The sequence below is a fragment of the Sceloporus occidentalis genome, unplaced genomic scaffold, assembly GCF_023333645.1.
Source record: "Sceloporus occidentalis isolate IW3139 unplaced genomic scaffold, rSceOcc1.0.p SCAF_24, whole genome shotgun sequence".
Lineage (NCBI taxonomy): Eukaryota > Metazoa > Chordata > Lepidosauria > Squamata > Phrynosomatidae > Sceloporus > Sceloporus occidentalis.
The window spans coordinates 6,772,928-6,830,000 of NW_028317004.1; the positions used below are offsets into that span (position 1 = coordinate 6,772,928).

Sequence of the window (57,073 nt, forward strand, 5' to 3'; positions counted from 1 at the left end):
AGGTAAGCGGGGCAGCAGTTGGTACACATAGTCCGCGTGTGGCGGTGGTTGTGTGTTTCGCGTTACTAGGCCTATCATTGTGTTGTAATGTTGACCGTTGACCGGCAAACCGCCATCGTCCCTACTGGGGGTGGGATATTAACGCCTTGAGTGCCAGAGAAAGCGATTCGTTGTGCCCATGTGAGCGCTATTAAAGTACTTAGCGCGTAGTCTGCCCGGCTGCGTGTTGCACGTAGGCATTGAGGGAGGCGGGCCGTGCCCGCAGCTACCCAAGCTGGCAGCTTGGCGTTCGCCGGCGCACCCTGATGTGTAGTGCAGCCGCCATGCCGTCTATAATTTTTTTCTTTCCCTCAGTCACAAAATGGCTGGTGGCGGAAGCTTGCGGCTGAGGGGCGGGGCTGCTATGGCCGGTATCCCAGCCTCGCATGTAGACAAAGGAGCGTGGAGGATCTAGATCTCACGAGCTGCGGGTAGCTCCACATCTGTAGATTGCGATCAATCGGGGTTCTGTTGCTCCTCCGTCTGAGTAGAATTTGAGAGGCGTTCGGCCCATCTAGTCTACCCGATGTAAAGATTCAAACCTTACTCGGTGTTTGATCTTGTTAGATGCAGGATAGCCATACGCTTATCCCGTGCATGTTTAAAGCCCCTTACCGTATTAGCCTCTACCACTGTTAAACTATCCTCTTTATAAAGTATCTGTGTATAATATATATATATCACATGCATACTTCTGGTATCTAACTAGTTGGTGTTTTGCCTGTATCGGCCCCAAGGCTACTCTGTGGCTTTTTGCTGTTGTGACTGGAACAAAGTGGGTTTATAAGAAGCCCTGCTTTGCCATTATTATATGGGTAGCTGCGATTGGGTAACGCACTCGTCTTGATTATACTGTATGAAGTAGCTCAAATCAGAATTGCAAATGATGGGGTTAATGCGAGGTAGTCATAGGCTGCTCTGATATGATGATATCATTTAATAGCTCCGCCCAGCAGGTGATTTGTCTTATAACCCTGCTGTGCTTCTCAGTGGGCTTATTGGCTCCTCTAGCTGTCCAGCAACATGCCTCTGCTAAACACTAGCCCAAGCCGTCTCTTCACTTCTGTTTGGGTTTCCACAGATTTTAACCACCGCTTTAAAAGTTTATTCGAAGAAGATGGAGACAGAGCAGGAAGAGGTTGAATTCACCAACACAGAGACCAACGGTGAGTTGGATGGTGCGTTCTGCTGTTTTTTACACTTTTTTTTTTATCTTGCGAAATGATCTAGAATAGCTTAGATACGTTTGTGTAGTGTGTTTGTCGATCCCAATGTAAAATGTAGATTCTGTTTAGGAAAACGTCCAGCAGAAGATATGGAGGAGGAGCAGGCTTTCAAAAGATCTAGAAACACAGATATGATGGTAGAACTACGTATTCTGCTTCAGAGCAAGGTAATTGTTTATCTTATTTTTATTTCTATAAAGGCTGTGTTTTTATAGTGCGGCAGCTATTTCAAATGATATTTATTTGCATATAAATTTTTTAATTTTTTTTTTTTTTTTTTTTAGAATGCTGGAGCAGTAATCGGCAAAGGAGGAAAAAATATTAAAGCACTTCGGACAGACGTGAGTTTATTAAACGTTCTTACTATGTTAGCGTACTTCTAAGCCTCCTGTACATCATTGATCTCATGGGTATAGTCTATAGAAGTATAAGGGGGTGGGTGTTGTTTTACTTTTTATTTTTTTTACTTCGCACGTACGCCAGGCATGCTGATTTGTACATAGCTTAAACATTTTTTAAGTAACTGATAAGGGTTTTTAATCTATGTATATAGTGGTTCAAAACCACTTCAGTGGGTTGACTCATGTGATTAGACACATGAATAAAATAAAGGTTTTTAACTGCCGCCAGCATCTGGCGTAATGGTGATCCCGGCTAAACAGTAAACCAGTTTTCTTCCTCAAATAGAAATTTGTATTTTTCTTACCCACAACATATTTTTTTGTCAATTTCCTCTTGAAATTGTTTTCCAAACTTGAGTTGCTGTGAGGGGGATGTGTCTACACTCACGAGCCAGCCTACTACACGTATATAATGTCATAATGGAACTGAAAGATATCTCCTATGGTCAACATAGTTAAATTTCAAACTTAGTTGTGTTTGCACAGTATGGCTTAGTACTGTTTCTTTAACTGACAAACAGTTTAGTTTTGTGCTAAATTAAAATGTATTGCTTTTCCCCCTTTTCCCTCTCCTTGTTTTTTTGGCCACATATCTCCGTTGCCCATGTACTGGATCGTCTTACCCCTGCGTTGCCCACCATGACGGCCCATCTACCCCTGAACGCCCATGTGAAAACCCTGGTTGGCTATGCCCAAAAATGTGCTCGTTGCCCAACGGGTACTATTCCTGACAACCTGTGATTGAATGCCCATGCCCAATGCCAACATCCACGAACGCCAATGACCAATGCAGTACAATGCCAGTGTTTCAGTCCCAGACAGCAGTGGCCCCGAGCGGTATGTCCCAACAGTTTATGCCTCACTGCCTGATTAGAAAGAGAAATGTATTATAACCTGCCTTTTGATATGATTAGCTTCCCCTACATCTAGTGTTTTTTCTGTCTTTATTTTTTTTCTCTCCCCCCTTCAGTTGTCCCCCCTCCCCTCCTTTTCACTCACTGATCTTCCACACAAGCTAATGGTCCATGGGCCCTGTTATTTATCAATGAGGGGAGGAGCATTTATTCAAGCTTTGCATTTTACCACGTTATGCATTTAGCTGTTTCTTAGTGCTTTTATTTGTCTTCGTGGTCCACCTGACTCTTCTGACATCACCTTTCATTTTATTTTTACTTAATGAAATTTGAGATTTTAATCACTCCTTCACTCCACATTTATGTTGCAATTTTTTTTGTTCTCTTCAAAGCCCATTAGTGTTCTGATTTTTTTTTTTTTTTTCTCTCAAAGTGGTCTCATCCATAGTGTCCACCACTTGCATTTTCCACTTTCCCCAGAGATGCGCCAGAGTCAATCTGAAAAGAGGTTACCCTAAGTGGTGGTGGGGAATATGATCATTCACTTGTTTCCAGTTCTGTGCCACCTACTTGCCCACTTAATCGGAGTCCTTCCAAAACCCTTCCGTTCACCTACACCTAAATGTTTACTGCCTTATCCAATTTAAAAGGGTAAAAAGCACATGTATGCATGTATACAGTATTTTAAATTGCTAGCTGTATTTGCCATTTCAAGATTATTCTTGTCCTGCTAGTAAAAATCACTAAATGTTACATTTTCCTTTCCTGCCTCGTTGTGTGCAGTATATTGAGCATCAGTGCAGACATCGAAACAATTGGTGAAATATTAAAGAAGATCATTCCTACTCTTGAAGAGGTATGTGTGTGTGTGTGTGTGATCTTAATATTTCAGTTTCATAGTCCAAGCAATGAGTAGTTGTTAAAACTGTATTTTCTTTCTGCAGTACCAACATTTCAAAGGAAATGACTTTGATTGCGAGTTAAGGCTATTGATTCATCAAAGTCTGGCAGGAGGAATTATTGGTGTCAAAGGAGCAAAGATTAAGGAGCTACGAGAGGTAGGAGAATTATCTTGTCACCGTTGCTGGCACTTGAGTGCTTGAAATACAGATAATTTAGCTTTTGTATTTGGGTAGCATGTAGTTTGCAATAAAAGCAAATACTAACAAAGTGCTCATGCTTACCCAACACCTTTTATTGGGCTTTATCCACTTTATTTTCAATATTGAAATGTGTAAGTGTAATGTTTGTGGTCACCTCACATGTTGGATCATTTACTTTGTAGTCCACTAAATAATTAGCATCCTGTTCTGAATTGCCTTCAGCCATCTTCCTTAAGGACAAACATCCTAATACTATAACTTTTTTAAATTCTCCAGAATACACAGACCACCATTAAGCTCTTCCAGGAGTGTTGTCCTCATTCCACAGATCGCGTTGTGCTCATTGGCGGAAAGCCAGACAGAGTCGTTGAGTGCATCAAAGTTATTCTAGATCTGATATCGGAGGTACGTTGTTGTTTTTGTTTTTTGTTTTTTTAGAATAAAGGGTTATTCACCTTTCTGTATTGATGGTGGTGTAATTTTTCTTTTTTTTCTTTCCCTAAAGTCTCCTATCAAGGGGCGTGCACAACCCTATGACCCCAACTTCTACGATGAAACTTACGACTACGGTGGCTTCACAATGATGTTCGATGACAGACGAGGACGGCCAATGGGTTTTCCTATGCATGCCAGGGGAGGCTTTGATCGGATGCCTCCTGGGCCTGGTGGTCGTCCCATGCCGCAGTCAAGAAGAGATTACGATGATATGAGCCCAAGGCGAGGACCGCTTCCACCTCCTCCAGGTCGTGGAGGCAGAGGTGGCAGTAGAGCCCGCAATCTTCCACTACCACCGCCTCCGCCACCTAGAGGAGGGTAAGAATGCTTGTGTTTGAGAGCTTGTAATTGATCATATAATTTATTATATATAATGTACAATGTATATTATAATTTCTGACACTTGAATGTTCGGTAATAAGTGTGGCTGAGATGTGAAAAGTTCCATACTAATGTTTGGCAATGCATTTTTTAACTGTACCTTTTTTTTTTCCGCCTTATAGGGATCGTAGAGGAAGGCCTGACCACTATGATGGAATGGTAAGAAACGCACCCACCTTTCCAGATTCATTACTCAATGTTCACTATTAATGTGTATTAAACAGGGCCCTAATACTTCAAATAGTGTACCTTTTGCATGGCTTAATATTATGAAATTCCCAGGGAGAATTGGTTGTATATAAAGTACCCTTGGATTTCGTTACTGTGGTCATTGCTTAGTAAAGTCAGTATTCAGTTAACTGCTTTTACTCCCCCCCCCCCCCCCTACTCTCGATGGAATTTGGTATGGTCAGTGACCTAGTGAAGATGAGTAATTTTAGCAGTGAATAATCGCCACTTCAGGGCTTTGTGAATAGATTGGTTTAGCCTAGATTCACTCATTCTTGTGGGGTGTGTATGTCTAATGGCAAAATGCAATCAACCATAGACTGGTTTAAACATTCACTAACTCTTAAGTAGAGGAAGTTTTGGGAAACTCCCCATGCACACTGTCCATATTCCCAGCGTCTGTGTACTTGTTGATATGTTTGCTTCCCTTGCTGATTGCATTGCTAGGTAACCTCTGCGTATGGTCATGTTACAGTTTCTAGGAAACTAGAATACAGTCTGCTTCATGCTTATTTGTAAGCCGTTAAACCTGTGGCAGAGCATGTATGTTACTTTCCATTAATGACCTGCAGGCGTAATTACCGTTAAGCAGGCTTTACTGCATTCTTAGCTGTATAAAATTGACAGGACCAATGCTATAGAACTGTAAATCTGTAGCTTATTTACACAATCCAAGCTTCCCCTTTTGTGTGGTCATTAGTTTTTTCTAATTTTGTTTTTTTTCTTTACTTTCTTTCCATGTGGCTTTTGACAAATCACCAGGGAGGATCTGGATATGGTAAGAATTTCTAACGCATGTTTTTGTTTAAATGTGAATGCAAAAATGGAGCCCATTCATAGAATACTTATTATTTTCTAGGTCGGGGGTCTTATGGTGACCTTGGTGGACCAGTCATAACAACACAAGTGACCATTCCCAAAGATGTAAGTTCGTATGACCCTTTGCGTGTAAGAAGGGGAGAGCTCATTGGTGACCGAAAGCTGCAGCTCGGTGATTGACAACAAACATTTGTAGCTTTTGTTTTACTTAAAATCTCCTTTTTGTTCTTTCACCTTCAGTTGGCAGGGTCAATTATTGGAAAGGGTGGCCAGAGGATTAAACAAATACGTCATGAATCCGGTGCGTCTATCAAGATTGATGAACCTTTGGAAGGATCAGATGACCGGATCATTACCATCATAGGCACCCAAGACCAGATCCAAAATGCACAATACTTGCTTCAGAACAGGTGCATTGCTAGAACATTTGAATCTGCACGCTTTGAATACTAAACTCTCCAGCACCTGGTTATTTGTCTACTTTGCATCTTTCCCTGTCTTAAACCTATTTTCTCCGGTTTCCTCCTTTTTTTGTGTTTCTTACTAAAACAACTTCTTAAAACTAATTCTGCTTGATATTAACTGCCTTTTTCTGCCGTGAAACAGCTGCAAAAGCATTTGTAAACATATTAATGTGCCTGTAGATTAATTGTAAAATTGTAGAAGAAATCAGTGGATGTTGGTTTAGTTCTGTGTGGAAGACTAGTGATTTTGTTGTTTTTCGATAACCACACTGACAACAAATCACGGTCTGCCATATGGCACAGACCATGCCTCTACAGGACAAGTTGAAATGGGCTTTGATTTGATGTCAACGCAGCGTTTCACATCTTTTACCTATTCTAACCACCTCACTGGTGTGGTGTGCTTGTCCCCCCCCCCCCCCTTTAATTTTATCATGCATGTGGTAGGTTTTTTTGGGTGTTTAGCATATATAAGAGGGGTGTTGTTGGGTGTTAACCAACTTGCTGTCACTAATCTATATAATATGCTTTTTCAAATGTATAACTTGTACTAGCACACTTTTTTTTCTTTTCTTTGTGGGTTTTTACCTAATATTTGAAAGGCACATGCGCAATGTTCTAATACAAGATTTTCTTTTTTTTATAGTGTGAAGCAGTATTCTGAAGATTATGCTTATGGGTTTTGACTTCTAAACATTTGAGAGGCACATGCTCAAGGTTTCTAATGTAAGATTCTCTTTTTTTATAGTGTGAAGCAGTATTCTGGCAAGTTTTTCTAAGACTAGTGAAGAATGAAGGAATCCTGCATCATTATGTTTCTTTTTATCTTTGCTTCTGTTTAAAAAGAAAATAAACGCCAACATTCCTCTGCTTCTTTAGGTGTACTACGTTTAAAGGGTAGAGATTTCTATTCAGTGTCCAGTATGTTATCGCGCAGCTCATTTAAATGAGATGGCATGTGTTCTAGCATTGCAGCTGCTTTGGAACAGGTGCAATAAAAGTGGAAATTATATTCATAAATATATTTTTCTTCATCTTTTCGCTGCAGAGACTTGAGTGTCTAATCTATCATGAACAGTTAGATTTTTGATTTTTTTTTTGTAACTTAATGTGAGCTGCAGTTTTCATTAACTTTCAAATAACTATTTTTTTTTTCTCCCACCCCCTTTAGGATAACTGGCTTTTTGGTTCATATACCATCGATGTGGAAGAGTGCAGTATGAAGTGTTGATCTTAGCTCTCTTGCACTTGTGGCAGCTTGCTTTTTTTTCTTTTTAATAAAATCATTTGTTTTGTTCTATTCTCAGAATAAAACAAATTTGAATGAAACGTTATGCTGTGTGTGTAAGCTTTCATACCTAAATTGGCTGTTTTCTGCAAATGTGGGACGTAAAATTTGTGTGCATAAGGACACGGTTGTGCATGCACTTATGCAAGACTGTAACTATGTCAATACAGATCGGTGGTTGGAAACTTGAAAAAAGCTGTTTAATATAAAAATGAGGCTCCTTTTTAATTAGAAAAGGCAAGTGCAAGATATTGCTAACTTCACCTCTATCTCTTTATGGTTGATGGTATGTGTTCCAAAGTGCTTGTTGCTACTGCTAGTGACAATATAAAACTATATATAAATATCCAACCATGCTAGCTTTTGTGCAAACTGCTGCACAAGCTTCTTTAGCCCACAATAATCGCTTATAATATAATGTCCACTGAAGGGATTATAATAGTTCTAAGGCTTGTGTGGAAGAAGTACAAACAGTTTACATGGCGGGCTCTTCTGCGTGTGCTTGTCGCCCATTAACACCCTTGAAGAAACCATTTGGTAAACAGCCACAATGTAACATGTTATCTTTCGGTCCCACTTTGGATTCAACAGTCTGTTTACTATATTTCTGGGTTTTCTATATATCAGGAACAAAATATGAAATTTCTTTTTCAGGCATAAGTGGATTCCAAAATATTTTGTTTAGAACAGCTACAGTGAAAAAAATCCGGAATGCTTTTCTTCCCCTTCCATTGTTCACGGAGTACAAATCAAGATCTCCGATCTTTTGGATGCATTTGTTAATAGTAACCTGCACATCTAAGAATCCAGACTGTGGAGAATGCCTTCCTCCAAGAATACTGTACAGAATTTATAAAGCTGAAAGGAATATACTCTCGTAACGTTCAGGATCTCTTTCCCCTTCCCCCTGCTTAAATTCACTTATTCTTCCTTTTGATTAAACGCCGCGTTAGCTTTACTGTGCAAACCTGAAATGGGATAACTTTATGTGAAACTTTGAAGAAGCAGTTAAGTTAAAGTTGTTTTAAACTTTTTTTTTTTGTGTCCTAAGTAAAGCCTGTTTTCCTTCTGAAATGTCTAACGTTGGCGGGGATTGTGTTCACTGTAACTGTGCAGAATGTACACACTGCTGTTTTTATCACTTTTACATTGATTTGTTGTATCTGAATTTAGTCATCTGTGTAGTGTTTTTGAGATTTGAACAGCTGTGCTCTCGGTTTTTATTGGTATAATTAAACTTTAAAGATTTTTTTTATCTTTATTTCTTAGTTGTAGCTAAGCGAACAGCAGAATTGTTCTCTTCCTCAACACATGGGATAGTTATTGTCCAATTCTTTAGCAGTTAGTAATTGTGTGCAAAGTTTAAATAGGGGATCTAGTTGTGCAAATTTGATTTTTTTTTAATCCCTGTGTAACAGAAACTGGATGCTTGACTTAAGATGCCACAGACGCTTAGGGATTCATTAAGAATACATGCAATAAGAACTGCTGCTTTTTTCACTTGCAGAACAGGAGTTTAACAGATGACTTTTGCAGTAAGTGGCCTGCACCAGCGCTGCTTTAACGTTCTCGTTCTTTGCTACACAATCCAGCCTTTATGCTTTAAAACTAGACAAATGAATGGTGTTCAAAGGTGTCTGATGCTTCCCCCTTTCTAGAAATGTTAAATGTTTATTGCTCTTCAGTTCTAAAACTTAATTGAATTGATTAAATAAATTTACTTCAATTTAAGAATGCTACTTTTTAATTTACTGTAAGTTTATGCACACCTAGAATTTTGCTATGCAATTATTTTATACGTTTTTACAGCTTAAAATCTGCCTGTAATTGCCCAGTATTTTCTCGCGTTTCAAGGTTGTTTTGACGGTCTACTTGTTGAGTAAATGCTGACTCATTTAATACATAATCTGTAGGAAGGTTCATTAGTTTTAACAAATGGGCGGTAAGGGGGGAAATTACATTTTTTTATTTGTGGTTTAAATATATACTTAATTGTGGTAACGTTGCCTTCCTCTAAATGATTTTGGGAAATTGTCCAGCTAGAGTGCTAACCTTGCCATAAACTGACGTAGTAGACCTAAACGCTGTTTGTAATGGACATGCTAGTCGCTTCACTGTAATTGTTTACTGGAAAGCATTTGTGGCATAAATGCAGCCTGATCTTGTTACTCCAGATTAGACAGCCATATGGAACTGGAAGGAGGACAGCAATTTCCCTTCTGCCTTCTCCCCAGCTCTAAAAATCTACATAGTTCATTATGCGTGAGAACTTTAATGGCTTCACATAACATAAGTATTATATCCAAGTCACATCCAATGCTACACCTCTGCATGGTGATGTCACCATAGGAATGAGTTCTGGGCCTTTAATAGAACTAGTGACAGATAAATCGTGAAGATGCTCTTCAGCCTTGTCTCTTCCCTGCTCAGAAGTGCATATACTGTTAAGGCATTATTGAGAAGGTAGATACCAGAAACCAAATACCAGAAGAGTCACTTGCTACTATAGGAAAGCGGTAAACAAAGGGGTGTCGATGTTGACCAAAAGTCCAATTATTTGCGTCGCTATTTGAAACCATGGACAACTGGCTGTAGTTGCACAACACAAGGTATGTTAAGGTTAAAACCTTGTTAGTTTGCCTTGCCTATATTCAAGTATGGCTTTGCAATAAAAAGTCACCACGTTCTCTAAAGCTTGGCAAGTAACGTTGTATTTCTTGTTTTTTAATAAGTGGGCTTAATGAGGTTATCTATGATTTTTCCATTGTTCCGTTTCTCATGTTTTATTTCCAGAAAAGCACTTCCCATGTCCCAACAGAAATAATGTTCATACATTTTGTCTTTGGATAACTCATTTTCCAAATAGTGATAAATGCCCATAAGCGAGAGCCATCTGGGTTCGAGCTGGAGGCTTTTGCTATCACGGCTGATTACTGGGCCTGCAATGCAAGTGGCTAGTGCTCTGCCTTAGTGTCACTGTAACCTTTCTAATCTAGTAACAGCAGTGAAAGTCAGATGGCTTGGGAAGATTTAACTGTATCAAAGAGATTAATTTTGGAACATAAAGCACTCTCCACACCTAAAGGGGTTGCTTAGGAAACTACAAAAATGGAGCACAGAAAAGATCTGCAATACAGAGTGTGATCGTATCAGCCACGTGGCATCTTTGTGCAATACAGAAGCTGGTGCACTAGGACGTGATATAATGTCCTGGTGTTCGGCTGCCATGCAAGGTAGTAGGGTGATGTCTGTTGCCCTGCTCTCAGCTCTGCCTCCACCCTAACCCTTACCGATCTCCGACCCCCACCTCAACAGAGGTGTACCAATATCCACACCTAAAATTGTGGGATTATATGGTACAGCACCTTAACCCAAGTGCTAGACCCCACCACTAACATATATCTATCTGCCATAACATTGTGACCACTGACAGGTGAAGTGAAAAACACTGATAAGATTATGGCACCTGTCAGTGGGTGGGATATATTAGGCAGCAAGTGAACATTTCATCATCAAACTTGATGTGTTAGAAGCAGGAAAAAATAGGCCAAATAGTGATGGGTTGAGCATCCCCAAAACTGGAGCATTTGTGGGGTGTTCCTGGACTGCAGTGGTCTAATTAAGGAAAAGTGGTTATCCAGAGACAAGGTCATGGGCGGCCAAGGCTCCTTGATGCATGTGGGGGAGAAGGCTGGCATGTGTGGTCATAGCCAACGGATAAGCTACTGTAGCTCAAGTTGCACAAAAAAGCTAATGCTGGTCCTGATAGAAAGGTGCCAGATCACACAGTGCATTATGGTTTGTTGCGTATGGGGCTTCATAGCTGTAGCACGGTCAGGGTGGCCATGCTGACCACTGCCGAAAGCCCCTACAATGGGCACGTGATCATAAGAGCAGGACCACAGAGCAAGCCTGGTCTGATAAATGTTTTCTTTTATACCACATGGATGGCCGGGTGCGTGTGCGTCGCTTACCTGGAGAACACATGGCACCAGTATGCATCTACGGAGGCTCCACCTCGCAACTTACAGGACTTAAAAGATCTGCTGCTAATGTCTTGGTGCCAGATACCGCAGCACACCTTCAGAGGTCTATTGGAGTCCGTGCCTCGACTGGTCAGGGCTGTTTTGGCGGCAAAAGGGGGACATGCACAATATAAGCCAGGTGGTCATAATGTTACGGCTGATCAGTCCGTATCATTAGGAGAAAAGGTGTAATAACTTACAGAGTGAATAACAAAGACCCAGAGTGTATAAAATTCAACATCCCTGTATTACTATGATGAAAACAAGTGTATAGGGTGGTGCCCAACAGCTTTCTTATTCAACAATCTCTAAATATGAATCCTTAAAAAATAAAATAAGAAGCTAGAAATGGAGAGGGGAAGGGGTAATACAGTTAGGAATTGGTGAAGACGGAAGAGGAAAAGTAAAAAAATATGCTATGTTGTAATAAATATAGTTGTAGAAAAAGAACAGGATTAGTGTAAAGGGAAAGGATGGGAAGAGTTCAGAGGACTAGTTAAGGCTTTGAGTATTGAGTGGAAAGGACCAGAAAGAAAAGGCTTAGGGGTGGGATAAAACATGCATGGATGAGGTGACAGAATGGCCAAGGTGGTGGAATAAAATGTGGAGAGCAGAGATAAATCTGAGCAACAAAGTAATAGTACCAGAGACAAAGTGGGACGGGCGAAAATATGGCAGATGAGGTGGTGATATCTAAAACTGGAGAAAAAGAAAAGAAATCCTGTAAGAAAAAAGCTGGGAAAAACTAATAAGTGGTCACCAGTGTCAACAGCTGCAGAGAGGTCCAAGAGGATAAGTGTGGGGAAGGGACCTCTTGTTTTAGTGATGAGATTTTTAATCATTTTGGTGAGGGCTGTATCAGCATAGTGTAGAGTAGAGAGAAAGGGTCAAACACAGAAGAATTAAATGGGTTATGCTATTGTAGACAAACTATTCAAGTAGTTTGGAGGCCAGGGGGAGAATTGCGATAGATCGGTAGCTAGATAGGGATGTGGGATCTAAGGAAGTGGGTAGTACCAAGCACCTCAAAGCCACAGAGTAGTGCGTCTGAGATATTCACCTATCTTGAGGAACTGTCACTACCTCCTAATACTGATCTTCTAAGTTATTGGGACCAGAAAGCTGTTCACCTGACACATCTCTCTTTAGTGGCCCAGAAGTTACTTTCATGCTCACCCACAAGTGTCCAAAGCGAGAGAGTTTTCTCTGGGTCATGCAACATATTCAATCCACAGAGAACACAGCTCTCCCCACACCTGGTGGAGCAGATGATTGGGTAAATAAGCTTACCCAGCACTCAATATTCAAAGTGAATGAGGTTCTAGTGCTGTTGCCCTTTTTCCATCCTTACTCTGGTGGAGCGGTTCTTTTAATTTTTCAGATATTTGAGAATCCAGTTCAGCACCAAGTGGTTGTCATTGGTCGATTCTTTAAAGTTTTTCATATTGGGAAAATTCGGTCCTGCACCAAGGGGCTGCATTTGTCTATGTTCTGCCAGTGCCTGCCCAGGCCACGTGCCCTACTATTACTGCTACAGCTAAATCTCCGCCCCTGCCTCTGAGGGATTCATTCTTTAAGTATAGAATACAATAAATATTGAGGAAATTCAGTCCCCCACCAAGTAGCTGGATGTGTCTGTCTGCCCGTGCATGCCCTGCAACTGTTGCCACTGAGGCTCCTTCGTCTTCTTTACTCTGAGGGATCAATTCTTTACACATGTTTCTAATTTGGGGGAACTTCAGTCTAATTCTGATCTATACTGTGGGGCTGGATGTGTCTACCTCCCAGTGTCTACCCAGTGCCTTGCTATTACCGCTGCTGCTGCCTTATCACCTTACTTACTCTCAGGGATGAAGTAATCAAGATGATCCAAATGTTGGAGCAATTAAGTCCCGTAGCATGTTGCTGTGGATGTGAGTATCCATTGATACAGTGCTGCTGATGGTAGTGGTAATGTAGTGCAAAACCGAGTCCTGATCTCTTCCTGAACTTTGAGATGGTGCTGCTTTAGGTGAAAGGTGAGTCCAGAAGGTGTCAGAGGACCCCCCCCCCCCTCCCTTTGAGAAAGCCCACCAAATGTCATTTCTGGAACAAAAAGGCCTCCGAATTTCATTTGAAGCAAAAACAAACGTGGCAAAAGTGAAATGAACGTTTCTTCAAAACCAAGTTTAGTGTGCCCTGATTCATGCACAATAAAAATCAAAGCTTAGGTAAGCTTAATTTGTGCTACATACTGTCAGAGCCCAAAAGTTCCCAGGTATGGGAAGAGAGTCACCAACAGCATCTCCGTGATCTTGTTTTCCGGATGATTTTCTAGGATAACATCAAATGCTGCACACATTAGCTTATCAAACAATAAAAAAATAAACATAATATACATATACATACACTCTCACTCCAACATACATACACACTCCCTCCCTTAACCTCTCAGCCTTCCATCACCCTTTTACCACAGCTTTCTTTCTGGCTGCTCACACAGTGCACAAGCAGCATTGCTTTTACCTCAGAGTCACATACTATTATTATTATTTATGCAGCGCTTAATACAATACATATATTCAAGGGGTATGACAAGATGAGAATTCATAGACTAAGACAAACCGATACATTAGGTAGAGAGAGACATACCATTGCGCTTCCTGATCCCCCTGTGTTTCTAGGTCTTTAGGACAACATTCTTCACAAATGGCTGCCCCTAGAGATCCCCCACATGCATGTGGAAAAAAAATGTCATTTATACCGATAGATTCCAAAGCACTAAATTATTTTACCTCATTACTTATATAGCAATATATATATATATATATATATATACACACACACGGTATATGTATATATATGTGTATTGTATATATATATACTATACACACACATATATATATATATAGTATATACAATACATATATATATAGTATATACTATATGCTAATACAGTCTTATGATCTACTGTCTCCTTGGCAGTTTTCCTTGTTGGATGTAACCTATATATATAATGATCTCAGGATTTTTCGGTTTTTAAATTTTCTTTCAAAAAATACAAAGAAAACCCATCAAATGAGTTTAAGTACATGATCGAGAGACAGTTTAGGCGTCAGGTGTATCTTAGCCACCAGAGGCAGTGTAACGCGTTCTTTCCCTCTGAAATGTGTTTGACTCGTGCGAGTATCCGTACTGAGCGGGCGGTTCGTAACGTTCTATTTGGTTGCCGGGGAAACGGCAGAAAACAAGAGCGCTACGTCACCAACGGGAGGATAACAACGCCGGTAGAAGCGAGTAACTGAACGGTAAATATCGTACATCCTGTATTTATAATATACTCCCCGTGTGCAATAAAAAAAAAATACTCATATCTAGCTTTTTTGCTTTTTTTTTTAGCATTCCTTTTGTTTTTATGTTTACTTTAAAAATGCATCTTATATATACCGTAATAGTTACATAAATCATTAGTATCTTGAGACTATTTGATATATCGAAGTGACTGGGTTTTTTTTTCCTGTCAATTCCTTTTTATTGCCCTGTTTAAATTGCAGTTAATACATCACTGGGAAGAAACTAAAAGCACATTGAGACAGATGTCAAGTCAGTCCTAGATAAAGTGTGTGTTTAAGTATGTATATATATATACATATATATATCACACACTTAGGTATACCTATGCTATACCTGCCCACTAGCTCGTGATTTTACCAGGTTCTGGTTAATTCAGATTGAAAGATGTTTAAAATATTCTTCCTATTTAAGCAAAAGTTTTCAGATGGATACACAGCAAATTGAACTAGTAATCAGTACATTTGTTATTGGCGCCAATACCCTGGCATATAGCGCAGGGCCTTCAAATCACTAAATTGCATGTTTTAATGGCTGGGGTTGAGGTCTTTTGCTGTCACTGTTCTTAGCAGCCGCTCACACTTGCTAATGTATTCTATTTTAGAAAATGTAAGGAATTTGTACAAAGTAAAGAAGGCATCTTTTCGAGAGAGCTGCGGCAGCACAATGGAAGAGACTCCAGTTAAAGTGGCCGTGAGAGTCCGTCCTCTGCTGTCCAAAGAAATCCTTCATAACCACCAAGTGTGCGTGAGACCTGTCCCCAACACACAGCAGATCATTATTGGGAAGGACCGCGTCTTCACGTTTGACTTTGTGTTTGGGAAGAACGCTTGCCAAGATGATGTGTTTAGTTCGTGTATTAAGCCTCTTCTGGTGTCGCTGATTGAAGGATACAATGCTACTGTTTTCGCCTATGGACAGACTGGCTCTGGCAAGACATACACAATTGGAGGAGGACATGTTGGTGAGTTTCAATATCCAAAGTGTACACCATTAAATCATTTGCCGATTAATATCAAATATCTCTTTTGTAATGTGTTTATTTTTCTTCTTCCCCTTAATAAATCGTCTGGATCACATAAAGAAACACAAGGTTTGTTATCAACTGGCTTCCATGCTAATGTTAAAGCGTTGTATGGCCAGTGACAAGATCAAAGGAAAGCTATATTTTGAAAGTAAAAAAAATCCAATTTTTAAACAGTGTTTTGTATGGGGATAGCAATAATGGGTGTTCAACACAAAAAAAAAGGTTTATCAAGATGGAGATTATAGCGTCTTTGTTATAAAAGACCCTGCCATAATAGTTGTAGTGCTAAGCAGTAGTGGTCAGCTGCATGCAGGAAAATAATCTGAATGACCAAAAGAATGTGGACACCTGACCATCATGCTTATATAATGAGCCCCCCCCCCTATTCTAATGGGAAGGTATCGTACAAGATTTTGGAACTTGTGCCTATTGAGCCAAAAGAGCATTTGTGAGGTCAGGCACTGATGTTGTACGAGAAGATTTGGCTCATAATCGGAGATCCAATTCATTACAAAAGTGTTAAATGGGGTTAAGGTCGCGGGCCACACAAGTTCTTCCACCCCAAAATCTTTCCAACCAGATTCATCCTTCAGACTTCCAGATAGCGAGGCATGTTTCATGACTCCAGAGAACACGTTTACACCGCACCGAAGTCCAGTGGCTCTGTGCTTTACACCACCCCAACCGATGCCTGCCATTGTGCCTAGTGATCTTGGGCTTTTGTGCGGCTGCTCGGCCATGGAAACCCATTTTACGAAGTTCTTGACTTCTTGACTAATGTTGCTTCCAGAGGCAGTTTGGAACTCTGCAGTGAGTGATGCTACAGGTGATTTTGTCTGTGATACGCACTCCCGCATGCCGCAGCCCTGCTCTCTGAGGTGTTGTTACTCCTAGACGTTTCCACTTCACAATATTAGCGCTTATGGTGGACCGGGGTATGTATAGCAGGGCATAAATTTCACAAACCGACTTGTGGCAAAAGTAGCATCCTATGACACTGTAATGTTTAAAGTTACTTCGGTATGACCATTCTACTGCCAATTTTTGTCTGTAGAGATGGCTGCACCATGTGCTTGATTTTTATACACCTAAACTCAATAATATGCTTACTTTGCGATATATTACTCCACAATCACCTACATGTGATGCATGCTCAAACTACTTGCATGTATTACTGCTTGCATGTTAAATGTTTACGTGGCGTACAGTTTGTTGAACTATATGTGAAAAAAAAATCTTATTTGTCCTTAAAAAAAACATAATTTGCGAGGGTTGGATAAAAATTATGGTTGAACAAGTATATGGCAAAATATATTTATTATTATCATCATCGTTATTATGCTATTTTGTAACGCTATACAATGGGCAAACTAGACACAACAAGGAGTTTTAGGAAACAATATACCCCTTAATAAAAACCGTGTTAATGACAATTTGAAGATTTTCTAAGTCTTCTTGCCACCGTTTAATTAATTGTCTTCACATTGCTTAGTAAGATCCCTTTCTATAGTTTGGGTTCACATTGCAGTCTGGGACAATCTGCAGAAAAGAGGGATCTCTGAACATTCGCAGGTTACCGTGTTTATTTAAGCCAGGTATTCTCACCCTAGGCTGAAACACTTATTGGGTACTTTGTGTTGTATTATACCTCACAAGCTTTAAGAAAAAAAAGAGACAATAGTATTTATTACAGGTAGTATGTTGGATGAGCTAGGTGTCAGTTACATGGCCTTTCTCTCTTATTAGGTGCTTTCAGTTGTACGCTTTATTTTTTAGACAGGAACGTCTTCTTGTTTCGATGATAAAGCTGCACACTCATTATTCTTGCCCTCTTCGCTTAGCATTTAGATGTGCTTGCAGTTGTAAGAACATATGGCAGATAGAGGAGATCAGTTTCACTGACCATGTAAAATATCCTCTATTAGTCGTCTGTTGCAGTTTCCTTTACCTAACCTAATTATTCTATATAGTGAGCTGGGTAAGATTCTCTTCTTTTGGGTGTTTTTCTTCCAGTATAAATAAACCAAGTTTGGCTAAAGTCTATGCACAAATGAGAAGTAAATCAGTATATCAGAAATGAATACCAGGGGTTAGAGACCATTTGTGGATTTCTCATAACACGAATCTACAAAGTATTCCAATTGTTTGAGTTAAGTATATTATATAGGAGCCTCCATCTTCTGGCAGCAAAAAAAATATGTGTCTGGCACATCATGGCATTAAATAAGCTTAGAAAGCAATCTAAGATCTCTTTCTTCGCTTAAACAGGGATCTGCAGCAAGGGCCCTGGTGTTGCTGAAATGCCTTGATATTGAGGCATTCACCGACACTGAAAACCCAACCGAAGGCATACTGTAACAGCTTTGGAGAGCAGTCACAGTTGTCGCTGTGAGTGATTTTGCCTCTTGCAAGATGGTGGCATACCTTCAAAAAATGAGTTTCCAAGAAGGTCTCTCCTGAGAACTCTGGGCTCCCCTACGGGTTGAATACAGGTACTACATTTAACCACGCAAGTCAATGGAGTCAAGCTTTATAATTACAATGTGATTTGTAAAATACCGTATTGGCCCGAATATAGGCTGCACTTTCCCCCCCCACTTTAAGTCTTTAAAGTGGGGGTGCGGCCTATATTCGGGGTCTAGCACCTGACGCCCGGGACATGCAGTTCCGGGCAGGCAGCAGGGTTAGGATACAGATCCCCCGCAGCGGTCCAGGGGACCTGTATCCTACTCTCCGATACGCTCAGACAGCGTCCCCTGCCAGCACTTTCCACGGGGGGAGTGCCAGCACGGGAGATTGTCTAAGCGCATCGCCCAGGCGTTCACCGGCTGCGGCGACGCGCGCGTAAACAACCTCCGCTGCCGGCACGTCTGCACGATGTGCTTTAACAATCTCCCTTGCCGGGAATTCCCACGAGGGGAGTCCCGGCAAGGGAGAATGTTAAAGCACATCGTGCAGACGTGCCGGCAGCGGAGGTCGTTTACGCGCATCGCCGCAGTCGGTGAACGTCCGCACGATGCGTTTTACCTCTCCCCAAGACTTACCCGAGCAGACTCCCGGGTGTCTTGCGGGGCCGGCGGGGGACATCTACGCAATACGCGTATACAACTTCCGGTGCCGGCACATCCGCTGAGTGCCGGAACCGGAAGTTGTATTGCGTAGATGTCCCCCGCCGGCTCCGCAAGACACCCGGGAGTCTGCTCTGGTAAGTTGGGGGGGGGGCAGTGACAGCATATCTCGGGGGGGGACAGAGTGGCAGCATATCTCGGGGGGGGCAGAGTGGCAGCATATCTGGGGGGGGCAGAGTGGCAGCATATCTATTAAAAAACTTTTTCTTTAAAAAAGCACCAAACTTTTAGGGTGCGGCCTATATTCGGGTGCGGCCTATATCCGAGCCAATACGTTATATGTTAAAAAAAAAAAAAAAAAAGTGGTTACATTTAAAAATAATTATGCAGTGATGTCACCATCAGCCGGGTTCAAAGATGTCCCAAATAGGGCATAGACGCAGATGCAGAATGTCAAAATGAAAAGGGGGCCTTTTAGCCCCCAAGCAACCAGACAATGCATCTGTGGTATCACTGTACTCAGGAGATGTTGCTAAACACGTATTGAGGTGTTGTATGACAGTTACATATACCAAGGGCTGTAAATTAATGTTTAAAATACAGTGTGTGTGAAAAAGAGCACACAAAATAAATGATACCACAAACTTTGACAAAGGGTAGTGGTAGAATTAGTGCATGTAAAGAGGTAAAATACCAGCATTTGAAACACCCTGGGGTATCTGGTTTTCCGAAATACACGGTTTGATGGGGGTAAATTGCATTGACCGAATTGTCCCAAATAGCACATGGGGCAGAATGACCAGATTTGGAAAATAAAACGGTTTTGAACTAGCAAAACGCTTCTTGTACTCATTGCCCTATAACTTGCAAAAAAACATAAAAACATTGGGTATTTTTGAACTCAGAACAAATAGAATCTATTTAGCAGTTTTTTAATTATTTTTTTTTATAGTAAATAAGATTATATGATCAAAATAGTATCTGAAGAAAGCCCTTCTTGTCCCGAAAAAACAATATATAACTTGTGTGGGTACACGAAATGGGAGAGGAGAAAATTACCGCTAAACACAAGCACCGCAAAAGTGTTAAAACGACCTTGGTCACGGAGGGTACAAAAAATAAGAAACATCCTGGTCCTTCAGGGGATAATGCATGAAATGGCTTTAATCCTGTTATGTGTGATTTTTTTTTAATTTATTTATTGTAAATTGTAGGGGAACATGAGATCTCTTTTGCACTTGTGTGTGCCCGGAATGCAAATTCTGCTCTAATAGTTCTAATAATCCACATTGCAGCCACTCATCTCACAAATTGTACTATTTACACAATAAAAGGCTGTTCTTTGGATATAGGAGCCAGACAAAAATGGCAATTGTTATCTTAAGGGATTCCATAAAAAAAAAAGCAGAGTTACTTCCGGATGTGTGTCTTTTCACTTCCCGATTTGCAGAGCGGTCGAGAGTATAGGCATATTGTCCATAATTTGCTGTTGGATCCTTGCTTCTGCCGCTTGGATCCAACAGCGTTTTACGGACGCTTCTAGCGGCTGTGCTGGGAAAAGTGAGAAGACGCGCAGCAAGAAAGTAAGTAACTTTGCTTTGTGTGTGTGCATGGCTGATTAAAGAAACAGCTTGCTGACAGCGGTCTTCATGCGTTCGATAAACTCAAGCAAATATTACACATGTGGCTAATAATGTACCGTAGTAATCTTTTCTCTTTCGAGCTTTAGTGCATGGGTAAAAGTACAATGGACCCCAAGGTCATGTGACTGTCAGAAATGAGGAAAGCGGACCGGTTAATATCAAATACTTCTACTCCTTATGAACAGTGAGAATATCACATACTACTACTTTATCCTCATCACTTCCTGGCTCCTAATATGCCTTGTACAAAAAGTATGTGTGTGTATATCGGTAACATGCCATCTTCTGTATAGCATTTAAAACTGTAACTTTCCTTCTTTATTAGCTTCTGTGCCAGAAGAAGATATGGGTATTATTCCCCGTGCCATCCAAGAGCTGTTCGAGAGTGTATCTGAACATCACAATGTTGACTTCAGTATTAAAGTGTCTTACATTGAGGTGTATCGAGAAGAGCTGCGGGACCTTCTAGAACTGGAGACCAGCGCAAAAGATCTCCACATCAGAGAAGACGAAAAGGGCAACACAGGTGTGCTTCTGTTTGTTGTTTTTATAGAAGATAGATATTCTGCATTAGGGAATTATTTCAGTTGTGTACGAGAGTTTACTAACACTATTTTTTGTCGGTCTTTCAAGTTATTGTTGGTGCCAAGGAATGCCAAGTGGAAAGTGCTGATGAAGTCATGAGTCTGCTAGAAACTGGCAGTGCTGCCCGGCATACCAGCGCAACTCAAATGAATGAGTACTCCAGCCGCTCCCATGCCATATTCACCATTAGCATATGCCAGCAAAGAGCCTCAAATACTGACCATACAAACAACAGCTCAGTGCAGATGATCACTTCAAAGTTTCACTTTGTTGATCTAGCAGGGTCTGAAAGAGTGACAAAAACTGGGAACACCGGGGAAAGATTTAAAGAGTCCATCCAGATTAACAGTGGGTTACTGGCCCTGGGAAATGTAATAAGTGCCCTGGCCGATCCTAAAAGGAAAGGTGCGCATGTGCCTTACAGAGATGCTAAAATCACACGTATCCTAAAAGACTCTTTGGGGGGAAATGCCAAAACTGTCATGATTACATGCATTAGCCCTTCCTCCTCTAACTTTGATGAGTCTTTGAACTCCCTTAAATATGCGAATCGAGCTAGAAATATCAAGAACAAACCTATAGTAAACTATAACCCCGATTGGGACAGAATTGATGAAATGGAACTAGAAATCAAAGCATTACGAGAAGCTTTGCAAAATCAGCAAAGTAACAGAGTGAGCCGAATAAGCCAAGTATCTCAGGAGTGGAGCCAGGATAAAGACAAAATACGCTGTCTGGAGGAGCAGATAGGGCACTTGCAAATGGAGTGCTTTAACTACAGACACTGTACCGAGGAGGCTTTGGAACTGCTTCTCGATCTGAAGGATGTGCCTAGCATAACACAACCCCAGAAGAACAAGCTCCAGAACTGGCTCAATATGGCCGAAGGTTTGAGAAATGAATTGACGGCTGTAACAGGCAGAGATACTGCAGAAGACAGAGAAGAACCGCATCACATCACCATCTTACAGCTGAAAAGGGAACTGAAGAAATGCCAGGTACTTCAAATGAGTATTTACGTATTTTGTAGAACTGACCAATCAAAGCTTGTGTTTTTAATGCACTTTGAAATAGGAAAAACGTATTATTGCCCTAGTATAATGAATAATGTAATTTGTCATTTCCAACGGTTCGGTTCCATAATATTTTATCTTTCTGTAGTGCTAAATTATTAGGGTCTATACCCAGCTTTGGTGAAGCCGCTTTTCATATTGTGTGTGTCTGTAACCTCCGTGCATTCGCTATAGTAAGTAAAGGAAGATTTACACACTTTTGTAAATAGTTTGTATAACATATTTAACATTAACATAATTAAAAATATTTATCCCAACAGAATTCAAGTTGATCAGTTTGTTCCACAGAGTGACTTCTGTGAGCAATATCATCATTCTGTACTTTTTATGTATAAGAAATGACAGCTTATTTTTTTAATAGAGACATATGCGATAGCTTTTAGTGGATCATTGTTTGTTTATTAAGTAAGATATAGAGTCACATAGGTTTTCAAGACATGATATGACCCTTCTTTAGGGGTACTCAATACAGCTAAGTACAGAACAAAACCTCTGATCGTCGGTTTCAGAAACTTGATATAATTTCCGGAAGCAATATGGCAAATATCCATTTTTGTATTAGTGGAGACGGGTTTGCTTTACTCTCCATTATTTCTAAATTCTATAGAGCTCTTCGGTGAAAACGCGTGTCATGGATTCAGAACCACAAACCGTGACGGTTCACAAAGGCCTTATGCTGACCCTTATACTTTTCCTCACCTTCTGATTTCATATACAGAAGAAAGTTCAAACCTGGCGTTACGATAGCATTAAAGCCAAGTAAGGGGCAAGGTTAGGCTCTAATAGTAGTTTTCAAAAGCAACTTACAGTGCCTTGCAAAAGTATTCAACCCCCCCTCCCCCCCTCGGCATTTTTCCTATTTTGTTGCACTACAACCTGGAATTAAAATGGATTTTTTTTTTTGGTTTCATGTAATGGACATACACAAAATAGTCCAAATAGGTGAAGTGAAATGAAGAAAATTCTAAGAAATAAACAAAACGGAAAAGTGCGTGCATACGTATTCAACCCCTTTGCCCTAATTTACCTTCAGAAGTCACATAGTTAAAGTCCACCGGTGTGCAAGCCAAGGGTCACATGATCCGTCACGTGATCTCAGTTTATTTACACTTGCCATAATGAAATCCATTTAATTGCGGTTGTAATGAAACAAAATAGGAAAAATGCCAACAGGGGTTAATACTTTTGCAAGGCACTGTATGTAGAGATTTCCGAATAACATAATGATAAGATAAAATGGATTTTAAAGGAATCCAATGATCTTCCCTCTATATGTGAAGAAGAGACATACGTCATCTCAAAAATGTACAAACTAGTGCAATTTAGTTTTCCCTTTTAAATGTGATGCGTTTATGCAAAAGGCAAGAATAAGGATTTTGTTTATATAAGCTATTTTCATGCTGTCTGATTCTCTGTTGGTCTCGGTAGCGTAGCCTTGGAGCGCTGATTGGATATACATCTACTCTGAGTCCATTTGGAAAAAGCCCAGTTATTATGTGTATCGGGGGTTTCTAAGCAACTGCTTCTTGGCCTTTTATTCTGTGTCAACCACACTGTCCCCGACAGTCCGCCTTTTGTTATTTTTTTTTTTCAAACCACTTTTACTCACAAAACGCGTTTGAGAAAAATGAGCGTTCGATTTTATTATTTTTTTTTGTGTGTGCTTCATAATCCTAAAAGGAGACCCATGTACAAAATAAATACATAATCCGAAATGCGACATAAACAAAACAATCTAGTACATAGCAGTGCATTGCATTCAACTATATTTGTTAATTCCCCAGAAATTGCACAATAAAAAAAAAAAAAAATGGAGATATTACTAATGTTTTAACATATTATAGCAACAAGAAGGCAAGAATCTCCAAGATGATATGATTTTACATTACATAAAAACACCCCCTGCTCGCTCTCTTATATATATATAATCAGATCAAATCAGGAGATTATATATATATATATATATATATATATATATATATATATATATATATAATCTCCTGATTTGATCAGGAATTGCGTAGCATTGTTAGAATGCCTATTACGGTATAAGGATTTTATATCATTTTCTAGCGTTTTAACCAATGCAATTTCTTCCCTTTTTTAAATTGTGTTTATTTTTGCATTGATTTTATTTATAACGTGTACATATCTGATTTTGTAAGGCATGTTTTTGTCGAAAATATTGTTATCTTGTATAGTGCTTTTATTTCAAATTGATTTACTTGTCAGATTTTTCTTCCGATTTACATTTGTTAAAGAAATAACAACACGTAAAAACGGTATTGAGTTATTTGTCGCCGTATCAGCGAACATATTATTATTATTATTATAATAATAATAATATGCTTTATAATTTTAGGAAGCAATTGTTACAAAGGGTAAAATGGATTTTTGTCCCCGAGCCCCTTAGATGACTATCATTCTAAAATATGGTTGAGCCTTTTGGACTCCATCATATTTCATTGAGAAATCTAGAACCTGGATTCAGTAATTCCATCTCGCTTAAAAATAAAATAACAACTAATAATCACAGTGCAGAACCATTTCGTCTGATATTTTCTGAGTGAATGTTAAATTCCAGTTCCCATAATTAATAGAGACTAGCGCAGAACTTGATGACAGCACCTTTTGTGTCCATGCCTGCGTACGTTTGCAAATGACAAATAGCAATCACTGGTACGATTGAACGACATTGCTTACCTGTTGATTTGAAGGAAGCCCTGGCAACGGATGAAGAAGTGTTTGCTAGAAAGGAGCTGGAAATGAAAGAATTGCATGGCCAGATCCAGTCGCTGCTGCAGGAAAAGCAGGAATATCAAACGTATATGCAGGAGACAGAGCACACGAAGAACATTCAGGTACAGTTACATCAACTGCCTTCAAAACCATAAAACCAGTGTCCGTTTAAAGAGGTTAAATAGCCTGGGTTCATAAAATGTGTGTGAACGTTCATTTTGCCTTTTGTTTTTTTCTTCTTATTGAAATAGTACAATTGGAAATTACTGGTTAAGCTGAGATTTCGGTTCATACCGGAAAAACCTTGTAAACAAACCAATAATACTGCGCATCTACAAAACGACATTGCAATTAATACAGTGATCATTTTCTCAGCTGCCTTTGCAGATCTGTTTTACGATCGTAAAAACATATAATGCATATTCTATTTCCCCCGTAAAATTATGTTTAGTGTAGGTGTGTGTATGCATGTACATTTAATATGGGTTTGTGACTACCTATCATTCTGTCTACGTACTTTATTTTTTAAAGGAATCGGTTACTTAACTAGAGGTCCATAAGGAAGCTAGCATTTTAGTTTTGCCAGTTTGAATAAGTAAAAGAAAATTGAAAAAGGGAAAAGAATTTCATATGTTTCTAAACATTATAGTTACAGACAATGTTCTGTAATAATTAATTTACATTCTTCCCAAAATGTTTTGGGGTTTTTTTTTGTCTTTTTTAGTAGAGTAAAATTAAGAAAGGATGTGCTTGTTCAGGAGCCTTCATTTTTGGTGTTTTTTGGATGAGAGAAAACAATAAAAATACAATGCAGCTGCAATAATGCTAGAGTCAGAATATATATATATATATATATATATATATATATATATATAAAAGGTATCACCGCATACTCTGCAATACTCTATTTTTTGACATTGTGTCTACTGGACTAATACGGCTTCACCCTTTTACATATATATATATATATATATATATATATATATATATAATACTTCATTAGTAGAAATTATTAAAAACTGTGGATGACAATGATATTTAATTATTACACATATTATAATGTTCTCAATATTGCATATCATGTTCTACATGTATAATTTCTATATTGATATTAAATTCCAAAAATAGATTATACAGTTAAAAAAAAAAAAAAAAAAGTTAAAAGCATGTTGATATTTGGTTCTCATTCAAATAAAATATCTTCCATCAAAATGATGTAATATGGTACCCCAGCAGCAAAACAGTTTAGTACATGCAAAACCCATATACCTGATTACATTTATTTATACATCACTAATATAATCAAATGTATTTGCAAAATACACAATATATTTACAGCATCTGTAAATGGTTAATAAGTAACCATATTTTGGGGTGTTTTTTAGACTGAAAAACTTGTTGAACAACAGCTTCTCATTGATGAACTGAAAAATAAATTGGAGAAGATGTCATCTAACCTGTCATCGCTAAATGGCAGTAAAGATGAAGAAGAGAATAATCTATCTAAGAGACCTTACAGTGTACCCCTTCATTGCCAATCTCAGCATCTCTCATTAAGTGGCAAAGCATCCGCTACCCAACCATCGCAAAGAAAGGTATGGGGTCATCGCTTTTATGTTTGCCTTCATAATGATATAATATACTGTGTGTGTAAATACATTGCTGTTCAAATGTTTGAGGTCATTTAGCTGTTTTCATGGAGAACAAGGCAATTTCTAGCTGCGTAACATAATTGCAAAAGGGCTTTCTAACGATTAGTTAGCTTTTTAAACTTAAGCTCGGATTGGCGAACACAACGTGCCGTTGGAACACAGGAGTGATGGCTGCTGATAAAGGGCCTCTGTACCCCTATGAACATATTTCATTCAAAATCAGTCACTTCCAGCTACAATAGTCATTTACAACATTAACCACGTCTACACTGAATTTCTGACCCATTTCATGTTATTTTAGTGGGTAGAATTTGATTTTCTTTAAAAAAAGAAAAGGACATTTCTAAGTGACTTTAAACCAAAGATTAACAATTTCTTATTGTAATGAACTCGATACCAGCTAGGACACCGCGTCATGTCATAACAATACAGTTAACCCCACCATCGAAAGTAATCACACCGTGAAAAGGAACAAAAATACACAGATTGTCATTAGATTACAAAATTATTGAGCAAGCTAAACTGAGGTTTCGGATACCCCAGCTTTGCCTGGCTAGGTTTACCTGAGGTTTCGGATACCCCAGCTTTGGCTGGCTAGGTTTACCTGAGGTTTCGGATACCCCAGCTTTGGCTGGCTAGGTTTACCTTGTTGGCATTTAATTTCATCAGTGGGAAAGTGACACACCATGTATAGATATGACAAGTTTTCACATGTAATTGTGACAAGTAATCACTGCGTTTACAGCTATTGGAGAGGAACAGACTGAATGAATGTTTATTAGCAAAATGATTTATTATTATTATTATCATTATTATTTATATTGCGCCATCATGTTCCTGATCACTGTACAACGGGATCATAATCATTTGTAAACTGTTTCTAGCAGAGGACAGCTGCCTCGCATAAACTACTGTGTCAGACAGATTCTAAAAGTTTTAGAAGTTCTGTAGAACAAATCTTTGACTATTTTTCTCCGTTTATTCTGTGTTCAACTGTAGGTGCAAAGCAGTCCTCCTTCGTACTCCTTGGAGCGAGTGGTGGCAGGATTTCGAACCCGCAGCCAGATGCTCCTAGATTTAATAGAAGAGCAGGATGAGGTTTTGCATGAAAAATTCTCAGACCACAGCGATGAAGAAAATAATAAGAAGGAGAAACAGAACAGAAAGAAATCACCATTTAGGTGAGCTAGGTACCTGTTTTTTTGTTGTTTTTTTTTTTTGCTGAATGTTTAGGTACGTCTGTTTCGGAATGCCATATCTAAAAACTGATACAGCACAGTATTGATGATTGACGATAATTTATAGTTTCATATCTCTAAGCTAGACCATTGCTTCACTAGTTTCCACGCTGCTTCTTCCTCAGACGCTCTATCAATCGGACGTGGACACGAAGTCCGGCCCCGCAGACGGCTGAAATAAATACTGATCCAAACCAAGCCCACAAGCCTCTATCAAGGAGTGAAGGCTTCTCAAACGATGAGACTGTTTCAGGTATCTTTCAAAATCAGGAACGCTGCTTTTATGTGCATCGAGGCCAGATACCGATAAGCACTGTCCAGTGTTGGGAATAAACGGTTATGAGGTCATGCTTCAAGCATACAGATGTGGTTTGCAGCATTTCACCGATGGGTCTATTCACAGAAGACCTAAATGGCCCGGGTGTAATTATATTGATGTTTGTTGCATGTTCCTTTCCTCTATTCATAGCTAGTATAGACTGAACCTGAAGCCTTTAGAGCTGAGATGCAGATCCATCCATGGCTCCATCCGTGACATACTCCTATAACTTTATTCTCTGTTGTCATTCTTTTTTGCGTGTTTCACTTAGCAAATCATCCTAAATAAACACTTTTGTTTATTACTTCTGTAGCAGATGCTAGTTTATTGCGGACTGGTATACCAGTCTCTGGTATATGCTTTTACAGATTCTCAATGTTTAATGCATTGTCAAACCAGTGAGATGACCGATAAGAAATCAACCCGGACGTATAAGACGTCCGTTTGTCAAAAAAGTTCAACTCTCCTGCAAATTTAATGAAAACACCCCAGTGTCCCGTATAGAGGATAAATCATTGATCGTGTAAACAGCAACATGTTATGTTAGTTTTGTGCTTGTGTTCTCTTGTGCATATCATATTTGACATCTTTCTGTATCCCGTTGCTTCAGATACAGCCATTGTATCACTCCAGGAGAGTCAAGAGCTGAATATGAAGAGATTAAAACATTCCGAACTTCGCCTAGCAGATGCCAAACAGAAGATGAGAGAGCTTAACATCAATATAAAAATGAAAGAGGAACTTATCAAAGAGTTACTGAAAACAGGCAAGTGCCCGCTTACTGTTGAGGGAACTCTTTCTACTTGTGAGATGACACTATTGACGGTCATCACCAAACCTTCATAAAGACAGTATAGCTGACCCAGTAGGGTCCTTATACTTTTGGTGCTTTTTACTGAGAGATATGTACGCCTATTGTGTTTGAATTGCTGTGCTTGCTTCTCATTTAGAGTGTCTGCCTTATAGACTGTTATTTGTATGCTGCTCCCATCCATCCTTAGCAAAAACCGAATACTATAGTAACATATATATATATATAGTAATATAGAAGATAGAAAGGTTCATTGCTAGATTACAGATGTTCTATTTTGATCATCTTTCTTTTTCTTGTTAAAGGCACCGATGCCCAGTTAATAAAATCACACTATTCGCAGAAGATATCCCAGCTGGAGCAGGAAGCGGAGCAGGCAAAGGCAGACCTGGCAGAAGCGCAGAAACAGCTGCAGGAGCTGGAGGAAAAAGAGCTTCGAGACATTGCCCAAAAAGCAAAGCTCCAGAGAGACTTCCGCAAGAGAATGGATGCAGCAAAACTCAAAGTGCAGGTACGTTCAGTTGGTTTTCTCGATGATGATAGATTCGTGCCTGGAAACGTTTAAGTGTTTTTAAATAGGTTAACCTTAGCTCATGAGCCCAACATACATTTAGCAAATTTGGGCTTTTTTTGCAGAGTTATTCAAAGAGAGCATACTTAAGTACACCGCATACTTGTTTAGTAGAAACAGCAAAGGGCACGAGGAGCATGTTTCTATTTTTTTTTTTTTTTAACTGGTAGAATGGACTGGAGTCCATGTAAAATCACTAATTAATAGAGATATAAGCCAGTTTGAAGTCTGTATAGTAATTTCATAAGCTTTTTAGAAATAGCCATTAAAACGTGTTTTATTTTCTCTCAAATTCCCAATATTTTATTCCCCCTAAAGTTTGCATTCACAATAATGTAGCTTGCACAGCATATATCTCTGGTTATAATTTGTTTCTTCAATCCGCGAAGGAGCTACAGAAGAAACAGCAGGACACAAAGAAGCTAGCATCTATTTCAGTGCACAATGAGAAGCGTGTGACGAACCTTGAACAAAACGTCAATCAGATGCGACAGCAACAGGTCCAACTACAAAAAAAACTGAGAGATGAAACGGAGAAAAAGAAGAAATTAGACTTGGCAATCCAGAAGGACCAGCAGCAAATCAAGGTAAAGGTTACGGGGGATTGTTAGGACCACGGGTGTATATCAATGATGCAGGTAGGACAAAATGTTCATAGGGCCAATGGCAAATTAGAATAGATGGTAGGCTACAACAGTACCATTTGAAAGTAATGATATAATTTGCGGGAAAACAAAGTTAAGGGGATTTTTTTTCCTGGGACTCTATGTTGTCATGAAATCTGGTCACAGAGGGTACTGAACTTACTTTTGAGACTTGGGAAAAGTTCATAAAAATGACTGTAATGGACTAGAAATCACATGCCTGTTTTCTGTGGAAGCAAATATATATTTTGTCTGAAGTTTTGAAGCAGAATGTTCTTGCTTTTCATAAATAATGATAATACATAAAGATTATGGTGGTCTTCAAGGACTGCGGTGGCTGTAGGCGAACAAAATATTTGGGGAAGAAAATATTTAACCATTACTGAATGGGTTCATTGGAAAAACCCTACAAAACAAGCAGTGAATACGACTCTTTCACGGGAGGGCTTGGCATCTCACTTTGCAGTTAGGGATAGGCAGGCGTTCTTTAGTACACAGTTTCTAATGTCCTCCATGAACTTGAGAGAGTAACTAACCACGGATCATAACGTTTTTAGGACCTTTATCTGCAAATGCTTAGGTTTAGAGATGAGTTTCATTTGATTTGTAAAGAGTGGCTTAAAATGTCTGGAGAAAATCTGGCAAAGCAGGGTGGCTCCAAAAACAAGAACGGTACCTACTTGCAGCTTCGTGTATTTTGGTTAATCATAGTTGGATTGTTTCTGTTGACTGAAGTCAGGTGACACTCGAGAATTCTAGATTTGACATTTGTGCAGATCTGTGCCCTTTAAGACTTTTTGGGAAGTGGCCCTTAAAAAAGGATGCGGGTTCCCTGGCGTGGCTAGTAAATGTGTTAGATCTCTCACCATGGTTCATATATCCTGTTCCTCAACATCTGTTGAGATGGGTTGACTCCTTAAAATGCGTTAACGTTACACAACGTCCAGACCTAGTGGTATGTTTTTCAGTGTTAGCCTACAGCAGGCCAAGTTCATGAAGATAGTTTCAAAATGACCTCTGTGAGACTAAGTACAGATTATGGGCATCTAGATGTCTGTGAGCCATTTCTCCTACTTGTTTGTTTGAAGCAGTAGATTGTATGTCATACATAAAGAAATAAACAGATTCTCTTATTATGTGATACTAAGTCAGTACTCTTATACTTGTGAATGTAATTCATTGCAATGTTTGCTTCCTCTAAATGTGGCATGATGCCCACAGATAAATGCATTTGCTTACCCGTTTCATTCAGGAGCTCCAGCTAAAGAATGAACAGCAACAAAAAATGTTAAAATTAAAAAATGAAGAGCTTGCAGCCTTTAGAAGAAAGAAGAGTACAGCTGGGATACCAGACCCGATGCAGATAGTGAGTGTGCGCTTATATACTTAACCTACTTTGCCCCTTCTCCGATCATGTCCGTTAAACCAGTCCAGGGCTTAGGCTACTTTATTAAAACTTCTAATAACTTTTTGCTTTCCTTTTTCAATGCGTGCATCATAAATAATGTCAGGTATCATTATGCGATGTTAAACATAGAACTAAAATTGCTAGGACACTTTATTATATAGATAGAACAAAGAAAGGAATCTGCTCACACCCAGCAAGTACATACTATATAAGAATAACAACCTCAAGCATAAATATTGGGGATTCCATCACACTACACTAGGTCAAAGTACCCCAATCTTGGCGAGTCCAATCTAATCCTATCATGGCTGTATTGCTTACTATGTCATTAATAAACTTAGCGACTGCATTATACACGTTAATCACCTGTAGTGTTGTTCGTTCTGTTACCCCTTTGTGACAGCAACCATAAACATAGTGGTATGGGACCATTCCATAAAGAGTTAAAATGTAAGATGACGAATTATTCCCTCAAGCATTTGAGCAATGGTACCCCACCCTGCAAGAATAACTGGAATAGGGATATGTTATACTATTGGGCATAAAATTGTGTACATGCTAATACCTGGCACAATTTGAAAAATGTAAACCAATTCTTTGTAATGTCTCTGTAACCCAGAAACTAGAAGAACAAAAGAAGTGGCTCGATGAAGAGGTCGAGAAAGTCTTGAAGGAACGACAAGCGCTAAATGAACTTGAGGAAGAATTAAAGAAAAGAGAAGAAACCATTAGTAAGATGGAATCCTTGCTCCAGGAGAAGAGCCACCTAGACATAAAAAAGCTCAGATCAAGCCAGGTACAGTGGAAACTTTAGTTAATTCTTCAGATTTTACCCATGGAGGAGATCCCGATAGAAGGGAAGAGATGGGAATTCCGCCCTTTATGAAGGCCTGCTAAAAAGTCACAGGAAAAATCAAGAAATTGGCACATAGAGCATATGGTTAGATGAATTGTATTAGAAATCATGATTCTAAAGTGTCCACAGAAGTATAAGGAGAGAGACCTTCACGGTTCCATTTTGTGAATGTAGTGACACATACAAATAGTCCTATAACCTGTGGGTTTTTTTTTTTCCTTTTTCTTCTTCTCTCTCTCCTACACGCTTACCCCTGCTCCCCCCTAGCCTTATCTGTGCAGTATATGCCACTATTTACTATTTACGACCCTCTTAGTTTTTTGTCTGCAAATTCTCTACCGTGTTGTTTTAACCCCTGTTTTAACCCTGTATCAGAACATGTACTGGTCAGTTTTAAACTGTGTTTTTCACTTGCTTGGTCAGAAATGCTTTTGACTTGATAAAGGGAGGACTCCCGAAAGCTCGTCTATTATTTTAAATACTGTTAGTCCAATAAAAAAGGTATTACAAGATTCTGCAACATTCTGTTTTTTTGCATTCTTATACACTGGACTAATACGGCTACCCCAAACTGCAATACAAATAGTCGTATCAAACAAAAAGGCTTGTGGTCCCTTTTCTTTACACAGAGCAAAATGGGCTACTGCCCAGGGCCCATGCATTCCCTGTAATGAGCTCATACACCCTTAGCATCTTGCTTTCTGATTAGTAAATCATAGAAGGACAATAGTGTACTATTGTTTATAGACGCAGTATAAAGGACAGAAATGTGCTGTGCCGTATAATCATGCTTATACATATATCTTATCATATTGTTAGGCTCTAAACAGCGACATGTTAAAGCTGTCAACTCGTCTGAGCGTTTTAGAGAGTGAACTGTCTGATAAAACAAAAAAACTGAAAAGCGGTGATGCAGAGGAGCAGAGAAAAGTGTCTGAGGAGATCAAAATATTACAGAAGGAAAGGGATCAACTCCTACAGAGAAGAGACAGCCTGGATGAGAAACTGAAAAATGGCAGAGTGCTGTCCCAAGAGGTACATCTTTGCTGGAGTTCTTTCATGTCTATTCTAAAAGGAAGCATGTGTGTTGTTTATTTATATTGAGAAATAATTGATATTCTCTTGATTGAAAATTGGACATAACTAATCCCCACCCAATTGAAGACAAAGCCCTTTAGCCTCAATGAATTCATAGTTTAGTGTAAAGCTTTGTATCTAGGTGGCATGGTATGTGTATATTGAAAAGTATGTTATCCTGAGTGCCACAGGCTTCTGATACATTTGTAAAGCAGTTACTACGCCATCTCTGAATATCTATGTCATAGGACTTTTCCCATAGAAGAAAAACCCCTCCATTCCCAGCAGATGTTCCCTCCAAGCTGCACTCAGACACTGGTGCATCTCACTACTGTTTGTTCCCCCAGGAAGAACACGTCCTGTTCCAGCTGGAAGAAGGCATAGATGCACTGGAGGCAGCCATTGAGTACAAGAATGAATGCATTCAGAGACGGCAGCAGTCTGTGAAAGACTCTACTCAGATACTCACACAAAGTGAAACCAACGTGATTGAGAAATTTAGTTCTCTCTCACCACCCGAGACCAGATCTATCCTTGTCAGATACTTCAACAAGGTCTGATATATTTTTTTAAATTGCCTTCTATACGTAATAGACTGTTTTGCTGATGGCTAAAATATAATTGTGAGCTTTTCTTAGTTCACTGTTGCAGCTACAATCTATTTATGTAATTCAGTATAAATACATATGTTTTAAAAGTGATAATTTCAAAACTCCATTAGCACATGCATTCATACTAACCATAATGATTACCATTTCAGAGAATTGCAGTGATTCTGATAACGTGCTGATATTGTTATCCATGAATGCCATCATTTAGTGATGTGCAACCAGTCGGTGATCAACAAAAAGCTCTCTTAAGAGAGAGGTTATTTTCATTCATTCGCTTATTCATTGCACATCGTAAGCTCCCATAAACAATAGCACTATCGCAGTGATGTAACAGAATACACAGTGTGTCATCTCGTTTGACTGAGTGCTTTTGGTTCTCCACAGGTTGTAAGCCTGCGTGAGTCGCAGCGTAAACTGCAGATGCAGTCCCAAGAGCTGGCAATGAAGGTCACTGAGCTGGAGAGTATAGTGAGAGAGCTGGAATCTGCGTTGGAGCATCTTACTCTACAAAGCGACCGACAGCTGACTCAGCAGCAAAAGGAGCATGAGCAGAAGATGCAGCTGCTGTTGCAGCACTTTAAAGGTAATGTGTATTAATGATGCATTGGACATGCCAAACACCACATATTGGTAATCACTAGCATGGAATAGGACCTTCATAGTCCAATTAACTTCAAAATGGGTAGGGATTGTAGGTTCATAGGTACTCATACTAAGCAGCTAATATGTGCTATGCATAATAATGTTACCTATACATAGCTCATCAACATGTTAGCCTCTAAACAGTGCCTTGTTAAAACTATCACTGGAAAATGGTACAATTATTCCCTTTAATGGAGATCCAGTTTTGAAAATAGTTGAACTCCTGAGTGATTCGCAGAGGATGAAAACCTAACTTCATTAACTTGTGTTTATTTCAGATAATGATGGCACAGTCTCTGCATCAAGCATTAAGGCCTATGAAGCCAAAATTGAGGAGCTAGAAAAGGAGCTTTTCTTCTATAAGAAAACCAGCCGGGAGTTTAAAAAGAAATTAAAGGAGGTTGTTGGAGAAGTGAATGCTTCTATTCCCAAAAGTAAGTATCTGCTCCATGTCACAGCTCTACTTACAAAATCCAATAGGTGCCAACAGATTCAGGATCAAGCGGAACTTCCTGCAAAGAAACTTGGTAGGTATCAACTGAAGACCACGCAGGAATAACCGGCTGTCACTGGGTCCAAATCTCCAAGCATGTTTGGCATTGCCAGTCACCAACTGTGCCCCAACATGGTTAAAATCAAGTCTGATGACGGCTCCCACAACCAAGTTCAGTTACCTTGCAAGACATAGGGACCTCAGCCCCTTACAATTGTTCATGTATATGAAATGACCTGGGCCTGAGCACAATGCACAATACTTGTTACTGGACAGCGCTAATGAAATGAGCCATTGTCCTTCAACAAAAGTAATTCTAACTTGGATGCTTTCTTTTTCAGACAGTGGGCCAGGAGATGGACTTCAACGAGAGGATGACATAGCATCAATTGTTTCTAAACAACAGATGTTATTCCAACCTGAAAACAAGCCAAACACAAAGTCAAAAGAAATGCCAAACTCTCGACATCGGCAGAATGCTTACAGAGCCGGTGGGAATAATTCAGAAGCTGATGAGCAGTTTTCTGAATCACGCAGGCAAAATAGAAGGCACTTTTCCAGTGGAGATGATACAGGTGACTTAGAGGAACAACACCGTATAAAACCTCAAACCCAGTTCACACCTCAGATGTCAAAAGTAGCTTCTAACATAACCCAACTTCGTTCGACTCCAGTCAAATTATCACGTCGTGACCTGCGTCAGATATCGGTGTCAGAGCTATCGACCCGACGCTCTAGCTTCAGCTCCATTCCTGCTGATTCGATTGAAATTGCACGAAAGTCAACAGACTTTAAGGTTTAATCCTTTTGTGCGTGTTACAAAGAACAGCACTTATACATATAGCAGTCTTTTTTTGTTTGTTTTGCACACATCATGGACCATTCCTGAAATCAAAGCTTTACTTACTGATTTACAGATAGGCTGCACTCATTTATAGAAGTGTTATTTCGTGTATGTTGTCCTCAACAGCTGTTACCTTACTACTTTAACTTATGGTTCCCTTTAATTAAATATTAATAAGAAAATCCAACATGTCCGTGGTTCTTGAGAAGTGAAGTTAGATGGGACAGATACACTACTGTTTAAATTGTTGGTCACTGGTAACATAATTGCAAAAGGGTTTTCTAATGATAAATTAGCCTTTTAAACCTAAACTTGGATTAATGAACACAAAGTGCCATTGGAACATAGGAGTGATGGCTGCTGATAAAGGGCCTCTGTACCCCTATGAAGTTATTCCATTAAAAATCAGCCATTTCCAGCTGCAATAGTCATTTACAACATCAACAATGTATACAAATTTTTTCCCCAAAAAACAAGTTAATATCTATGTGACCCTGGACTTTAGAACGGTAGTGTATGTAACACAAGTGTGATTATTTAATTTTCATAGAAATGCCTATAAATAATGGTTTCCATTATCTATTTATTAAAAGCCTACGTTCTAAAGATGCTGCAGCACAACGCCTGATCTGCTGTCTGAAATTCCTATAGGTTTTTGAAGCTGATTGAAAATGTGTTAATCGTGTAAGCGTGCTGTCTGGTAAGATGCCATGAAAATCATGCGCAAAGCAGTGCTGAAGCTGGATAGAGCCAAGTACCTTGTGCTTGCAAACTGCGGAGCCGGCGATGTATTTGGCCAAACACAGATCATGCTAGGCAAACAAGCTGGTAGAGAGAAAGACCAAATGTATAGAGAGCAATTTAAGGAATCTCATGCGTTTAATAAGAAACATCTCTTTTGTCTTAAATAAACCAATCTGTTTTATTCTAATGGTCAAACTATTTTTTTCTGGCTGGCCCCTACCAGTCTGGCAAACTACCATCCCATCTCTCTACTTCCTTTTATTTTCAAGCGAGCCCGCTTTCTTGATTCCAAACCTTCTTGTTTATATGGCTGCTCTTGCTAAAGTGACAAATGATTTACTAACTGCTGAATCCAATAGTCACCAATTGGTGAGATGGTGGATTAACCTCTTCTATTGCAAACTCTTTATAATCTTGATCTCCTTGACATTTGCTTCTTATCCTACCTATTTACTTGCACATTGTGTCCCTTTTTTTAGTAACTCGTCCTCCTTGCTTCCTCTTTGTTGGTGTACCCCAATATTAAGTTCTTAGATCCCCCCTGTTCTCATTTTGCACTGCCTTGGCAAACCAATTTCATCATCTGGATTACAGTATCACGTGGATGCTGATGGTCTAGCTTTCTTCCACTGATCTCTCACCTTTCATCTATTATCGTGTCACTAATTGCCTTGTTTCTACATGAATGTCTGATTTTTGAAGCTTGTTATTGTACCCCCACTGCTGACATTCCATCATACCAACAGTCTCCCCCACGTCAACGATGCGGACCTCATCCCTACTCCACAGACTCACTGCCTCAACAGCCCTATTCGCTCTTCTTATTCACCATTCACGTTCAGCCCATCTCCAAACACTGCCTCAATATACAAAATGCTTGCAGTACGCCCATTCACTACAGCAACTCAAACTTTGCTGGTCTTCATCATGGTTGTCTTGCTCTCTTACAGTCTATGAATACTGCCAGGGTTTATCACCCTCACCCATCAGACTAACACCTCCCATCCTGGCAGGCCCATGACAGGCCAGGCAAGTCATTTTCGATTGCGACCCTCTACAGAATACTTAGAGAAGAGAAATACTTAACCTGATCTTTCAGGAGAGGTTCAAAATGTGTTATTTATTTGCCACATCTGGAGATTCACGATATTCAGAATGCAATATTTGCTTCTCGCCAGGGCGTTCCTGCTATGATGAATACCGACATGTGCTTAAAAATCACGCACCATGCTTATCACTCCCCAGTAAGGCTTCACAAAATGGGTTGTTTATAAATTTTAGGGGTCGTTGGTGACGGAAATAGAGGTACCCATTGCAGATTTTCCTGGCTGCAACTGTTACAGGCACCAGTAAATGTATGGTTAAAGGTTCAACTATGCAAAACAAGTACTTTTCGTTTATGTAAGATTTTTCTTTCAAAAGATTAGAATGTTTTTAGATTATTCTGCAAAAACAATGTAGCAGTTTAGCCTTGGCGGTAATTTTCCTCCTCTTGCTTTTTTCTGACCGTTAACCATTTTTGAGCTAGTGATACGGAGGTCTAGTTGTAATACTCTCTATATATATGGGGATTGTGGTTAACAATGGTGGGGCAGCCTGATAGACTGAAGCTAGACTTCATATGGAGACTCACTGGTATGTTTATTTTATGCATATAAGCTTTAATAGGCATTCTATATAACTGCTTAATTTTAAAGTTATGTATATTTTGTGATTTTTTTTTTTTAACTAATAATTGAATTCTCAGTCCTAATAATTGTTCTCACAATTCCATTTATTGAACGTGAGACCTATCTACGTGTATGAGATTTGGTAATTTATCACTTAGGGTGGAAAATAACGTCTTCTTAGGATAGTACATGGGAGGAAGGTGTGGACCCATCACAGCATTGGTTACAGCCTTCACTCCCCAGACATACCTTTTACTAAAATCAAAATTACTTTATATTATGCAATAGGATTGGCTAGAGGCGATTCTTTAGAAGGAAACCTGCACTTAACATTTTTGGGACTCCACATGGTTAGATGAGGCCTTGAAGCTGAGGATTAAAACTTTTCCAATACAGTATCCGGTACTGTACTCAGACGGTTACACAACGACCACCAGAGGCGTATCTAGGGTATGGCACCTATGGCTCGTGCCATAGGCGCCAGTTGAAGGGGGCGCCAGTGAGCGGCTTTCAAACGGCGTCTTTTTTTTTTTTTTGATGCGGAGGAAAGAGAGGGGCGCCTAGCAACTGCTCGGCGCCCCTCATTCTCCTCCACGAGGCCTCTACCTCCGTGCCGGTGCCGGCTCCGGCGCTGGCATTTCATGCTGAGCGCCGTAATATGACATCATATTTCGGCGCTCAGCAGTGAAGCAGCGGGCACCAGCGAGCGGTGCAGGATGACAGCAGCATCGTGCTCCCGTCGCTGGACTTAGGTGAGAGGATATATATATACGGGGGGAGGATATATATATAGTGGGTAGGGGGGGAGAGGATATATAGTGGGTAGGGTGGGGAGAGGGTATATAGTGGGTAGGGTGGGGAGAGGGTATATAGTGGGTAGGGGGAGAGGGTATATAGTGGGTGGGGGGAGAGGGTATATAGTGGGTGGGGGGAGAGGGTATATAGTGGGTAGGGGGGGAGGATATATAGTGGGTAGGGGGGGAGAGGATATTTAGTGGGTAGGGGGGGAGAAGGTATATAGTGGGGGAGGGTATATATTCCTTCAGTGCTGAGATCACAAGTGAATTTCAATTGATCTGGGTTTGTGTGTTGATCTATACCTGCTATCGGCACAGGGACTAATATTTATATATATATGGGCAGCAGGGGCTAGTAAATGGGTTTTAGATATTTGGACAGAGGCGCAATTTCAGTGCTTGCCATAGGCGCTATTTTCAGTAGATACGCCTCTGACGACCACCCATCACATTTCACAAAGATAACGTGTAACTCTGTCATCCCTCGACAGTCCCGACACATTAGAAACCGCAACAGTAAAAAGGAGATAGTTGGACTGACATGGAGAGTGGACACTAAACAATTAAACCTATCATTTTGTTTGCAGCAGACAAGACAGATAGCGAAACTTAGTTGATTTAGTTTTGGTTTTGTTTATTTTGTTTGAAACAACGTTGAAAGAGTGTCGCAAGATGCTATTTATGCAATGTCATTTAACCCAATACATTCCTAGAAAATCAACCAGTGCGAGCTGCGTAAAAGGCGAAACATCAATACAACAGTGATACAGCCGTCTTGCCCTATTACCTTGTATAATTATAGGTTGGTATATCACACCTCATGTTATGTCCACAAAATGTGATCTGTACTTAAACTTCATGTGACCACATTCCTAATAAAACAAAATAATTAATCCAGGAATATAGATTCAAATGAAAGCTGACAGTTGTAAAGTAACAGTATAAAAGTTCAGGCCAGCTGCCAAAAAAAAAAAGAATAATAGGTAACAAAGAATCAATCAAAAAAGGTAATCGACCAGGAAAGCCATAAAATCCTAGAAGCATACAAGCACCCAGATCGCCTTTGCCACAATTTAAAAAAATTTAGCCAGACCGTGCACATGATTAAAGAATTATTTCTGTGCAGAGTTTGGGCACTCAACGGTTCCGGGAATTATGTTCTCGATGCTGCATTTAGTTATAGAAGTGTCGAGTTCAGGAGAATACATAGAACAGTATCTTTAACCCCTTCATGTCTGGTGACGTACCAGGTACGTCTTGCCAAAAAACACCGATCCCAAACCTTTGATTGCTCCTACAGGAGCGATTCTACAGGCTCAACACGTGATTGACTGTTACCAACTCCCACGGGCAAATTCAAGGAAAAGGGGCTGTTTGCTGTGTCGGGACCAGCCTCAACATTCTCCTGCTGCTTGATCGCACCCATGAGAGCAAAAATGCAGCGTTAACGAACAGCAAAAAATGGGCCCCACAAGCCCTTGATCATGGAGCCTCCTCCCTGCAATCGCCAGTTTACTGCCAGAGGCAGCTTCAGGGACAGGGCTGAAAGTTTCTTTGTGGGGACCAGCCCCAACCCTCCCCTGCTGCCCAATTGCTCCATTAAGGGCGATCGTGCAGTGTTAATCCCCTCAATGCTTTGTGTGCATTTTGTGTGGTTGCACTAAATGAGTTAGTGGGAAATCACAGATGAATAAAGACACAAAAAACTGCTCTGGTCATTTAATGCAAACAGGATAAAACCTCCTGGTCCTGAAGGAGTTAAACAACTAAACCAAGAAATTGAAACATGAATATATAAAATTCTAGTTATATAGCATTCCAGATGTATTCTTGGCACCCCCACTGCATTTAATTCCAGGTGATGAGATATGTACCGCAGACTGCCAAGACATCTCTAGGAGTAAGACCTTTATAGATGGGTGAGTCACTGATGACATTGAATTTTGCAGTCTGGAATATTCAGGGATCGTTTAGAACGCATCAGTCTGGGGCTAGAGAAGGTGGAGGACAACACAGCACAAGACAAGTACGTTCACCCATGAGGGATGTGTGTATTGATGCTGCGCAAGTGCGCGGTCCTAGGAATTTGCAAGGGTGAGAAGGTTTCATGAAGCCCCTCTGTCCTTAGGGGCAAGCTGGTCTCCTGCTTTCTACCATACTTTGTCCCTGCAGTACTGGCATTTGGCATATCTCAATGCTCAGTTTCACTCACACATGGAGTGACCACAGGAAGAGCCGCAGGGTAGAAGCTCCACTTGTCTACTGCTAAGGCCAGACCTGCTTAGACTATAACCTGTAATGGGCTCTTCTGATCACCCTGTTACATGCTGTTCTGGAATACCCTACCCCTTTTGTTATTTGAGGTTAGGGGTTCTGAAGACTCCAGTGTTTCAGCAGGCAGCTCCAAGCGGAGACTCTGGGCTAAAGTATATTCCAACCCAAGGCTCAGGAACTGCCTGCTTCTTATTTAGCAAGCATAAGGAACATGAGCCTAACAGCTGAAGCTCAGCTGGGGACTCACGATGTCCCTTGACATAGGTTCGAGCAAAACACAGCCAGGCCCTGTAGTGTTTTGAAGCCCTACCTAGAAACCTTCCACATGGGCTAACCCCGAGGAAACCAAATGCTTCTAACACCGGTCCTTAAAATGCACCTGTCATCCAGAAATTGTGGAAGACAAAGTCCATTGCAGGTGAGTATAACACATAATATATACATTCTGCTAGAGAAATATATATATATATATATATATATATATACATATATATAAAGATTATCACTTACTACCTGAATTCTGCCAGAACCGGTGCCTGTCTATGTTTGGTGGGGCGCTGGCACCCTATACTCACCTGAGCTGTCCCTCCAACAGCAGATTGGGTGCTGGATATTGCCCTCTTACAAGGGACCCAAGCATAAAAATATATGAAATCATATCCAGCTGTCAGCTGCACCTACGTCATCAGGCACCGGCTAGACTTAACGCTGATTGCGGGTGCATCACACCTGGCAGTCATGTTTGTAGTTTTCATCCCAAGGCTGGCTTAGTACAGACATATAGATATTAGATGGGGGTTATTAATTCACCTATACATTCCTATTCTATAGGGGAGGCCTTGTCACATGTCAGGAGATAAATATATTTTTAATAAAAGCTGGGGAAAGCGGGACAAGGGCGTGTGACATTTTAGTAAATGCCTCATACATCTGTACCAGTACCCTCCACAAGCCTTATCCCTGAATGGATGCTCAGATTCCCGCTGTCCTAGTGAGGAAAGCCGCCATTGGGATGCCCGGACGTCTATGCATCAGAGAGGACTATAAAAGCACTTTTTTTTATAGCATAAAGCCATTGGTCGCCCACCGGACTCGCAGCAACCCCGGCCTCCTACTGCTACCACAGTGTCATCGGCAGGCATGCGTGAGCTCCTGCGGCTCGCCGCTGGGTAGCAGGAGGAGGAGCTCGTAGCGTGCGTTCAGCCTCTTGTCCCTGCTTGGTTTCCGTAGCGAGCGAGGTAAGGGTGCAGTTGGTAGCGGCAGGTGATTGCGAGGATTCACAGACAAGCTCTCGCCCGAAAGCCTTCACAGTTAAACGTCGCGACGCTGACGTCACAGGAGGGTGTCCGCAAAGCGTGTATGTATACAATGCTATAGGTACCTGTAGGAGTGTCCATGCGCATATTTAACTAGAGACCCAAACAAAGGGGAGGGGGGCGCGAAGAGTTAAATATATAAGTAAGTCAGATATCCATATAGCAAAGGAAAGCGCATAGCCGCATATTCACAGTCACATAGAGAGCTCTGCCTGCAGACTGCAATAATAACGGAGACTTAAACTGATACGTTTGGCTTCAATAATTACGATGGAAACCAGGAGCCGTAACATTTATGTTGGGGTTGTAAATGTATACATATATTTCTAATTGTATTTTTATACCATCCTAGATTCCAAGACACAATTTGATAAGGACCACCTAAATTATACACAAGGTAAGCATTACGAGCTATACTCGTCATCATTATTATTTGTTTTATATAGCGCCATCATATTCCATAGCGCTGTACAATAGGTAGACCGGACATAAGTGGCATATAACATAATAATTTGACTTACAGAAAACTGCTCAGACGGGCTTACAATCTAGAGGATATGTATATATTTACTTTATTAGATAAAGTGTTGTCGCATGTTATCAATATTACACATGCGCTAAAAGTTGCTTTTCCAGTATCAGAAATGGGATATTGTGATCACTGTTATTCCAGACAGAAAGTTAAATATTAGGTGATTACAGGATCTTTGCTATTTTAATAGTTGCTTTAACGTAAAAGAAGTTGTACATGAATTTAAATAAAAAGAGATTGTGCAATGAGGATTTTTCCTACTCGGACATCTCACTGAACTCAATCTTTATGGCAGTGCGGTTGAAGTCTGGTCCTTCATAGCGTTTTATTTAGTCAGAGTGTTTGGCTAGGAAATTAACAATGAGGCTTTTCACAGGCCAGGCCCAGACTGGCCATCTGGCACACAGGACAAATACTTGGTGGACTGCTGGCCGACAGAGCCACACACTCCCCCAAAAACATAGCATGTGATGCGTGTCCAGCTGTCGGCTGCACTTACGTCATCAGATGGCGGCTGGTCTTAAAATGCCATCCTGCCACATGCTATCTGATAATGTCGCAGTCCCCGGGTCTACCTCAAGGTCCCACATAGGGGTCCTCTCTTCCGCGTGCGTTCCACCAACCAAGATCAAAGAAATTTAAAGGGATTTCAACACCTCTGCTCCAGTATCACCTAATCCAATAGGAGACTTTATATCATGGCTCCTCCTATCCCCCTGGCAACTGAGGCATGCCCTGGATACCAGGAAGTATTTAAACCTTCAACACACTACCTACAGCGCTAGGTTATTGAGCCTTTGTGCAGAGATATCCCAGCGTTATTACACCTGTTCCTGTTCCTGTTTCCCACTTATGGATTACTCGGTATCTGACCTCGGCTATCCTTTTGACTACGCTACCTGCCTCAACCATGGTTTTGTCCTCCACTATGGCATGTCTACTCCTCCTGTTGTGAAGCTTTGGTACTACCTGAACCCCTTTTTAGGTCCAGACGTGACAGATAAGGAGAACACAAAAATCTAATATGGTGCCGCCTGGAAATATTATATTAGGCAAAAAGTAGAACAGTTTTAAATGTTTGGGGGGTTTTGTTAACCAAAAAACACCCCATTGATGACCAGATGCTGTATTTGCAGAAGCAGAGAACTCCGCGTTAGTTTCAGACCATGGTTTGGGGCTATAAATAAAGCTGAAGGGGAAAAAAGTTAACCAAACTGCAAAAGTCCTGTGCAGAGTGATAAGAGCAGCTGTAGTTGCTATTGTGAAAAAGTAAATGTTAACTACACTAGCCTCCTTGCAGTAAATAAACAGATAACCGGGGAGTCATCAAAATGAGTCTAGTACTCTGGTTATTTTTATACTGTTGAGATAGTATTAATAGCAGTTGGTTAAAGTTGGTTTGTAAGTCTCCAGTTAGTCATATATTAAATATATCCCCTTTAAGAATGTAATGTCTTCATGTTAAACTATAAAAGCAATCCAATAAAAATTCAGAATCCTTACAGTGTTTCCCATCAGGCTGTAGTGGCCTGTGTTTATTCTCATGGAATAGCAACCTGATGGGACCACAAGAGCATGTAATCTACTGCTTACAGTGTCATCTGTTGCCCTGTTGGATCTCTTGTGGCATGCCATGCGGGTCTTAAAGGTGGTCGCTTGAGGGGAAGAACCTGTCTGGAACCCTTTGCACCATCTGGTATATGTTGGAAGTTAAAAACAAAAAAGAAAGACAGATGGACACCATAAAAGAAACAATTAAAAACCTGGAGGTGCATCTGGTTATAGGATCAATCCCTAAGTGGCCCAAGCAACAATACAGTAAATACAAATATACCTGTCCATTTTTTCCTGATAAAAGCCATTTTGGTATTGGCATGATTCAACATATTTTTTTCTTATTATAAGAGTGCGCAGGATATATATTTATATTTACTGTATCTTTTGGAAGTGACATTTTTTCTGAGCATCAGAGGTTGGGGTTACATTCTCTTATCAAAATGCCTTATGGCAGTGTCTTAAATCAACCACAACCAGAACTAGCAAGCATGCTTGTTAGCAAACGCTTTGTTTTTGAGAGTGGTGGACAAAGGATGACTAAATCCTTTGTGATATTCGAGAGACCACTGACTGTTGAATCGCAGCACAGTACAACTGGCACACAAAGTAACCATTTGCACAAAAGTATATAGGGATGCAGTAACAGGAGGCGGTTCAAGGAGATGCTGAAGTCGGGGTAGGGCAGCTGTGGCGTAAAATCAGAAGATGAAGGTAAGAAGCAGAAAGGTTATCCAAGTAACCAGGCCTACGTCGACTAATCAAGAGAAACTCTGCTGCAAGGCTACGGCAGCACAAGATACAAGGTGATAACCATGAAAAAAGTGTCTTCATTGTATAAGTAGAGAATGTTCACACCAGACATGTTCTGCATCTAGCTTTGGGCCCGCTGAAAATATTTTTGGCAACAGCACCCACACTGAACAGTTTCAAACTGGAAATGTTATCTGGTGTAACAATTCCCATCTCCAATCATTTCTTGCCTGTGGCAGGACTGAAATGTTGACCCACCCGCTGCTCATAAAATGACAAACTGGACTGAGACTGGCAGTTGACTTGAGCCTCAACTGGCCAAGTCATACCTAATATTATTTAATACCCCATGTTTGCTAACAAAGAGGACTGCTTATACTGTATGCTTACTAGATGATAAAGCCCACGGTACCACAGACATCATTCTTGCGTATCAAAAACTTCTTTGTAAACAACATTTGGAGTATAAACGGTTTTAATTGAGGGTACCAGGCAACCCTGAGTGATGGTATGAAGAATCTTCATCTTTACTGCCTTTACAGCTGTAGCTCTGGAAAATCTGATTGTCTGGAAACCAATTGTCCATGACTAAATACAGGTTGGAACAACTAATCCAACCTTACATAAAGTCTGACCCTGACTTTTCTTCATGCTGATTGCAAAACGTAAACGTCCTGGAAATTGCCTTCATTTCAAAATGAAAGGAAAATCTCAGGGGGTGCCAAATAGAACCGGTGACTAAAACCATCGTTTCCTTTGGATCTGCCAGTTAGAAGCTCTGCGTTTATGACATTTTTCGCAATTTTTTTATTTATTTATTTATTTATTTTTTTAAATCTATTAGCCATGTTCCGTTCGATGAACTTGTTTAGAATTTACATTTCTGAGCAATGTTATCATTGCGCCGACTTTCAAGCGACCACCTCCTTACATGTGCAGATCAGTAATGCCAGTTGTGCAAAGGCTGACATTCTTCCTGAAATGACACCTGGCAAAGAGCCAACTGGATTTAAAAGCGTCGCTTAAATACAATGGTTAAATTTGTTTTTTTAATGTAGTAATTTTGTATGTTTTTGGTGTTTTCAAGCAAAAACATGCTATAAGCAGCAGGATGCAAACAAATCCAGCCTTTTCTTCTTCTAGCGCCTTAGTGTAGTGAGTAGAACCTGCCGTATTGATCTATTTGGCACATTTCCTCATTTTTTATTTTTGTAACCTTGGCATTTGTGTTGTGGTGAAAATATATTTTCACACTTCACAGAACAGTCTTTGTCCTTTTGTAAATAAATCCGAGTTACCATAGCTGCAGTTTCATCAGAACAAAAGCATGTGGCGAATAAAAGATCCGATGCTGCATCCTTTGTTCGTGCTTGTCTGTATCACATTCATCTTGAGCTGTTACTTCTCGGATGAAGTGTTCAGTGTGAGTCAAAACAAGGTGTGTCTATTTTACCAACCAAAGAAAGGGCAATGACGACCGTGTCTTTCACGGAGAGAGCTTACTAAGGATATTAATTTGGGTTTAACCCCTTGATGACAATTGCCGGTCCGGGCACGTCACGGAAATTCAAGTCGATAACGACAAATGACGTGCCAGGACCGGCACGTCATTAAACGGGTGCAGAAAGCGATCTATTTTCGCTTTCTGCACCGAAACGGCGTTGCTGTAATGCCTCGACCTCGAGGCATTCAGCAACGCCGTTATCGGCACAAAGGGGCCATCTCTGGCCCCTCCCCGGGGCGTCAACATCCGCCATACTTTGTATGGGGGTGGACGCCCGTTTTAAAAGTGTTTAGGAGGCGATCAACGATCCGGGAAACAAATCCAGGAAAATTCAATAAAGAAAAACAATAAAGTCTAAAAAGTTCGCTAGACGGTCTCCAGACCCTCTAGAGAACTCTGGCGCCACTTGCAGGTTGAATATAGGTACTGCATTCAACCATGCAAGTCAATGGAGCTCAGCTTTCTAATCACAGTGTGATTAGAGAAAATAAATTAAAAATAATAAAATTAATAATAATTAGAAAAAAGTAAAAAACCAGTAAAATGTAAAAATAATTTCCCACTGATGTCACTATCAGGGGAACCTTCAAGTTGGAAAAAAATGTTAAAAAAATAAAAAAAGGCAAAAAAAAATATATATATATAAAAAATATATTTTTGTGAGCAAGTCCTAAAATTAGCATATTAGCTTAAAACAATTCTCGCATGGAAAGAGTTAAAACACTGGCATATTAAATGCCCATGGGGTGTCTACTTTTAAAAAATGTATGATTTGATGGGGTAAATTGAATTGGCCGGGTTCAACAAGGTCCCAATTAACACGGGGGGAAGGATGGCCACACATCTAATTTCCAATTAGAAAAATGCACACGTACCAAATGTGGCCTTTTAGTTCCCCCCCAAAAATGACAAACCCATGCATGTGGGGTATCACTGTACTCAGGAGATGTTGCTGAACACATATTGGGGTGTCGTGTGACAGCGGCATATACCAGCTGTAGATTCATACATAAAGTAGGTGTGTGTGTGGGAAAAATACACACACAAAAATACTACTGCAAACTTTGAAAAAATGCAGGTGGTAAAATGTGTGCATGCAAAGAGTTAAAATACCGGGCATTTAAAATACCCTGGGGTGTCTAGTTTTCAAAAATATATGGTTTTGTTGGGCACACTGAAATGGCCCGGCTCAAAGATGTACCAAATAGGGCACGGGCAGTGGATCCCCAAATGCCAAAGTTCAACATTGAAATGTGCATGCCCCAAATGTGGCCCTTTTGCCCCCAAACAGCCAGGCAAAATCATTCATGTGAGGTATCGCTGTACTCAGGAGATGTTGCTAAACACATATTGGGGTGTTCTTTGATAGTGACATATACCAGAACCTGTTTATTTATACCTAAAGTAAAATGTGTGTGAAAAAAACAAATGCAAAAAAATTACTACCATAAAGTTTGACAAAGGCTGATGGTAGAATAAGTGCTTGGAAAGGGTTAAAATACCAGCATTTGGAATACCCTGGGCTGTCTAGTTTTCAAAAATATATGATTTGATGGGGTAAATTGCATTGGCCGGCTTCAAAGATATCCGAAATGGCACATGGGGGGAAGAATTACCAGATTTGGAAAAAATGGCTTTGAAATAGCAAAACGCTACCTGTACTTATTGCTCCATAACGTGCAGAAAAAAGCAAAAAAACCATAAAAACATTGGGTATTTCTAAACTCAGGACAAATAATAGAATCTATTTAGCAGGTTTTTTCATTACCTTTTATAGATGAGTAAAAGATTTTTCAACTAAAAGTTAGAAACAGTCTTTTTTCAAAATGTTTCACCATATTTTATACTTTTTTTAATAGTAAATAATATGATACAATCAAAACAATGTCATCTAAAGAAAGCCCTTCTTGTCCTGAAAAAAAACAATATCTAATGTGTGTGGGTTCAGTAAACGGGAAAGAAGAAAATTACAGCTAAACACGAGCAGCGCAGAAATGTTAAAACGGCCATTGTCACGAAGGGTACAAAAAGTAAAATCAGCCTTTGTCACGAAGGGGTTAATGATGGAGAGACAAAATGAATCTACCCTGTTTCTAGCACTTCAATAAAAACATATTTTTTTTCCCTCCCCAAATGCAATCTACTTTTACAAACTTTTAAACGAAACCAGGTTTTCGTTCACTTACTAGGATGGTTGAAATAAGCTCCTCATTGTTATTACCAGGCATCCATTCTGGTTGGGGTCTCTACTAATTGTGACATAAACAGGTTCAGAAACTTGCTTCCCTTTAGTGCAACTAGTTATTCCACATCTCCAATCTATATCTGAGTAATTAAAATCTCCCACGGTTAAAACATCACCCAGATTTGCAGCCGTTTGAATTTGCAATAAAAGCAGTGCTAATGTTTGGCGGCTTGTAGCGTATACAAGTAATGTGTATGCTAATCTCCATCCATAGTGTCACCACAATAATACCAGAGTCATGTGAGTAACCTTGTAGGTTTACTGACCAGTTGTGCGTATCATGCCATCGCATTTCTGTGATACAGATCAGATCATACTCTTCCTCACTCACCAATATCTTCATCTCACCCGTTTTGTTTGTGAAGCTTCTTGCATTTGTTAAAGACATTTTAAGGTTACTAGCCATCTTTGGGTCATCAGTTGAAACACGCTTCATGACCGCAGGTTTAGTTTTTTGTACCTCCTTAATGTCCTTATTAAAAAAAAAACCTCCTTTATCCATCTAGCCATCCTCTCCCCTAATACTGCCGCCCCTCATCATTGAGGTGCAGTCTAGCCCTGCTGTAGAGTCTGTAGCTGACTGCAAAGTCTGCCCAGTGCTCCAAAAACCCAAATCCCTCTTTCAGCACCGCAACTTTCTCAGCCACGCACTGATCTCCCTGATGTAGTGTGGGGTACTGGTAATATTACCTTGGAGGTCCTTTCCTTAAGCTTCTAACATAGTGCCCTAAAATAATTGAAGGACCCACGCCTGCCACTAACTTTGTCATTAGTACCAATGTGTACTAAGACCGCTAGATCATCCCAACCCTTCCCAGAAATCTGTTTACCCAGTAGACAGCATTCTGGGTACTGGTGACAGATTATCCTATCTACCTTCCTTATAACTGAATCCCCTACCACCAGCACCTGTCTAGCCTCCCTAGCATTATGGTTCCCGGCTACGTCTGCTAGGAGTGTCAGGCTGCCTCATCTGAGTGGCATTATCCAACATGATGACTTATGTAAATCCCACAATATATATATATGATATACCAGGATTTATACTTTACTCCCATTTTGTCTTTTAACTCCTTCTCAAGAGTTTTCATTTAGGAGTTCTCACTTGGATTTGCCCGGCTCAGGATTCCCCTGCTTTCTTCAGAATAAACATAGTGGTTCCTTTAAAAGCCTCATTTAAAAAAAATAATTCTATTTCTATGTTTTTGAATTTTTTTAGATCTGTTAGATAAGGATGGCATCTGCTGTGGTGAGCACGGTTCCTACCACTGCGTCCCGTTTTGCACTTCTACAAGTTGACAGTAGCAGTGATTCTGACTCTGAGAAGACCAGGGGAACACGTGGAAGCGGGAAATCTCACCCCACGTCTGGAATAAGTGGAAAGTCTAACACAAATGAAAAGAAAAAAGAAAAGAGGAGAAAAAAGAAGGAACAACAACACAGCGTGGCCAATGAGGTACTGCTTCTTTGATGTATAGACTGTGAGGTCTGGGATTTATTTTTAAACCACTGGTTCGGGGTATTGTGATGTTAGAAAACAACTCTTCTAGGGCTGGATTTAATTTTTTTTTTTTATCCAGCACCATGTATTTGATAAACATCTCAGGTTAAAAAACCCATCTGATCATATGTCATATATTTGTTTTCATAGAACTTGCACTTTAGAGATTGCTTCAGTTGCATTGTGAATGGACCTGATTTTGAGTACAGAACATCGTAGCAGGAATCTGTCACTGATGCTGCAGAAGCTATCAATGGTGGTCAATGACTCTGTCATGCCGTCAGCTTCTATTTGTCACCATCACAACACTGGTGGCATAATGCATGTGAAAGTACCCTTTGATCAACTGCAATCAGAGTGATTTTAGGGGAGATTCCAAGCGTTTTAACTAACTTGACAATAAGTTAAGAATGCTTTGAACTTTACATCTGACATCAATAGGCCCTGCAAGGGGGCATAATTTTATTTGTAGGAAGGACACCTTACGTCCATGTATTGATATCCTAAAGATAACTCCATTGTCAAAAAGAGATATCTGCTACTCTGAACTCTGAATTATTTTAAGAGTTTGTTGCGCTAAAATCTATTTTTAACTAAATCTATCCTGTTGTAAAGAATTTGTTTAGAAGATAAGAGGAAAGCAGCATTTTGAACCCATTGTAGACATCTTGAATATATTGTCATGATTGCTCACTTTTCCTCCTAGGTTTCAGGAGACCAGTGACCTCTTTAGAGATTTATTGCAATCGTCATCATAAATCATATGCTTATTTTCTTATCTTGTCTTTCGAAACATTGCTTACTTGATCTCCTGTTTCATCTTACCGGGGTAGCCGGGCGCTGGCAGCATAGATGTTAGTTTGAGCGGTTACCAGCTCCAAAAAATGAACTTGGGTAAAAATGTTTATTTAAAACAAATTAATTGGCTCACTGGCATCAAACTACCGAAAACATATTTTTTTATCCTCCCTAAAACCAAACCATCTACACTATCCCCAATTCCCTCTATACAACCCACCAATCTAACCTAATCTTTTTTATTATTATTATAAAGATCGGGCAATGGAAGAGCTATAACAGGCTGCAATGTCACACACATTGTAGTCACTAGGCTTTTTCTATCTCCTCCAGATCACACCGATGGAGGAGAGAAGCAGAGCATCTGAATTAACAGTCATGCGATCAATGTGATTGGTCATCACAGATATCACATGACTGTACAGGCTGCTGATTTGTTTTCGCAGGACTGCCTTGGATGCGAGGCAGTCCCCTGAAGCAACAGTGGGCCAGATGTGGGAAGTATCGGAGTGTGCTGCTGCATTTTCCATTGAATGTACTGGTACATCCATAAGGGCAGCTTGGCTTTTATGGACACGTACAAATGGTCACGAAGGGGTTAAACTTTTTTCCCCTGATAAGAAAACAATCAAACCCTATTAATAATAATAATAAAAAAAAATGGTTTGCACAGTTGTTCCTTTACTTACCTGCTGATACCAAATTTTGCCTACCATCAGCTCAAATGCCAGTATTTAACAGTACAGGTGCCGGGTGTATCCATAAAGTGCAGTTAGATTATCACTTTGAAGCATGAACTTTGTGGTGTTATGGTTATTATTTATGTAAAACGTTATGCGGCACTTCTTACAATACATTGAAATGGTATGACAAAACAAGAATTGACAGTTCCCCTAATGTTTGTTTCTGGAATGCAACTGCGGAATAAGAAGGAAATTTATTTGCTAAATAATAATAATATCTACCAATCAACCACTAGGATGTAAGATTATATGTTGGGCAAAGTCACAACTCTACACAAAATGAGTGCTTTTGGGGAACTGGTCTAAAGATCTGCATGGCTCTGTCCCTTTCACTTTGATGGCCCTATAGAAGGCTGGAGTGCCGTTGTCCCTGGCAAATGTCGATAGGTCTTTAGTCTTGACCCTTGCTGCTAGAGAAGAAAGGGGACAACATCAATCCACAACGCCTGTTCATGCGTGCAGATTAGCAATGACCAACACAATGCACAAGTGGTGTTACTGAGTGAAACATCCCTCACTTCACTGAAGATCTGAACCAGCAAGGCCTAATACTGTTGGCTTTACAGGTCCCAAAAAGGAAAAACAGAATGTAGAAAAGCTGGGTCTTATCAGCGATATTTAAAACGTTCAACTAGATAATTGAAATGTGTTTCCTTTCTACTTCATTGTAGTTTCCCTTTTGATAAACTGTTGACCAAGTATTTCTTAGGCATGTATGTGGTTAAATGGAAGCTAACTATGGCACTTATGGGCAAGCTTTGTAACTGCTGATGTGTAAATATTAAGTTAACCTTATGTGATTTCCCCCCCCCCCAAGCTGAGGAACATTGCTTTTAAGAAGATTCCACAGAAATCCTCGCAATGCACAAGTGTAGCCCACATAGATCATGTATCGGGCAGCATACCAAAAAAAGCACAGGAAGAAGATTGGCAGCAGTGGCGACAAAGAGATGAGCAGGTAAAATTGCACTGTTGGTTAAAGGCTGACTTGTAGCAACCTCTAGTGGGCAGTTCCGTGCAGATGAGCTGGAGGTGTGTGTGTGTGTGTGTGTGTTTCAGTGCAGATGAGCTGGAGGTGTGTGTGTGTGTTTCAGTGCAGATGAGCTGGAGGTGTGTGTGTGTTTCAGTGCAGATGAGCTGGAGGTGTGTGTGTGTTTCAGTGCAGATGAGCTGGAGGTGTGTGTGTGTGTTTCAGTGCAGATGAGCTGGAGGTGTGTGTGTGTTTCAGTGCAGATGAGCTGGAGGTGTGTGTGTGTGTGTGTGTGTGTTTCAGTGCAGATGAGCTGGAGGTGTGTGTGTGTGTTTCAGTGCAGATGAGCTGGAGGTGTGTGTGTGTGTGTTTCAGTGCAGATGAGCTGGAGGTGTGTGTGTGTGTGTTTCAGTGCAGATGAGCTGGAGGTGTGTGTGTGTGTTTCAGTGCAGATGAGCTGGAGGTGTGTGTGTGTGTGTGTGTTTCAGTGCAGGTGAGCTGGAGGTGTGTGTGTGTGTGTGTGTGTTTCAGTGCAGATGAGCTGGAGGTGTGTGTGTGTGTGTGTTTCAGTGCAGATGAGCTGGAGGTGTGTGTGTGTGTTTCAGTGCAGATGAGCTGGAGGTGTGTGTGTGTGTTTCAGTGCAGATGAGCTGGAGGTGTGTGTGTGTGTGTTTCAGTGCAGATGAGCTGGAGGTGTGTGTGTGTGTGTTTCAGTGCAGATGAGCTGGAGGTGTGTGTGTGTGTTTCAGTGCAGATGAGCTGGAGGTGTGTGTGTGTGTGTGTGTTTCAGTGCAGGTGAGCTGGAGGTGTGTGTGTGTGTGTGTTTCAGTGCAGATGAGCTGGAGGTGTGTGTGTGTGTGTGTGTTTCAGTGCAGATGAGCTGGAGGTGTGTGTGTGTGTGTGTGTGTGTTTCAGTGCAGATGAGCTGGAGGTGTGTGTGTGTGTTTCAGTGCAGATGAGCTGGAGGTGTGTGTGTGTGTGTGTGTGTTTCAGTGCAGATGAGCTGGAGGTGTGTGTGTGTGTGTGTTTCAGTGCAGATGAGCTGGAGGTGTGTGTGTGTGTGTGTGTGTGTGTGTTTCAGTGCAGATGAGCTGGAGGTGTGTGTGTGTGTGTGTTTCAGTGCAGATGAGCTGGGTGTGTGTGTGTGTTTCAGTGCAGATGAGCTGGAGGTGTGTGTGTGTGTGTGTGTGTGTGTCAGTGCAGATGAGCTGGAGGTGTGTGTGTCAGTGTCAAGTGTCTTGATTTATGAGTTACATCTGTGAACTTGGTAGGTACAAATGCAACAAAACAGAGATTGGGTGTTGCAAAGTGCCACAGTCGTTACTCTCACTAGAGTTAAGCGTGTGAAGTGTTTTTGTTTCAGATTACATCTGATATGTTTGAAGCAGATCTGGAGAAGGCTTTAATTATCAGTAAACTAGAATATGAGGAGCACAAGAAAGTAAGTTATTACCCACTACCTATTTAGTATATGTCTCAAGCTGTAATGTTTTTTCTTTCATTTTAATTACCTTGGTTGAAATGGGCAGGGTAAGGCCACCATTTGAAAGATTTTGGTCGCCTGCAAATACTTGATATACTTTATTTGTTAAGAAACTGTAGTTACCTGCAAATATCCTTTAATTTTGGGCTTTGGGTTTAATTAGTGTGGTCCACTAAATTAAGTAATTTTGTAGCAACATATTTCAGTTACATTTACATCATTGTGGCCATATTTCTTATGGATGTTCACTCTACTCTACTGATATGACTAGCTATTAGCATGTGTAAAGCAAAACTATGGCGTGGCTGATTCTCACTGCTATAAATGTCAACATCTGGTTTTAAAGGATCATGACAGTGGAAACGGTTCACCTCAGTCAAAAAGAGTGAATAAAAAAGATAAAAGAAAAAATAACCAAGGGAAGGACAAGCCTCTCACTGTGTCACTGAAGGACTTTCAATCAGAAGGTAACACTCATGGACTCTGCACACTGATACACATATGCAGTCCTTGTTGTAGCTTCTGTTGGTGATCTAATGGGTGTTCTGGTTAATGTAACTTGCAGGAGGTGTTACATGAGGACAAAAGACATCAAAGACGAGCATAACGCTGCTTGTTGTAGGAGTCCGTCTACAATACTTTACTTTTATTGTGATTGTAAATTTATAATAATAAGCCACGTGTTTCAGATTGAAGTGGCCCCCCCCCCCCAAAAAAAAATAATCAGTGAAGTTATGTTCTGGGCACATAACGCATAAATAAACTCCTGATCGTATAACCATTTCCAAATCAAGTTACAAAAAATATTTAAAGAACTAGATGAGTGGGTCCATGGGCATTATGGTAAATATTGCGTGCTTTTGCACTCTTCATGAACAACACGAGGAGGTTATCTATGACAGTGTTCATAATTGCAACTGTTTTTTTTCTCTTACAGAAACCCACAACAAAAAAACCGAGGTAAGGCCTGGACTCTAAAACCTGCACACTAGTTTCTAACAGTGTTCAAAGTAGGCTGGTGTTCTAGTCGCAGATACAGGGTTGCCATCAGCCTGCCCCATACCCATTGCTCGACCTGTCACTCTGCCTTAAGGTCCTCCTATAAGAACAGAGGCATGCCTAGGGTTAGTGAAATCTGGGTGCACGCACAGTCGCTTTAACCCCTGCTCACTCTACCACCGTCCACTTACATACACACATTCTTTCTCCTCCTCTCCCCCTGGCTCCTTAAGGGCTGACATGACCATTTGGACATATTGGTACAATCCATCATTTTATTTGCAGCAGCAAGGAGATGAAAATGTCCGAAGACAGCCTAGACACTCTTGTGTCAGCATCATTGGCTGGGTGCTAACAGCTCTCTTGTTTTGAATGCTGGTACATGTTACCTATTTGATTCCCAGTTTAAGTAAAGGAAGCCCACAGAGGCGAAAAATGACACAGCAGTCACGTTTTGTAACTTTAGTAAGTAGACAATGCATGCTCCGGTAAAGTACCTTTTATAAGTACTCTTATATACATATCTTATAATAAAAAGTGAGGTACTTGCCCTAGGTAAAAGCTGCAGCTCCGCTCCTCCGTGATGATTCTGCTAGATGCAACAAATCAGTGACATGAAGGCTTTCCAATTGAAACCAACAAATGCACACGGGGGTCTTGTTAGACAACCCCTCTTGCAACCCTTGGGGGGGTTCTGCAAAAAGCTCCGTCAATGGCTTGCATTTGCAAGAGGGACACCATGATAGTTTAAAGGGACCCCTTAACAATCGTGATGTATTAAAGTGTGTGTGATGCCTGAAGTGTCCTTTTAAAGCTTTATGTTGATGCGTCAGTCTTGGTACAAACATTTAAAGCCTCACTTTGCGGATCACAGGGCTACTAGGAAGTGATCCTTCTATTCAAACACCAACGCTGCGTCTTTTGTGTACCTGTAATACATTGCACATGGTTATGGGGGGGTCATTTTATAATTGTATAATCCCCTAATTGTTACAGGTATAAATGTAATACAGTTGGTTGGTTATAAGTTACGGAAACCGTTTTTGCTTTCCTTACAGGATGCAAAATTGCCCCCCATTTTACCACAGGACCGTGAATTTTTCAATAAATTAGAAGATGATGTCAGCAAAATACTTCTAAAGGAGAAGAGAAAAGAGCAAAACCTATATCTAGATTCAGCGGAAAACTATGTGTCTGCAGAGTACGTTCCGGTATGTTATCGCTGCTGAAGAAACT

The 57,073-nt window shown here is 40.3% G+C and overlaps 3 protein-coding genes across 4 annotated transcripts in view; all 3 read left to right on the top strand.

The window, feature by feature from the left end:
• Positions 1–1,156: 1,156 nt before the first annotated feature.
• LOC149300566 (heterogeneous nuclear ribonucleoprotein K-like) lies at positions 1,157–6,696 on the top strand. The gene is made up of 13 exons (XM_089485147.1): positions 1,157–1,205; positions 1,335–1,432; positions 1,550–1,606; positions 2,460–2,503; positions 3,304–3,376; positions 3,465–3,578; positions 3,900–4,028; positions 4,129–4,436; positions 4,622–4,658; positions 5,490–5,505; positions 5,587–5,651; positions 5,787–5,956; positions 6,657–6,696. Exons 1-13 carry the CDS (start codon positions 1,157–1,159, stop codon positions 6,694–6,696), a joined length of 1,200 nt encoding a protein of 399 aa, XP_089341273.1.
• An 8,623-nt stretch (positions 6,697–15,319) lies between these two features.
• On the top strand, positions 15,320–35,912 carry LOC149300567 (kinesin-like protein KIF27). Its single transcript, XM_089485048.1, has 17 exons — positions 15,320–15,617; positions 20,717–20,917; positions 21,025–21,974; positions 24,767–24,910; positions 26,174–26,383; positions 27,440–27,621; positions 27,804–27,931; positions 28,608–28,763; positions 29,114–29,319; positions 29,769–29,966; positions 31,276–31,389; positions 32,051–32,227; positions 33,107–33,322; positions 33,712–33,918; positions 34,360–34,558; positions 34,896–35,144; positions 35,452–35,912. Exons 1-17 carry the CDS (start codon positions 15,320–15,322, stop codon positions 35,910–35,912), a joined length of 4,296 nt encoding a protein of 1,431 aa, XP_089341174.1.
• Positions 35,913–50,577: 14,665 nt separating this feature from the next.
• The window catches only part of LOC149300568 (G kinase-anchoring protein 1-A-like), an 11,096-nt gene continuing 4,600 nt past the window's right edge, over positions 50,578–57,073 (top strand). The window contains exons 1-6 of one of the 2 annotated variants that reach the window (XM_089485179.1): positions 50,578–50,799; positions 53,203–53,343; positions 54,719–54,796; positions 55,185–55,305; positions 55,776–55,798; positions 56,896–57,048. In XM_089485179.1, the coding sequence (XP_089341305.1) occupies positions 50,578–50,799; positions 53,203–53,343; positions 54,719–54,796; positions 55,185–55,305; positions 55,776–55,798; positions 56,896–57,048 (738 nt within the window). The remainder of the gene's footprint in view (positions 50,800–53,202; positions 53,344–54,718; positions 54,797–55,184; positions 55,306–55,775; positions 55,799–56,895; positions 57,049–57,073) is intronic. The other variant, XM_089485180.1, reaches the window with a different exon arrangement.

What these genes read in the sequence shown, in the direction of transcription:
- LOC149300566 (XM_089485147.1), top strand. Translation starts at nt 1,157, where the DNA reads ATGGAGACAGAGCAGGAAGAGGTTGAATTCACCAACACAGAGACCAAC. An exon ending in AGATTAAGGAGCTACGAGAG is followed by an intron (nt 3,579 to 3,899) that starts GTAGGAGAATTA and finishes TAAATTCTCCAG; the next exon opens with AATACACAGACCACCATTAA. An exon ending in TTCTAGATCTGATATCGGAG is followed by an intron (nt 4,029 to 4,128) that starts GTACGTTGTTGT and finishes CTTTCCCTAAAG; the next exon opens with TCTCCTATCAAGGGGCGTGC.
- LOC149300567 (XM_089485048.1), top strand. Translation starts at nt 15,320, where the DNA reads ATGGAAGAGACTCCAGTTAAAGTGGCCGTGAGAGTCCGTCCTCTGCTG. An exon ending in AAAAGCTCAGATCAAGCCAG is followed by an intron (nt 32,228 to 33,106) that starts GTACAGTGGAAA and finishes TCATATTGTTAG; the next exon opens with GCTCTAAACAGCGACATGTT. An exon ending in TTGTCAGATACTTCAACAAG is followed by an intron (nt 33,919 to 34,359) that starts GTCTGATATATT and finishes GGTTCTCCACAG; the next exon opens with GTTGTAAGCCTGCGTGAGTC.